This window comes from Oryx dammah, unplaced genomic scaffold, assembly GCF_014754425.2.
Source record: "Oryx dammah isolate SB20612 unplaced genomic scaffold, SCBI_Odam_1.1 HiC_scaffold_29, whole genome shotgun sequence".
Lineage (NCBI taxonomy): Eukaryota > Metazoa > Chordata > Mammalia > Artiodactyla > Bovidae > Oryx > Oryx dammah.
Window position 1 is genome coordinate 29,932,502 of NW_024070213.1, and position 72,089 is coordinate 30,004,590.

The 72,089-nt window shown below is 37.3% G+C and overlaps 1 protein-coding gene across 1 annotated transcript; it reads right to left on the reverse strand.

Annotated features, from left to right (window-relative positions):
- Positions 1 to 540: 540 nt before the first annotated feature.
- SLCO1A2 (solute carrier organic anion transporter family member 1A2) lies at positions 541 to 53,443 on the reverse strand. Its single transcript, XM_040235303.1, has 14 exons — positions 53,335 to 53,443; positions 48,684 to 48,825; positions 46,554 to 46,686; positions 38,715 to 38,821; positions 32,631 to 32,777; positions 28,356 to 28,454; positions 27,055 to 27,270; positions 24,690 to 24,854; positions 22,090 to 22,285; positions 18,187 to 18,349; positions 15,689 to 15,861; positions 7,924 to 7,988; positions 7,259 to 7,376; positions 541 to 1,278 (listed from the first exon to the last, which is right to left on the reverse strand). Exons 1-14 carry the CDS (start codon positions 53,392 to 53,394, stop codon positions 1,062 to 1,064), a joined length of 2,001 nt encoding a protein of 666 aa, XP_040091237.1. The 5' UTR covers positions 53,395 to 53,443; the 3' UTR covers positions 541 to 1,061.
- Between the last annotated feature and the right edge of the window lie 18,646 nt (positions 53,444 to 72,089).

Genomic DNA, 72,089 nt, shown 5'->3' on the forward strand with positions numbered 1-72,089 from the left:
CTTGAACATCTGGAAGTTCACGGTTCACATACTGTTGAAACCTGGCTTGGAGAATTTTGAGCATTACTTTACTAGCGTGTGAGATGAGTGCAATTGTGTGTTAGTTTGAGCATTCTTTGGCATTGCCTTTCTTTGGAATTGGAATGAAAACTGACCTTTTCCAGTCCTGTGGCCTCTACTGAGTTTTCCCAATTTGCTGGCATATTGAGTGCAGCACTTTTGCAGCAGCATCTTTTAGGATTTGTAATAGCTCAACTGGAATGCCATCACTTCCACTAGCTTTGTTTGTACTGATGCTTCCTAAGGCCTACTTGACTTTGCATTCCAAAATGTCTGGCTCTAGGTGAGTGATCACACCATCATGATTATCTGGGTCATGAAGATCTTTTTTGTATAGTTCTTCTATGTATTCTTGCCACCTCTTCTCAATATCTTCTGCTTCTGTTAGGTCCATACCATTTCTGTCCTTTATTTTATAAAAGACAGAATTTTATAATCTGTTTTAAAAGAATCATTTCTGGAATGAATAGGAAGAGTTAAAGAAAAATTCCAAAATAGAATAAAAACAGTTAGGCTTCTTTCACTTAAAGTCTTTGACTTTGTTCACCTCTTTCACTCTGTTCACTTAAATTTGAGCAAAATCCTTAAATATTCACATATGAAGAAAAGAATTTCAGTCTCCTAATAATCATCATATCAAAGCAGCATTTCAATAGAATTAAATAGATTTTCATAATAGGAAATTTTTAAAAATCATTTGGAAGGGATGTGGGAAATATTTTGCATGAGTTAAAACAGAAATTGTTGTTTTAACAATTTAACATAAAAATAAAGCTGGTTCTAATATCCTGTTTTGTTTATAAATGTCTCTCTGAGGAAAATCTCAAATGCCATTGTTGCCTCAGAAATACTATCATGAATATTTTTTCTCCATGAGTTAAAAAAAAAAAATGTTGAGGTTCTTAAAAGTAAGGAAAAGTTATCTGCAGTACCTCTATTGATTTTAAAAATGATTAAGTTGTATTGTGTTCTCCAATTCTGTAAAGTATGATATAAGAGTATTATAGCTTTGTTTTCAATTCATCATCATTCAAAACTTTGGCATTTTGATCCACTTCTTTGCCCTCATTTTCCTTCCCTTTACACTTTGCCACAAGCATAGTTTCTGAAGAGGCATTTTCCTCAGGTAGTCGATACTTCCTCAAAATAAAGAGGATCAAAAAGGCTGGAATATAGCTTGATCCTCTTATTGCTGCCGGTAATCCAAGATAGATGTATCTATTTTAAAAAAAAAGTTAAAATGTGTTAAAACTTATGAAGATACAACTAGCTTTGCATATTTTTAATTAATAATATTTTATCCCATAAGGACAACAGCGACTAATTGTTTTGCATGTCAGTCTTAGGAACGAATCCCATGAATATTAGGAATGAACCTCATGAACTTTCATTCAATAGCTGATGAATTCTAACTTTTGTTAAAATGATTTGGGGAATATTTTATCCAGGAAAATCAAAATTTATTTTCCTCTTTTTAATCTTCTGTTACTGTTTTTATCTTTTTACATTAAATATACTTTCTAACTTAAATTTAATACTGACAGTGATAGCAGTTTTTTCAGTGTTTAGCAAGAATGCCTCCAAAGAATCACCACTAATTGTAATATTTACTCCTGTGTTTCCTTATATGATCTTCATTAGGTTAAGGAAATTGCTTTCTCTTCTGAGTTTGCTCAAAGTTTTAGTTTTGAACTTGTAAAATATCACCAAATCATTTTTCTGTATGTAGTTAGCAGAATAGCCAAGACTATTATTATTATTCTGAACAAACTCTATTTGTTAGTTTTTACACATTAATAGATTCAATTTGTTAACTTTTTGCATGTATAACTAAAATCACCTTGTACTTTTTGCCTTATATTGAATTTGTCTAATGTCAATATCAAGACTGCATTAGCTTTATAAAATGAACAGGGAAATTTTCCTCCTTTTTCCATGTCTAAGAATAACTTGTATTATGCAGGGATCATCAGTTCATTGAAGATTTGTAAAACTTGCCTTCAAAGCTTCTGGACTTGATGCCTTTGGAAGATGAGAATTTGTGGCTCATTCACATTTTTTAATGACTATGGAAATAGTCATGTCTTTTACATATTTATAGTAAAAAAACGAAGATCATGGCATCCGGTCCCATCACTTCATGGGAAATAGATGCGGAAACAGTAGAAACAGTGTCAGACTTTATTTTGGGGGGCTCCAAAATCACTGCAGATGGTGACTGCAGCCATGAAATTAAAAGACACTTACTCCTTGGAAGAAAAGTTATGACCAACCTAGATAGTATATTCAAAAGCAGAGACATTAGTTTGCCGACTAAGGTCCGCCTAGTCAAGGCTATGGTTTTTCCTGTGGTCATGTATGGATGTGAGAGTTGGACTGTGAAGAAGGCTGAGCACCGAAGAACTGATGTGTTTGAACTGTGGTGTTGGAGAAGACTCTTGAGAGTCCCTTGGACTGCAAGGAGATCTCTTTTTAATCTTCTGTTACTGTTTTATTTTTTTACATTAAATATACTTTCTAACTTAAATTTAATACTGACAGTGATAGCAGTTTTTTTCAGTGTTTAACAAGAATGCTCCCAAAGAATCACCACTAATTGTCCATTCTGAAGGAGATCAACCCAGGATTTCTTTGGAAGGAATGATGCTAAAGCTGAAGCTCCAGTACTTTGACCACCTCATGTGAAGAGTTGACTCATTGGAAAAGACTCTGACGCTGGGAGGAATTGGGGGCAGGAGGAGAAGGGGATGACTGAGGATGAGATGGCTGGATGGCATCATGGACTCGATGGACATGAGTCTGAGTGAACTCCGGGAGATGGTGATGGACAGGGAGGCCTGGCATGCTGCGATTCATGGAGTCGCAGAGAGTCGGACATGACTGAGCAACTGAACTGAACTGAACTGAACTGAACTTGGTAATACATATTTATCTTAAAAACTTCTACTTAATATGCTTCTAAATTACAATGTTTAAAATTCCTAAGTATCTGTATTTATATTTTTTCCATTTTTAATAGTGCTTATTTGTGCCTCTTCTCTTTATTTGCCTTTCCAGATTGTTGTTATTATATTTTAATATTTTCAAAAGCACAGCTCTTTTGTTATCTCTCTGGCCTATAGTCTATTTATGAATTTCTGCTTCTTGTATTCATTTTCCTAGTTCTAAAATTTTCTCTTATAAGGAAACATATCCAGAATTAAAGAAAAAAAGAGTTAAACATATTTATACTCATCACCCAGGTTTTTCAAATGATTAAATTTTGCCATTTTTGTTTCAGACCAGTTTAAAAGATATTAATACATTTAATTCCTCTGTGTATTCCTATGATCCTATTATATTCTAACCCACTCCAGATATAACACTATGTTGAATTTTATGGATTTTGTTCCTACTTTATTTCTATAGCTTTACAAATTACACATGTATCCACTCATACTTTATACAATTACTGCATATATTTTTACATTTTAAATAATTGGCATAATATTATGTTTTTATTCTGAAATTTTTTTCTATCAGTCCACCATTTTAAAACTAGGCTTATACATGTAGTTCTACATTGTTTATTTTTAACTATTGAACTACATTGCAACATATGAACATAAAAGCAATTGTTTTGTCCCTTTTCTGTTTACCCATTTCTGTCCCCTGTAACTTTAAAAACCTAATTATAGTAAAGAAATCACTAAACAATTGAAACTAATTCCTGATTTATGCTTTCTTGAATGTACACCATGTGTTGCCTAACCTGTTGATTCTTTTCCTAAATAAAAAGAATGAAGAATTAAATAGTTAAAAAATGATAAGCTCTCTGCCCTCCAATAGCCCTTTCAGCAATCCTGCAGGAAGATCATTCAGGCAAGATAACACCTGAAGAGAGAGTCAGCCAGTCTGCACTCAAAGGAGAAGAAAACAGAACCAACTCTTCTGCCTCGATGATTCACTGAGATCCTTCCCCCCAATATTTTTCCTTTAAAAACAGTCATGACTGAGCAGAATCCTTAGAGTTGGTCTCTGGACATGAGTTCACCTTCTCCCAAGATTGGCAGCTTTTCTGACTTAAGCACATTTCCTCTCTACCAACACTGCCTCTAGCAACCAAACCTGCTGCTGCTGCTGCTGCTGCTGCTAAGTCGCTTCAGTCGTGTCCAACTCTGTGCGACCCTATAGACGGCAGCCCACCAGCCCCCAGTCCCTGGGATTCTCCAGGCAAGAACACTGGAGTGGGCTGCCATTTCCTTCTCCAATGCATGAAAGTGAAAAGTGAAAGTGAAGTCGCTCAGTCATGTCCGAATATTCGCAACCCCATGGATTACAGCCTACCAGGCTCCTCCACCCATGGGATTTTCCAGGCAAGAGTACTGGAGTGGGGTGCCATTGCCTTCTCCGAACCAAACCTGAGTTCAGTAATAAACACACCACAGCTTACTATCCATTTTCCTATTGGACACTTTTGTTCAGATTTTTTCTAATATTAATAAAAGTGCAATAAACCTTGGTTGACATGTCTCCTTGTACATGTGAGCAAGAGTTTCTCTAAAATATGTGTAAGGAGTTTAGAGGATGCAACTTAGTAGAAAGAAAGAAAAGAAAGAAAGTGAAGTCTCTCAGTCGTGTCCGGCTCTTTGTGAGCCCATGGACAGTAGCCTGCACCAGGTTCCTCCATCCATGGGATTTTCTAGACAAGAGTACTGGAGTGGGTTTCCATTTCCTTCTCTAGGGAATCTTCCCAACCCAGGGATTGAACCCAGGTCTCCCTCATTGTAGACAGATGCTTTACTGTCTGAGCCACAAGGGAAGTAGATACATTTTGATATCTGCAACTTAGTAAATATTTCCCAAAAGTTATTTTCAGTAGTTTTTATTCACCACCAGCAGTGTATGAGAGTTCCTGATGCTCACGATTTGTGTTCTATCATTCTTCATTGTCTATAGTGTCTTTAATTACAAACAAGTTTTTATATGCAGTCAGTCACATTTGCCCATTTCTTGTTCTCTAGTTTGTGTTTTTGTTTCAACCCAAACCCAAGGCAATAAGGATCATAAAGATATTAGGATCTATGGTTGTTGATAATCTATCACTATTGGTCTAATCATATTCCTTTATAAGCCATATGTTTATTTCTCTGGGTTGTGCTTATGTTTTTTTCTTAATTTGAACATTTGTAATTTCACTTTGATATGTCTATTTAATTCACCCTACTAGGCATTTAAAGAGCACTTTTGATCTGAAAATGTATGTCTTTATTAAATTCTAGGAAATTCTAAGCCATTAATTCAGTTTATTTCTGCTATTTCTTCTGCTCTCTGTTCTGAAATTTTCTGAGATATATCTTTTAATTTCTAATTGATCTTTAAAATTACTAAGGTGGTCTTCTGTGTTTATGAGATCAAATCATTAATTATCATTCCAGATAATTTCTACAATACCTACTTTCAGTTCACCAGTTCTCATTTTAACTTACGTGGACTTGAAATTTATTATCTATTTAGAATTCCTTTTATTTCAATGCTATCCATTTAATCTCTAATATTTCTAAGAGTTCTTATTCATATTCTTATTCTGCTAGAATTTTTTGTTGTTATTTCTTTTTCATTTTAATGGGTATTATGCTATCAATTTATTATTTTTAATCCTATTGAGCTGGTTAAACATCTTATTTTAAAGTTTGTCAGACTCTTACATTAGAGTAAATTTAATCTGGAATGAAGTCATGTTTCAACTGGTAATTTGTGTGCTTGTCATTTTACTATTGGATTTATTCATGTATGTTAATGTTTTAGTTTACAAGCTCTTTATGAGTATTTTGTTGTTTGTTTATTTTGGTTTTCTTTGCTTGCTTTGTTTCTCTGTATTTACTCCTCCAAATCTGCTATTTTTCCCTTTGCTTTTCGCACTTCCCTGGGTTCTTAGGCCTTTCCTAGTTTTTTTCGTAGTGATACTATAAATAATCACAGAGGGAGCAGATCATTTGATCTAGTTCTTGATTGTATCTGTATCTTATTCCCTCCTTAGTATCACAGCAATAATATGCAAAATATTTTTTTAAATCTATTTTACAATGAGATTTCTATTATTTTCCTATGGTTGCTGATAGTTGGGTTGAAAAAATACCACTATATATCTAGTAGATAATGCTTACGTAGTCAGGTGGTTCAAATCTTCTATATCCTCATGAAATTTTCACCTGTATTTTATATTTACTTCTTGTAAAAGTGTGTTGCAAATTTCTACTCTGTAGACTTCTGCTTGTAATTTTGTGAATTTTTGTTTTATATATTTGAAGTTATAGTGATAGATTTATATGGATCCATGATTGTTATATATTTTTGGTCAAGTATCTTTTATTATTAAGTAATACCCTTTTTTTACTCTATGATTTTTTCTTATTTTAAATTCTGTTTGTCTTATAGTCAATATAACTGAGGAAAAAGGAACTGATGAAAATGTGAATCTCATTCTGTCTGCTCTCTTCACTGTTCTTGACATATATATTCTTTTACTGATCAAGAGAAGACCTTAGACTCTTTTAAACAATACCAAATCATTTTTTAGTAATTAAAAGAGTTGTCTTACTGCCCATAGTGAGAAATTAAGACAAATCTAAACAGAATTTAGGTCTCCAAATGGAAAAGAATCTGAAAATAAAGAGAAAAATGGAAGAGTTTTGTTCAAAAACAGGTTGATACCAGATGAAGTTTGTTCAAAATCAGATCTATATTTACAAAAAATAAGGCTTGAAGAAACATGAAGAATACTGTGTCAGTGAAATTTACTAAGGGAGAAAAAATATTTTAGAGATCAGAAGTGGATGGCCAAAGGAAGTAAGGATTTAAGCTAGTAAAATGCTGGAATGATGTAGGATTAAACAAGATACTTGAGAGTAATATAATTTAGATAGGTAGTTACTCCACAGACATGGCCTTCAATAATATACTGATTGCAACCAATTTAAGGAACAACATTTTGAAAGCCACCTGTTCTTATATTTATCAAGTGCTTTGAAAATATTGAGGAAATAAAATGAATATGTAAATAAGAAATGGAGATATAGTATCAGTACCTATTTTGTAAATAAAACCAAAAGTAGTCTAGTCTCTTGACAAAGTGTTAGACGTGTACTATGGTACCATGTACCATTTTATACACTCATCTCTGCTTAGAAAGCAATTTTTTTTAAATTACTATCTTTACCTGAAGCTGTTGGAATTATATATCCTGCATGCCCCTGACTCACCACACTTCAAAGTTCCCCAGTGTAAACATGTGGAGTCCACTAAAGCTCCAAAATATATAGGTGCAGGAATTCCAGCTACAATTAAAAGGGAGAAAGAAGAATCCATTAGCAAGGTAAGAAGATATGTTGTTTTGTTTGAAAGTATTAAAATTTTCTCTATTTGTAGAACAGTTTAACAGAATATAAATCTACAGCTTTAAATTTTACTTTTAGAAACTAGAAGTGACTTTTAGAGTTAAGTTTCTAGATTTAAAAAGGTAAGTAATTAGATGGATAAAGGCAAAATAAAAAATTATCAGTAGAGAAAAACATTGAATTAATGATTATTTATACTTTTTTCTGCAAATATTTTGGGCAAACCACACTCACATTTTATTTTAACAAAGCATTGCCTCTTTGCTTTTCAAGTTTATTGATGAAAAGTAGAATGTCAGGTAGGTCTTTTTCAAGTGAAAGGAACAAGTTTTTCATTTCTTCTTGTTCTTTATTCTCATACTAATTACAAAGTGCTATTTAAAAGCAGAAGGGATATTTGCTAAATTGTTACTCTGAGGGAGTGACTTCATTTACTTAGTATTCAATAGTGGTCTGATGTGATATTGGGAAAAATAATTATTTTTACCAAATACTCGTGTACAAAATGCATGTAATCCCACACCAAGAGATTTCTCTTCAGGCTTGACAAACCTAAAAAATTAATGAATTCATAAATTTAAAAACTACCATACTGTCTTAAAACAACTATTTGTATGCTAGTAACGCATTGAGCATTAGCAAATTTTCTTGCATACTCAAGTCTTGACTATTCAAGGCCTAATTATTCAGTTCATAAGTTTCACAGAAGCCCCACCTCTGGTCTTTGGCATTCTATCCGTCACTTTTTGCTCACTCATTTCTATCATAAAGTTATCAAAGAAGAAAACATTTCATATCAATTGATTTCTACCCCAGTATCCTCTTAAGTAGTTTGTGATTCTAATGGTTACACGTTTAGCCTCAAACCAAAGAAGAATGCAACCCTAAGTGTATTTAAATTATTTGTATTAACAAAATACAGAAAAGCCAAGGATTTACATAAGTAAATGTAAACAGAAAAGAAAACAAGAATAAAAGTTCTCCAAGGAAAGTGATTTTAAAAAATCCAAAGCAAATATATTTTAAGTGATTTGGTATCTATTTAAAAGCTGCACAGTTTCATCCATTCTTTCCAAAAATTCTCCCACCTTTTCACCATTACCTGAAATTCCTTAGGTAGAAATGTGTGTGTGTGTGTGTGTGTATAAGTCGCTCAGTCACCTTCAACTCTTTGGAACCCCTTGGACTGTAGCCTGCCAGGCTTCTCTGTCCATGGAATTTGCCAGGCAAGAATACCAACCCAAGGATCAAATCCAGGTCTCCTGCATTGCAGGCAGATTCTTTACCACTGCTCCACCTGGGAAGCCCTTATATGTGGAAGTGAAGACTATCGTTTCCGGCGGCATTTTCTATGCTCCACTCACTTTAGCATTAGCATGGCTATCTGCTCAATGAATTCACTTAGAGATTTCCTCTGTATTCCCTTCCCTTCTTTGACTAATCAAAGCTGAGAAAATGAAAGCAAAATTTTTAAACAAAAGGACACAATACATTTAAGCAAAAACATCATATTATTGGTTCTTACCAATTATCTTACCAATTATCAGATTATCTTCTTAACTTGCTAATGGATTCTTCTTTGTCCCTTTTAAGTGTAGCTGGAATCCCTGCACCTAAATATTTTGGAGCTTTAGTGGACACCACATGTTTACAATAGGGAACTTTGAAGTGTGGTGAGTCAGGGGCATGCAGGATATATGATTCCACCAGCTGGCAGAATATGTTAAGATAGAAATCTTTAAAATTTGCTTTCTAAGCTGACTGTGGCTCAGATCATGAACTCTTTATTGCCAAATTCAGACTTAAATTGAAGAAAGTAGGGAAAACCACCAGACCATTCAGGTATGACCTAAATCAAATCCCTTATGATTATACAGTGGAAGTGAGAAATAGATTTAAGGGACTATATCTGATAGACAGAGTGCCTGATGAACTATGGACAGAGGTTTGTGACATTGTACAGGAGACAGGGATCAAGACCATCCCCATGGAAAAGAAATGTAAAAAAGAAAAATGGCTGTCTGAGGAGGCTTTACAGATAGCTGTGAAAAGAAGAGAAGTGAAAAGCACAAGAGAAAAGGAAAGATATAAGCATCCAAATGCAGAGTTCCAAAGAATAGCAAGGAGAGATAAGAAAGCCTTCCTCAGCAATCAATGCAAAGAAATAGAGGAAAACAATAGAATGGGAAAGAGTAGAGATCGCTTCAAGAAAATTAGAGATACCAAGGGAACATTTCATGCAAAGATGGGCTCGTAAAGGACAGAGATGGTATGGACATAACAGAAGCAGAAGATATTGAGAAGAGGTGGCAAGAATGCACAGAAGAACTGTACAAAAAAGATCTTCACGATGGAGATAATCACAATGGTGTGATCACTCACCTAGAGCCAGACATCCTGGAATGCGAAGTCAGGTGGGCCTTAGGAAGCATCAGTACATCAGTACAAACAAAGCTAGTGGAGATGATGGAATTTCAGTTGAGCTATTTCAAATCCTAAAAGATGATGCTGTGAAAGTGCTGCACTCAATATGCCAGCAAATTTGGTAAACTCAGCAGTGGCCACAGGACTGGAAAAGGTCAGTTTTCATTCCAATCCCAAAGAAAGGCAATGCCAAAGAATGCTCAAACTACCACACAATTGCATTCATCTCACAGGCTAGAAAAGTCATGCTCAAAATTCTCCAAGTCAGACTTCAACAGTGTGAACCATGAACTTCCAGATGTTCAAGCTGGTTTTAAAAAAGGCAGAGGAACCAGAGATCAAATTGCCAAAATCTGCTGGATCACCGAAAAAAGGAAGAGAGTTACAGAAAAACTCTGTATCTCTACTTTATCTCTGCTTATTGACTATACCAAAGCCTTTGAATGTGTGGATCACAACAAACTGTGGAAAATTCTGAAAGAGATGGGAATACCAGACCACCTGACCTGCCTCTTGAGAAATCTGTATGCAGGTCAGGAAGCAACGTTTAGAACTGGACATAGAACAATAGACTGGTTCCAAATAGGGAAAGGAGTACGTCAAGGCTATACACTGTCACCCTGTTATTTAACTTATATGCAGAGTACATCATGAGAAACACTGGGCTGGATGAAACACAAGCTGAAATCAAGACTGCAGGAAGAAATATCAATAACCTCAGATATGCAGATGACACCATCTTTACGGCAGAAAGTGAAGAAGAACTAAAGAGCCTCTTGATGAAAGTGAAAGAGGAGAGTGAAAAAGTTGGCTTAAAACTCAACATTCAGAAAACTAAGATCATGGCATCCAGTCCCATCACTTCATGGCAAATAGATGGGAAAACAGTGGAAGCAGTGGCAGACTTTATTTTCTTGGGCTCCAAAATCACTGCAGATGGTGACTGCAGCCATGAAATCAAAGACACTTTCTCCTTGGAAGAAAAACTATGACCAACCTAGATAGCATATTCAAAAGCAGAGATGTTACTTTGCCAGCAAATGTCCATCTAGTCAAGGCTATGGTTTTTCCAGTAGTCATGTATGGACATGAGAGTTGGACTCTTAAGGTGAGTACCAAAGAATTGATGCTTTTGAGCTGTCATATTGGAGAAGACTCTTGAGAGTCCCTTGGACAGCAAGGAGATCCAACCAGTCCATTCTAAAGGAGATCAGTCCTGAGTGTTCATTGGAAGTACTGATGCTGAATCTAAAACTCCAATACTTTGGTAGCTGAGGCGAAGAGCTGACTCATTAGAAAAGACTCTGATGCTGGGAAAGATTGAAGGCAGGAGGAGAAGGTGACGACAGAGGATTAGATGGTTGGATGGCAGCACTGACTCAATGGACATCAGTTTGAGTAAACTCCGGGAATTGGTAATGGACAGGGAGGCTTGGCATGCTCCAGTCCATGGGGTCACAAAGAGTTGGACACGACTGAGTGACTGAACTGAACTGAACTGATGGGCATTTTCTTGGCATAAGTTTTTTACTACTTTGAAAAACTCTTCAGCACAATAGAGTGAGATACAGTTGACCAGTTCACTATCTAACACAGATTATTTAGGCAACATCAATGATTTTACTCAGAAAGAAGTAATAAAAGTCAGGAGACCTCACATGACCCTCTTGCTCCCATGGTTACCATTTAATATAGGAAATATGGTATTTAAATTTTACTGAAGAGTTTTTCTTTCTCCTCTACCTCTAACATACCACCTTATGATCTCACAAAAGCATGAAATCCTTATAGCTAAGAAGTTACAAAACACTTAGAAATAAAACGTCATGAAAATATTAGCTGAGGTATAGCTAAGGCAATACTTGGAAGAAAATTTATCATTTTATATATATTAATCAAAATGAGCAAATTATGTAAGTATTAAACTCAAATAGTTAGATATAGAACAACAGAAAAAAGACCAAAAAAAATTTTTAGTAAATAAAATAAAAAGCAGAAATAGATGAAATAAAGAGCAACAAAACTAAAAATTGCTTCTTTGAAAAAGAAATTAAAAGCGACATTTGGCAACAATGATCAAAAATAAAAATGCAATAAACAAAATACAGAAAAAATGGAAAATCCTTCAGATATATCAGAGAATATCCAAATGACCAAAGAATATTATAAAGAGTTATGCAGTAACATCTGGTATAAGTGTAAATGGAAAATGTAAATAGACACTAACATTAAATTGAAATGTTATAATGAAACATTCATGAAAATAATGAAAATAATAACCAAGTATCACTGACCAAGTAAGCCCAAAGTACAAGTAGTTTTATGAGTGAGTTCATAAAACTTTCAACAAATAGATATTTTAAGTAAGTAGTTCCAGAAATTGAAAAATAGAAAATTTATCAATTCATTTTGTGGGCCTAGAATGATTCCAAAACAAACAAACAAACAAAAAGAATAGAAAATAACATTTATGTTTTACCAATCATCATAGATACAATAATTTTAAATAAATTATGATTTAAATGTGACTGACTATGGTTTTTCTTAGATGTCCAAACAGCTCAACATAGAAAAATCTATCACTTTTTTTCACTACACTAAAAGTACTGAATTGGAAGATTATATGTAAATTTTTTCCTAGAAGAGGAAAAATAGTAGTTTGATACTGATTTTATGATTAAAAACTCAGAAACTAGATGAAAATATATATACTAAAAATCTATAGCAAGCATCATATTTAATGGAAAAATTTTATACGGTTTCTGTTAAAAGTAGCAAAGAACAAGGATACTCGTTATCACCATTACAGTTTAACACAGTTTTGGAGGTCCAAGTTGATGCTATAAGAAATTTTTTTAAAATCTAAGATGTATAAGCTTGAGAAGCAAAGAGATAAAACTCTCCTTGTGTGCACATATTTCTATAAAGAACACCTAACAAAGTCAGCAAGTTATCAGAACAAATAAGAAAAATTGCTGGATAAATAATGAATGTTAAATAATCAACAGCATTTCTCTAAACCAACAATAACCAACTAGAAAATATAAGAGAAAATAGTACCATATTAAATTACAAATAAACCTATATCCATGTGTTTGGATATAAATGGGTACATATATAATTGTACATGGTACCATTTTCTGTGTGTGTCTATATATACGTGTGTATGTGTAGTATCTATACAGGAAATTTTAAATAAATGGAAAAATATTTCATGGTCACAAATATTTGTTGTCAGAGTTTCTTTAATTAATATATATAATCCATACAATCAAAATTCATATGTAAGTATAAAGATTCATGCATCAATAGCTAAGTCAGTTTGGGGGGAGAAAAAGGAAGAGTGAAGGTGAAAGTGATGAGTGGATGAAGAAGCACTACCGTATGAGACATGAATATATGCAGTGTCACTACTTTGAGAACAGAGAAATAAAACTCTGAAAGCGTGAAAACATCCTGTGTTATATAAAAACTTCAAATATGATAAAGATGGCACCATGAATCAATGGAAACAGGACTTCTTATTTGTGCTATGATGTTAGGAAAACAATTGTTTGGATAAAAATAACATTGAATATCTCTCTCCCTTTCACCACACATAAAGATAAACGTATGATGATTTAAAGAACTAGGTAAAAGCTATGTAACTCGTAAGATAAAATTTAGGGGAATATTTTTATAAATTAGTAATATAAAAGCCCTTTTGAAATGTGACTCCCCAATACATAAACCCTAAGGCAAGTAAATTGTCAGATTTCAGTACAACAAAAGTTAGGATTGAATTTCACAAAAAAAGCTATGAAAAATTTTGAAGAAAAGATGAGAGATCAGGAGAAGATAATTGTATCAAGTAAACAATATTAGATTAACATCTATAATTCACCAGAAAACTATAGGAATTATCATGAAAATGGACAAAAATAATGAATAAGCATCTTGAAGTAAAAGTACTAGTAGCTAGAAAAAAATTTAAGGAAATTATTAAACTCATTGATTTAGGAAATCATGTATTAAAACACCAGTGAGCTACCATCTAATACCCATTGGAATAGTAAAAGTCAGAAAGTTCAGTAATTCTAAATATTAGTGATGCTGTGAAAGTGAAAATGAAAGTTGCTCAGTCATGTCCAACTCTTTGAGACTCTATCTAGTTCATGGAATTCTCCAGGCCAGAATACTGGAGTGGGTAGCCTTTCCCTTCTCCAAGGGATCTTCCCAACCCAGGGATCGAACCCAAGTCTCCCGCATTGCTGGCAGATTCTTTACCAGCTGGGCCACAAGGGAAGCTCAAGAATACTGGAGTGGATAGCCTATCCGTTCTCCAAGGGATCTTCCCAACCCAGAAATTGAACCGAGATCTCCTGCATTGCAGGCGGATTCTTTACCAACTGAGCTATGAGGAAAACCCAATGGAGAGGCATGAATTGATGGTATGAGAATAACTCATAAATAAAAGCAGTATTTGGTGAATTTATATTTGCATGTGCATTTTGAACCAAAACAAATTTGTAGCACAGTATTGTTTCTGTGCATATAAAATACAATACACAACAAACAGTATTTTACAAAGGAAAGCATGTATTTAAGACTGTATGTCTATCATATTAATGTGGATGCCTATGGTGATAGGAAGTGGGAAATGGAATGAGAAAAATAAAAATAAAGTAAAATAAAATAAGAGAAAAACCTTACCCCACCTAGGATGAACTATGAACTGAGAATTACAATCAATTTAACTCTTCTTCAAGATGAAAAAAAACTATGGACTTTGTTTACTAGTTATGTTTAAAATTGCTTATGAGACACAAAGATGCTGTCGTTGAAAAAGCTTGTGTGATAAACCTAAGTTTACAATCTAGCTCTCCAATTTCCTAGTTTTAGTAAGCCCTTCAACATTTATGTATCACAAGAGCCTCTTAAGACAGTTGAGCATTCATTATTATATCCATTTTTTATTAAACAAAAGTAAGCCAGAAAGAAAAACACCAATACAGTATACTAAGACATATATATGGAATTTAGAAAGATGGTAATGATAACCCTGTATGTGAGACAGCAAAAGAGACACAGATGTAAAGAACAGACATTTGGACTCTGTGGGAGAGGGAGAGGGTGGGATGATTTGGGAGAATGACATTGAAACATGTATACTATCATGTAAGAAACGAATCGCTAGTCTAGGTTCGATACAGGATACAGGATGCTTGGGGCTGGTGCACTGGGATGACCCAGAGAGATGATATGGGGAAGGTGGTGAGAGGGGGGTTCAGGGTTGGGAACTCATGTACACCTGTGGTGGATTCATGTCAATGTACGGCAAAACCAATACAGTATTGTAAAGTAAAAAAATAAAATTAAAAAAAAAAAAGAGCTCAGAAAGATCAATTCACCTGCCTTTGCCCTGTTGATAATAACTGGTGAAACTGGGACTTCCAACAGCTTTTAATTCCACTGTCCTAATACATCAGACTACAGGAAATGAACTATAGGCAACCACTCTTACCTAGGAAAATGACCATTTCATATGGTTTAGCCTAAAATATAAATGTGTCTCTTCTTGTGTTAAACCATGAGCGTCTGCTAATTTAACTCTCAGTAATAAGGTAGGAAAGATAGGGAGGGAAATACCAGCAGATGAACATTTAAATTTGTTAGCTTAAAAATTTTTGTAAAATTCAACAATGCTTATTTGGAAAATCTTAATAAATGGTATGATATATTAGAGCACCAAGTTCTTAGATACTGTGAGCTTCACGTGACTTTCTTAGAAAAAGCTTCCATACTAAATAACCAGACATAAATCCAAATAAAGAAAATAATTATTATACCTCAGGAGAACCATATATCCAGGTATGGCAGATAAGGAAAATATGAAACTACTGAACACGGACAAGATTAAAAAGTACTGTAGCATCATGGAACAGTCCTTTCCTTTGTCACATAGCCCAAGAACTGCAGATGAATTTCCTGGTGTTTGAATGCAGCTACAATTTTGGAACACCTGCCAAAAATAATATATTACCTTATGTAAGGAAGGAAACTCTTGAACACAAATCTTAAATATTTTCTTTTCCCAGTTAGATCATGATAGACATTGTTTACTCCCTTTATTCTCATATCCTTTATGATCTCTCTCAGGATTATAGCATGTGACAAAACATAGAAGGGTGGTTTCCAAAAAATGGTACTTCTTTCTAATTTATTAAGTAAATTTGCAATAACTCAGCTGTCCTAAAATCATGCTTTTTACAAACACACACTATTTTAACATACACTAAATATGACAAATAAAATTTGCTTCAGAATGCCCAATTGAAATATTAGATACTTACTAATAAACAAAGCTTTGTTTAAAATAAAGCTTATTTCACAAACAGAATAAAGTCAACACTTTTTGAATTCTTACATTCCCAGGTTTTAATAAGAATCAAAATTTATATTTTATTTTCATCACCAACCAAGATTTTAAGTGACATATTTTAAACAATAAAACATGCCCAATTCCATCTTCTTAAAAACCTGTCAGGATGTAAAAAAAAACTCTGAAAGCACATGTGTATGTACACAGAAAGAAAGAAAAAAATAGCAAAACAATTGACTGGATAATTGAGATCAAAATTGCCAACTTTATCTCAGTCGATAGTATTATTTTTCAGTCTCAGTTCAGGTCAGTTCAGTCACTCAGTTGTGTCCGACTCTTTGCAACCCCATGAATCGCAGCCCGCCAGGCCTCCCTGTCCATCACCAACTCCCAGAGTTCACTCAGACTCACGTCATAGTTTTAAATGAAGTTAAGTAATCATGTCGATTGCTATGAAGCTAAAGATCAATGCTCAGGAATGCTAAAGCATTCAAATAAGATCTAGGAAGTAAAATGTAAACCAAGTGAGCATACACAGTCAGTCCCCTACACGCGAACCTTCAAGTTTTGAACTTTCAAAGATGTCAGTATGCGTTCACATATCCAATCATGTAAGTTAGTTCATGTGTCTTGCATACACTGTCACGTGTGTGTATCATCTACAAGTGGTTGTGTTTTTGTGTACTTTACTGTGAAAGCGAAAGTGAAAGTTGCTCAATTGTGTCCGACTCTTGGCAACTCCATGGACTGTATAGTCCATGGAATTCTCCAGGCCAGAATACTGGAGTGGGTAGCCTTTCCCTTCTCCAGGGGATCTTCCCAACCCAGGAATCGAACCCAGGTCTCCCGCATTGCAGGCGGATTCTTTACCAGCTGAGCCACAAGAGAAGCCCAATACAACACAGTACAGTACAGAGTACAATAGTGCAGTATCTTTATTTCAAGCACAGGATGTTTGGAAGCAAGCGTCAGAGCAGCGATGATGTAGCTTGCACTGCTAAGAGGCACCAAGCAATAAAGATGGAAACAAAAGTGAAAATAATTGAGAGAGTGGAGTGAGGTTTAAAGATGGTAGAAGTCACTTGTTCTTATAATATTGAACTCCTTGCAACACAAGGCGCTTACTAATAGAGACCTGATAGAACTGGAGGCCCAGAGGAAGGACAGAGACAAGAGGAAGAAGTAACTGAGGAACCGAAAAGATTCACAACACAGGAAAGGGAAAGGGCGTATTCTTAATTTGAGGAGGCACTGTTAGTTTTTGAGGCATGGAACACAAATGCAGAACAGGGCACGATCTAGTGCTACTGTGTCATCTATGATGAGAAAGAAAGTGCTATTATCCAGAAGTCGCTGGATCAGTTTTTCAAGAGGGTAGATGACGTTGAATCCAGCAAGAAACCAGGACCTGTGCCACTAACATCAGGTGTGAGTGAAGTCGCAGCTTGCCCTCTGTCTCCTGTTGCTGACGATCCTTCAGTCTCTCATCTCCCACCCCCTCTCCCTCCTCCTATCAGTAGCTATTCTTGATGGTTCACTCAATGCCAGCCCCTGAGTGCCAGCTCTTGCGCTGTACTACTGTACTTTTCAAGGTATTGTACTGTAAGATGAAAAATGTTTATTTTGTGTGTCTGGGTTTTTTTAATTATTTGTGTGAATGTATAAACCTACTACAGTACAGTATTACAGAACCGATTGTGTTAGTTGGGTATCTAGGCTAAATCTGTTGGATTTACAAACAAATTGGATTTACAAACATGCTCTCAAATGGAACGCATTTGTATGTAGCAGACTTACTATAGAAAGTAACATTTTTTTCACAAAAGTTTCTAATTTGGTTTTGAGGAAAGACTTTAATTTTACTTTTGTCAAATATGGACCGAGTTCATAGCTGGAATGTACCAATGCAGTGCATAAGACAAAAGTTCTGTTTAAAAAAAAAAAAAGGCCGATGGGATATTTTACCATTTTTCTTCCTGTGCCAGAGGATATCTCACAACCAGCAAGACAAGCTGACATGTATGACAAGCCATTGTTTCCACACACAGGGTCCCATACTTTAGTCGGACAGTTACAATCCATGTTGCAGTCAGCAAGAAAATTTTTCACATATAAATTTTGATGTATTCTGAAATGATTCAAAATAATGCCATAGATATTGAAAGAATATTAGAGCTCTTTTTAAAATCTCAATTCACAAGTATATTTCTTCTGCTCCCCAAAATAGAAACAGAAATCTTTCAACTGTCAATATGTGGCCTGGATATCATAACTCTGGCCTAACAGATACCTTGCTTTGGTGACCATAGCCACTTTTTCAATTATTTCTTTCAAGTAAATAAAAGCCAGTAAACAAGCATTAACTGAAAACTTACTATACAGAAAATATTTTTCCAGGTATTAGTCAGAACTCAAAATGAAGATAAATAAATCCCTGTGTTTGGTCCATGCATGCATGCTAAGTTGCTTCAGTCATGTTTGAATCTGTGTGACTCTGAGGACTGTAGCTCACAAGGCTCCTCTCGGTCCGTGGGGTTCTCCAGGCAGGAATACTGAAGCGGGTTGCCATGCCCTCCTCCAGGGATCAAACCCGTGTCTCTAACATCTCCTGCATCGGCAGGTGGGTTCTTTACCACTGGAGCCACCTCCATATGGTGGCAAAATAACAAGAGAGATTATTGCTTTATGAAAGCGATCTCAAGGGCGCAAAATCTGTAAATGCAATTTATAATGCAGATAATATATTTAGCTCCAGAAATGTAACTATTTGAGTAAACAAATACAGTCTTCTAGTAAAAAAAGCTGTTCAGTGATCATCGAGAAGACCAATTCGCAGCTACCCTTAAACAGACACTACTGTGTAAATCCCAGAACCCAGCAGTGAGACCAAAGCACCCTCTGAACCACAGAGACCAAGAATGACGACCTCAGAAGGATAACAGGAGCAGTAAAACTCTGACTGGATGGCTCCTCCCCCAGGTTAGCACAACACCACGTCAAGAGAGCTCCCCTCCACTTATGGTTTCTCTAGTGCGAAAAGAGAGCCCAGTGCCCCCAGACTGTGGAAAGCTTCCCAGGAGGCCCACTCAGGGATCACTGGGGGAATCTACAGAGTCTGACCCTGAGAATATACAATGTATCAAATCATCAGATCATACCTGATGGTTTTTATCATTTATATCTTAATAAAATCAGGGGGAAAAGGGCATAACACAGAGAAAGACAAATATTATATGATATAATTTATATGTGGAATCTAAAAAAAATGACACAAATGAACCTATTTATAAAAACAGAAATAGACTCACAGACATAGGAAACAAATTTATGGTTACCAAAGTGGAAGGAGAAGAGGGATTAAAATTAGAAGTTTGGGATTAACTGATATATACTATGAAAATAAATGGAATTACATAAAAAATAGTTTATGTAAAATAAATAAGAACCTACTATATATCATTGGGAACTATATTCAATATCTTGTAATAACTTATTAGGTGGAGTCGCTCAGTCGTGTCCGACTCTTTGCGACCCCATGGACTGTAACCTACTAGGCTTCTCCGTCCGTGGGATTCTCCAAGCAAGAATACTGGAGTGGATTGCCATTTCCTTCTCCAGGGGATCTTCCCGACCCAGGGATCGAACCCGGGTCTCCCGCATTGGAGGCAGATGCTTTAACCTCTGAGCCACCAGGTAATAACTTATAATAGAAAAGAATCTGGAAAATATATGTGTGTGTGTGTGTGTGTGTAACTGAATCACTTGCTGTACACCTGAAATTAACACATTGTACATCAACTATATTTCAATTTAAAAAGAGGGCTTCCCTGGTAGCTCAGTTGGTAAAGAATCTGCCTGCAATGCAGGAAAACCCAGTTCAATTCTTGGGTCAGGAAGATCTACTGGAGAAGGGATAGGCTACCCACTCCAGTATTCTTGAGCTTCCCTGGTGACTCAGCTGGTAAAGAATCTATCTGCAATGTGGGAGACGTCGTTTAAATCTCTGGGTTGTGAAGACCCCCTGGAGAAGGGAACAACTACCCACTTCAATATTCTGGCCTGGAGAATTCCATGGACTATATAGTCCATGTGGTCACAAAGAGTTGGACCCAACTGAACGACTTGCACTTTATTTAAATTTAAAAACAGATCTAAAAGTCTAATTACAATAGTTTTCCTGTGCTTAACGTAAAATGATAAAAAGAACCCTAGCATGGGAGTCTAGAAACTGAATTAAAGTCCTGGCTTATGACTAGAGTGTGCCTTTTTATACATTTGCTCTGGGAATCACGATAATTGGACATAGAGATAATCTTTAAGATTTTCAGTTCAGTTCAGTTCAGTTGCTCAGTCATGTCCAACTCTCTGTGACCCCATGGACTGCAGCACATCAGGCCTCTCTGTCCAACACCAACTCCCAGAGTTTACTCAAGCTCATGTCCATTGAGTCGGTGATGCCATCCAACCATCTCATCCTCTGTCATCCCTTCTCCTCCTGCTTTCAATCTTTCCTAGCATCAGGGTCTTTTCCACTGAGTCAGTTCTTCACATCAGGTGGCCAAAGTATTAGAGTTTCAGCTTCAGCATCAGTCCTTCCAATGAATATTCAGGACTGATTTCCTTTAGAATGGACTGGTTGGACCTCCTTGCTGTTCAAGGGACTCTCACGAATCTTCTCCAACACCACAGTTCAAAAGCATCAATTCTTTGGCACTCAGCTTTCTTTATAGTCCAACTCTCACTTCCATACATGACTACTGGAAAAATCATAGCTTTGACTATACAAACCTTTGTTGACAAAGTAATGTCTCTGTTTTTCAATATGCTGTCTTGGTCATAGCTTTTCTTCCAAGGAACAAGCATTTTTAATTTCATGGCTGCAGTCACCCACCATCTGCAGTGATTTTGGAGCCCCCAAAAATAAAGTCTGTCACTGTGTCCACTGTTTCCCCATCTATTTGCTATGAAGTAATGGGAGTGGATGCCATGATCTTAGTTTTTGAATACTGAGTTTTAAGCCAATTTTCACTCTCCTCTTTCACGTTTGTCAAAAGGCTCTTCAGTTCTTTTTCACTTTATGCCATAAGGGTGGTGTCATCTGCTTACCTGAGGTTATTGATATTTCTCCCTGCAATCTTGATTCCAGCTTGTGCTTCATCTACCCCAGCATTTCGCATGATATACTCTGATTACAGCTGCATGATGTAATCTGATAAATACTCATATTATGTATTTGATATGATTCTAATCATATAGTCCTTGATAATTCTAAAGAAGCCATTTTATGATGTTCTCAATTTCATCTTAACTAATTACTCCTTTATCCTAGATATGTCCTACAAATAAATTTTTAAAATTCATATCAATATGCAAAATCTTCCTGTGAATGCATGTAACCCTCAAAATGTGAATCTAAAACCATTCAATGATATAGATAGATATATTAAAATAAAATACATAAATTTATAAAAGCATTGCTATACATGTGTTAGGATTCAGTTAAGCTAAATTTAAGCCCATCAAGGAAAGATATAAAGGTGATTGAGATTTTATATATATATATATATATATATATATACAGTCAACTCTTAATTTTACCTATTTATGGTTGTATGAAATGTATGCATAACACATCCTAATACAACCTAAAACCATAGGTAGTTTCTTCATTTTACTATCTACTAGGATATCACAAAGACACACAAACACAATCATTAGACTAACTCTGTGATATATTCCCAACCTTTTTAAATAAGATAGAGAAAGACTACAAATTAACTCCGATAGGCAACTAATCTCATCACGGATAATCATTGTGGAAAATATTAACAGTTGAAAGAGTATAATATTCATTAGAAAATAACATACCCTTCATAAGACGTGGTTATGCCAGCAACTGAAGAACTATCACAGATCATGAAAAAACACAAAAAATGGAGAAGATACTCAGTAAAAGATAACCAACATCCTATGTGGGCAGCTTGTACGACAGTAATCTTGAACTTCTTCATAAATAAACCACCAACTATATATCCAATGCATATTGGAGGGAAGTTATAAATACCTATAAATGCAATTAGAATATTATATACAAAGTGACATAGTGAAGGAACAAATATTATAACACATTGATCTACTATGTCTTACATACAAAATCATTTAGGTCCAACTCATAGTGAAGAAATTTAGTTTAAACTTATCCCCTCTTAGTTACATATTACATGCAGAGAGATTTTTAAATGCCTCACAACATCAAAGTAATTTTGGAAGACTGTTATCACTATCATGTATTTAATTAATAGCAGAAGTACGTAAATTTCTTGTCTGAAAGAGTTATGTTCTATATCTCTTTTCTTAGGATGCAGGTAGAAGTGACAAATCAAAGTCAACCAGCCATTTATTACTTTCTGTTCTTTGGGTGGGATTATATATATAATGATTTGTATGTAATGTATATTGTTAAATCATAAATAGTATGATTTGTATGATTCTACAGCTGTTTATTCCCACTCTGATTCTTAAGAATTTGACTCAGCTCAAGGTATTTTAAAGGTATTTTGCTGAGCCTGTAATTATCAAGTGTCTTTACATTCCATGCCTTACTGCTACTGACTAGCACTCTCCCTCCCTTAATCCCCTAATAAAGGAGAGAAAAAAGGGGGGAAAGACAGCCCTAGGTTGCATCCTTATAATACCAGGGTCTGTCTACCGAATCACATTCTTGGAAGAGCTTAATATCCATTCTTGAGTCCCATACCAGAGAGTCCAATTTAGTATGATTGAGATGGGTCCTAGGTACATGGACTTTTAACACTCTAAGTGATGTGGATACATGTAATCTGGAAATTTCCCTTTCAAAACAGTAAAAAAAAAAAATCTCAGGAAAAACTCGAGGTGGAGTAGAACTATGGAGTTGAGAAATAGACTGCTTCCTGCCATATCAGTAAATAAAGGAGAGCACAGTCCTCAGCAATTGCAGCCACCACAGATGGCGAGCGGGTAAGCCCTGAAGGAACTCAGGAAAGAAAAACTACATGATACCTAGCAGCCATCAGCCTGCAGTCACTCCCTATGGTGAGCCCTGAGGATGTGAAACTCAGCATGTTAAAACACCCTAAACTGGCCCCAGATAGCTGAGATGCACTTCAAAGGAATGATTTCAGTGAGCCCAGACTCTTGTATCTTTCCATAGATAGAAAAGTGCTAAATTCCTTAACTTGCCATATCTGGTTTCCTTTAATTAGCAATCATCTTTTGATGTTTTGACTACCTGCCCTTTGTTGTAAAACTTTATAACCTAGCTTCTCACCCCCTTACCTCTTAGGAGCAGTTCTCTCAGGGGGTTACTTGAGATGCTATTTCCCAAGGTAAAAGTCCTAAAAATTTATCCTGAATAAACCATAATTCTCAGCTTTTAGGTTGTGAATATTTTTAAAATCTGCAGAGATTAGTGTGGTAGCAGGAAAATCAGAATATATGTGCTGCAAAAATCAGAATATATGTGCTGGATATCTCAAAATTCCAGAAGAGGGTCTTCCCTGGTGGCTCAGTGGTAAAGAATCTGCCTGCTGATGCAGGAGACATGGGTTATATCCTGGAGGATCCCACACGCCATGGGGCAACTAAACCCTGGTGCCACAAATACTGAGCCTGTGCTCTAGAGCATGGGAGCTGCAACCACTAAGCCCACATGCTTTTCAACTAAATGAAGCCCACACACTCTAGAGCCCCTGCTCCTCAACTAGAAAGTAACCCCTACTCGCCACAACTAGAAAAAGCTAGGACATAGCCACAAAGATCCAGCACAGGCAAAAATGCATAAATAAATAAATAAAATCAGAGGAGCTGAGGAGCTAAGTTAGAAACCATGGATTTAATGGATTGGAACCAAAAAAGCAAAATCTGGGAGTGAAATACAACTCCTGATCAGTTAACTGTCTTACTTTTTATATGAACAAATTACCAATGTGAAACTTTTATCACTCGTGCATTCCCCAAGATTTCTACAAACATTTCAAATTTGCATTCTGACTAGGGAAAGACCCAAGTGTGTTAGTCACTTAGTTATGTCCAACTCTGCAATTTCATGGACTGTAGACCACCAGGCTCCACTGTCCATAGAATTCTCCAGGCAAGGATACTGGAGTGGATTGCTATTTCCTTTTCCAGGGGATCTTCTCAACCCAGAGATTGAACCTGGGTCTCCTGCATTGTGGGCAGATTCTTTACCTTCTGAGCCACCAGGGAAGCCCAGAGAAAGACCCAAAGAGAAAAAGAAAACAGGATTCTATGCCTACTTCCCTTCCCTACCCTCTCATGATTTCCCTGGAAGCAAAAGGGGGAGAGTACCAGAGACAAAAGTATCCTAACAGATTTCAGTTGAGGAGTTTCCTAGATTCATCATCACACTGTTCAGCATTTCATGGGGGAAAAAAGTGGGCTACTAATACAGAGAAGAACAAACATACCAAGGAGAAAGATTGCCTCTGAAGCTGATTTTCCATAGTGCTGTTCCATATATTTAGGCATGAAGGAAATCATACTGACAAATGCGTTGAACTGCAGCACACTTATCAGTATGAAAAGCATGTAAATTGGGTTGCATAAAAGACTTTTCATGAAGGGTAAAAAATCTGAAAGGAAAGAATGACAAAGGTGTCAAACTAACTTGGCTTTGCATTTTACGACTGACTTTTTCTGAAATATCAACCTCCCCTCTAAATTCTGTTTTCCTCTTTTGTAACACACATTACAAATGTGACTGATTTTATTCTTCTTACCCTTTGAAAGGTAAAGTGGTATCATTGTTTTGGTAGCTTCTGCAAGTCAGTGAGGCTGCTGACTGGACAGGGATCAGAACACAATCATTTACCTTCACTAAGTTACTATCATGCCTTCAGGAAAAAGCATATGAGTAAAATATTGTTCGAGTTCACACCATTTCCTTTTTTATCCTTCTTTTTTGCTCTGCTACTATCCTCTCTTCTCTAGATATCATCTAGCATGAGAGATCCTTGTTCTCTTGTTCTGTTCTCTGAAGTCAGGAGAGAAATTAATTCGATAGAGAGGTATCACAATTGATATTATCATTCCTGAGCATTTAAAATGAAGATACATGTGGAAATTCACAGCATAAAAATTTTCTCAAGTACTAGATTCTCTGCTTCTGCAATACAATTTTGGTGGTTCTGCTTATGGTTCACACATAATCTCTTAAAATAGGTCTCATGCCTGAACCCTGATTCATTTGGTATATACTAAGAATACACCATGCCAATCATTTGGTATATACTAAAGATACATTGTACATACTGTGTAAATGCTTTAACCAAAACATTTTCCTGTTTGTATGGACTAAGAAAGCTCAGAGTCAAATTTGTGACCTAGCTCTGGCAAAGATTCTGGGTCATGCTGCCTGCATTTGGGGTCAAAGTGTCACTTATGGTTTCTTTTTACTTCTCCTATCTTGACATTCTTCATCTTGATTTCCTTACTTATCATATACTATCTTAGTTTGCTTCATAAACTGCCTAATAACCATTCTAGAACAAAGTATCAATAAATAAACTGGAAGAGAAGGAAAGAAATGAATCTAGTTGTAGGATTCATATTTATGAATAAAGTCATGGCCAGGAGAAACTTGTGTCAGAGCTCTTTGAAGCTTCTTAAGCTACCTGTGTTTGTTGACTGCTGCTGCTACTGCTGCTAAGTCGCTTCAGTCGTGTCCGACTCTGTGCGACCCCATAGATGGCAGCCCACCAGGCTCCCCCATCCCTGGGATTCTCTAGGCAAGAATACTGGAGTGGGTTGCCATTTCCTTCTCCAATGCATGAAAGTGAAAAGTGAAAGTGAAGTCGCTCAGTCGTGTCCGACTCTTAGCTACCCCGTGGACTGCAGCCTACCAGGCTCCTCCGTCCATGGGATTTTCCAGGCAAGAGTATGGAGTGGGGTGCCATTGCCTTTTCCGTGTTTGTTGACACTCTGTTCTAATAGATGAGTCTCAGTAGTTTCTATTTATTTTCTAGATTTCTTATACTGAGTTAAGCCGTTGTTATCCTTTCCTCTATCAAATATAGAGAATTACATGACCTGTCACTTTTCTTTTTCTGCCTTAGCTTCCAAGAAGCTCACAGATAAGCTAGTATTTTTGTTTCAGAACTATATAGTACTTATTTTGATTAGCGTGTATCTTTCCTCTTTTTTTCCTTGGTTTGAATTTCTTTTTTAATTAGATCTACACTCTCTATTGGAGAAGGCAATGGTAACCCACTCCAGTACTCTTGCCTGGAAAATCTCATGGACAGAGGAGCCTGGTAGGCTGCAGTCCATGGGGTTGCAAAGAGTCAGACATGACTGAGCCACTTCACTTTCACTTTTCACTTTCATGCATTGGAAAAGGAAATGGCAACCCACTCCAGTGTTCTTGTCTGAAGAATCCCAGGGACAGGAGAGCCTGGTGGGCTGCCATCTATGGGGTCGCACAAAGTCGGACACGACTGAAGCGACTTAGCAGCAGCAGCATGCTCTATATAAAATAGTTTTTTAAAGCAAATGGGGACAAATTTATTTACTTACTTATTTGAATGCCCAGGTTGACATAAAATTTTATAGAAATGCTGATCTGAGATAATTCAGCTTCTAAATAATATTGCTTTTCATATAATAGCATGTGAAGAATAGCCTGAAGAATCAGGCTAGCTAGAAATTGACTGCTGTCTGCTAATATCAAATTGTCTTCATGTAGCCTAGCACACTGTAATGTTAGACTAAAATACAGACACAATTATAGAAAATATAAAGTAAATTATATAGACTTGAAATGTTTATATTTGCCTTTAGTGATTCCATCCCTTTTCTTCTTGATGTCTTCTTGTTTCTCTTTGTCATTTTTAATGATCTCAGCATTATGCTCTTGTCCTTCCTTTGGAAGTGTTTTGGGCAAAAAGAAAAAAGGAATGGCAGTGAGCACATTCACTCCTGCACAAATCAAAAAGCCAATCCACCATGCACCAACCCAACGAGTATCAGTGGGAGTTATGGTCAGATCATCTGTAAAGAGATATACACATTTTTTTATTAGCTTAAGTCATTATTTCCTGTACAAGCTATAGAAAATTATTACCATTACAACTGTCAAGTTCTAGCCAAGTATAGAATTTGCATAAAATTCAAACATCGATAAAACTTGTCTGAAAACATATGGTATTATAATATGCCTAGCAGTAAACTAGTTTGACTATCTGTCCTACAAGGTAAGGAATTAATAAATAGGTACAAGGGCTTCTCAGGTGGTAAAGAACCCCCTGCCAATGCAGGAGATGCCACAGACTCGGGTTTGATCCCTGGATCAGGAAATTCCCTGGAGTGGGGAACCCACTCCCATATTCCTGCCTGAGAAATCCCATGGACAGAAGACTGGTGGGCTACAGTCCATGGGTTTGCAGAGAGTCAGACACAACTGAGCACACAAAAAAATATATAAATAGGTATATATTAATTAGCTATAAGGGGACTTCCCTTAGAGCTCAGTTAATAAAGAATCTGCCTGCAATCTGGTTTGATTCCTGGGTCAGAAAGATCCACTGGAGAAGGGATAGATTACCCACCCCAGTATACTTGGGCTTCCCTTGTGACTCAGCTGGTAAAGAATCCGCCTGCAATGCGGGAGACCTGGGTTTGATCAGTGGGTTGGGAAGATCCCCTGGAGAAGGGAAAGGCTACCCACTCCGGTATTCTGGCCTGGAGAATTCTACGGACTGTATAGTCCATGGGGTCACAAAGAGTCAGTCACAACTGAACGACTATCACTTTCACTTTCTACTTGTTATCCACAAATGATTGCTTGATTTTAAAAAATTCAAACCGATGTGCTTAAATCTCCTGAAAAAAAAAAAATGATTTGTGCGATAGCATGAGTATTGGATTCTGTGTTAGAACATCAGCATTTTATCATGCTCTCCTGTTCACTGGTTTGAAATACTTAAAAAATTTTTTAAACTCCTCAACCTCAACTTGGTCACCTGAAAAGTAGAGATTCTATCTGAGGGTCAAGTAAGCAAAATTTAAATGTGATAACATACTTGATGATGCTTTGTGTACTATTTATAGAAATTGTATAGATTTTATGGAATTACCTGTGTTCACCGATTCAGTGTCAACATAAACTTTTGCACAGAATGATGCTAATGAAAGACCAATCAAAGGACCAATGATAGCTCCTGTTTCGATTAACCCTAAAAATGAAGGTAAACGCAAGTTATGGTAAAGTACTACACCCACATAAAGAGTTCTAATCCCATGAAGAGTCTGAGGATCGAATTGTTTTTACCTTAGATATTTTTGCCTTATGTATTCAATCTGTTGGAAACTCACTTGGTTTACAATAAGTAACACGGTTGTTTCTTTAAATGTTGAAAAAGGAATCTCATAATTTGACGCCACTTTCTCTAGGCCTCCAAATGCTCTTTCACACCAGGTTACAAGTAAAGGCTTGTGATTAGAAGTGATTGGCTGCAGCAGGATGAGGATATTGTATGCAAACTCCCTTCTCCAAGATGAAAATATCCCTTTTCACTTATGAAAGACTAACTTAAAATGATCAGAGTATTTGTATGACTCCATTCCTTAATAATAATTTTGAAATGAAACTAAGGAAATGTGAACCTTTAAATTCTATGGCATCATATTCCACAATCTCAAATTGACCTGGTAAATTGATAAGACAAAGATTAGATTAATAGACTGTCCATATTATGATTCAAAACCATTTTCTCTTGTGGTATTATAGGTTGGTTAGAGTGATGGCCTTTTATGGTGAATTCTGTTGCGTTTTGTGAGTTAACCATTACTGTGTCCCATTTTGGAATAGAATTTTCAATACTGTATCATGAGTGGATATCTTGATTACAGCTGAGAACTTGCTATTGAAAAAGTCACATTATAGAGCAAAACCCTTTTGATGTTTTCCACAGTCATATTTTTGAATGAATTTTAAAGCAATATCAGGTTATGATAAATTTCTTGTGGCATATTTTCAGAAAAATTTCACTCCCAAATCAACAACTTGATAATGTCCTTAAATACACAAACTTCTAAATTTTGATAAAATCTAATTATCTATTTTTTTCCTCTTGTTGCTTGTGTTTTTGGTTTCATATTTAAAAACTGTTGTCTAATTCAAAGTCATGAAGATTTACACCTGTGTTTCCATCTAAGAGTTTCACAGTTTACCTCTTACATTTAGGTCTTTTATCTATCTTGAGTTAAATTTTTGTATATGGTACCAGGTAGGAATCCAACTTCATACTTTGGCACCTGGATAGCCAGTTGCCCTTTAACCATTTGCTGAAAATAATCTTTTCTCATTGAATGATCTTAACATCTATCTTAAAGTCAAATAGCTGTAGAGGTATGGGTTTATTTCTAGACTAGCACTTCTATTCTATTGACCTATATATCTACCCTTGTGGCAGAATCACAATGTTATTATTATAATTTTGTAGTAAATCTTGAAATCAGAAGTGTGAGTCTGTTTTTATTTTTTTAATTTTATTTATTCATTTATTTTTGACTGTGCTGGATCTTCGTTGCTACCTGTGCTTTTCTCTAGCTGTGGTGAATGGAGGCTACTCTTATTGCAGAGCACAGGCTCTAGGGCACACAGGCTCAGTAGCTGTGGTACGTGGATTTAGTTGCCACAGGCATGTGGGATCTTCCTGGACCAGAGATCAAATCTGTGTCCCCTTCATGGGCAGATGAATTCCCAACCACTAGACCACTGGGGAAGTCCATTGTTCTTATTTTTTAAGGCTGTTTTGGATGCCCAGTGCCCCTTGCATTTGCATTTGCATTTTAAGATCAGCTTGTCCATTTCTCCAAAAATAAAAGCAACTGGTATTATAATTTTCCTAGGCATTGCACTGAATATGTAGATCAATTTAGGGAATACTCTCAAGTTAGAATACTTTAACTTTTTCTGGTTCTATCCTCACTTATAATGATACTTCTCTTCCATCTTACTGTCATATCCTTTCTTATCCTCCTCATCCCCCTTCATCCTTACTTGACTTTTTACTCATCTGGATTGTTATCATCAGCTATCTCGTGACTTGTCTATAATTCTGAGTCTACAGTGGTCCTTCCCTGCTTCCGTTAAAAATCAAGGCATGAGCTTCTTCAACTTTCTTCCTCGTTACTTCAAAATAGATCTTCATTTATTGCCTATGCCTTCTCCATAGTTCTATGTGTTCGTCCACCCTGCACACACCTGACTTCTTGATGCTAACCCTTTCTGTCTTCTCTGATGTCTTGTTCAACCAAACACTCTCTCTTGTGTATCTGTTCAATCTCCCTCATCCACTGATTTCTGCAATATATCAAATTCACACTGATTTCTTTCTACTGCATCTACTTCCTCACCACTCACTCTATGCAAATGCTATCACTTTCTACTCAAAAAACTCTCAGTGATCTCTTTGCCACTTGTCTATGTTAGTTGCTCAGCCACTTATCTGTTGTCCTTTTCATGGTCTTCATCTTCTTATCTGACCAGCTTTCTTTTGAAGCTCTTCTTAAGACTCAGAAATCTATACATTCATCTATTATTCTACTTTTTTCCCTTATCATTACCCCTTTTTAAAATTTTCTTCCTTCTACTTCCTCCCTTACTTCCTTCTACTCTACAAATAAGAATTGTTGCTTTAGTATATTATCCTGGGACCTTTCACTATATAGAATAAGTCATCCTATCACAATCTATTTCTCACTCTTGATTTTATTTTTGTCTCTGTATTGATGATTCTCAAATTTTACATCTAGCTTTTATATTCTCTCCTAAACTCTAGAGACATACATGGAAATTTTTTCTTGGTATATAGCTAGTTAAATTATACCTGGCCATATTTATTTCACTTTCCCCTAAGTTTAATGTAATTTTTCAAATTTAATTATATACATATTTATCAAATTTTATTTATTTATAATTATGTAGTTATTTGGTTTCCCAGGTGGCTCAGTGATAAAGAATCTAACTGCAGATGAGGGTTCAATCCCTGGGTCAGGAAGATTCCCTTGAGGAGAGCATGGTAACCCACTCCAGTATTTCTTGCCTGGAAAATCTTGTGGACAGAGGAGACCAGAAGGCTACAGTCCAGATAGTCACAAAGAGTTAGACACAACTTAGCAACTGAGCACATGTAGTTGTTTATATACTAAATTTTACATGGACAATGTCTTACTCATCTTAATACATCTAGAGATTATCAGTTGTTTCTATGTATTATATACTCTAATATTTGTTGAAAAAGAAATATATATTTTAACAAGGCATTTGTTAATTTATTGCAGGTAAGCATTTTGTATTCTTTCAATATAAGTATGTAGAGGGATTTGAAAGGATTGAATAGAAAGACACTGAAAAAGATTATTACAAAATCAATAAGTCATCAAAAATCTCCCAAAGTTGCTTCAAATAATGGTTCCTAAATATTTTAACTCCTCATTATGTGTAGCTCTGTTCCTACCTTCTCTCACCCTCTTTGATTTTTCTGGTTTTAGAAAGCTATTTCAACATTAATAGCAAAATGTCCCAGTATTCAAAGTTATGATTTTACAACTAACAACAGATGGAATAACTAAGGAATATAAACAAATTATATACAATAAATTAAGACCTTTTAGGAGATTGTAAGGCAACATACAAAGGTGGATGTTAAGTTGCCTATTGTGGGAGGTACTGATAGATTTTAGGAAAGGAAATTTCAGGAAACATAATCAAAGGTCTGAAGACAGATATTTATGGAAAATGTTGTAGAGAGGTTGTTATATCATAGAGAGATTGTGATAAAGAGAAACTATATAGGAAACTAGTAAATTGAGGGCAGAACTAGGAATAAGTGGAGGGCTCATATTTAATAAAGAGTCAGCATACTTCATCAACATGAGAGAGAAGACACTTAACATATTTGAGAAAAATTATATTGCAAAAATTTTAATAAGAAATTGATTTTAAATACTACAGATCAAATGACCAATATCAAAGCTAACAAAGACCTGAACAAAAATAGAAGTAATGAAAATTGAAAGATTTTGAATAAATGACATTTTAGAGAAAATACTGCTAAATTTCTTCACAGATTGGGTAAACATTTGTGCCAAGAAACTGAAGAAGGCAAATAGAACTCTAGGAGAGCTAGATTATTGGTATTTTCAATAGTAAAAAGCAATTTTAGCAAAGTGGCTTACTTGGAGATAGCCTATAATTGCTCTGTTCAACAAACATTAATTGATGGCCAATTGCACCAAAGCACTCTGTTCAACATTCTGGAAATGCCTAAGCATCTAAATAAATAATTCATATCCATGCTCAAGGAAATTACTGAAAAGAGGCTAAGGTAGATTTTCCAACTCACCAATATACAAAGGAGAGTTTTCAGATTTGGCAAAATCTTCTATGTAGGAAATACCCAAAGGCATGATGGGAGTTTCACCAATTCCACGTATAATATTTCCAACTAATACATACACCCACATTAATGATTTAACTTCCTTCACACATTCTGCATTAAAAGAAAAAAGGCGTTGCATTAGCATTTGAGTAGCAAAATATTAGCAATATTTAACTTTTAGTTTTTGGTAAGCATGTCACAGTTCTTATCTGACCCCAGCACTTTTACCAACAACTTACTATGCCAGAGTCTGGATGGGAGGGGAGGCTGGGGGAAATGGACACGTGTATATGTATGGCTGAATCCCTTTGCTGTCCACCTGAAAGTATCTCAACATTGTTAATCAGCTATTTTGTTGTTGTCATTTCACTGCTACATCATGTCTGATTCTTTGTGACCCCAGGGACTGTAGCCAGCCAGGCTTCTCTGACCATGGAATTCTCCAGGCAAGAATACTGGAGTGGGTTGCCATTTCCTTCTCCAGGGGATCATCCCAACCCAGGGATCAAACTCATATCTCCTGCATTTCAGGCAGATTCTTTAGCACTGAGCCACCTCAGGGAAGCCCGTTAATCAACTCTTTCATTGTTGCTGTTTAGTTGCTATGTTGTGTTCGATCCTCTGAGACCCCATGGACTGTAACCCACCAGGCTCCTCTGTCCATGGGATTTCCTAGGCAAGAATACTGGAGCAGGTTGCCATTTCCTTCTCCAGGAGATCTCTCTGACTCCAATATAAAACAAAAAGTTATAAAAAAAATATTGAATTCAAAGCAATATTGCATAAAGTGAAAAAAATTTACTATACCAGCAAAGACTCATTGGGCCATCTTTTTTGCATTTTCAAACAAATACTTAGGTATGGCCAACAATAAGTGGTATCCTGGAGCCAGTTCCTACTGGGTTAGGAGAGATGAGTATACACATCTCTTCCAAATTCAGTATTTAGCAGTAGTTTGGTGAAAGTATTTACACCACAGAAATTTACAAAACTAAAAATCATAGCTTTTTTTTCCCCTCCAGAGACTTAATTTACTAGCAACTACTAAACTTAGTTAACTGCTATAACTGCTACCCAATTTATATACAAACTTTGGGGAGAGGAAGAAACACAGATATCTCTTTCTAGAATTGTTACTATAAGATTTAAGAGTTTAAGTTCTCTACAGTTATAATCATTTTATAGAAACTAAAAATATTTAACTGGGTAGTAATATAGAGTCCACTATGTACTTGACCACCAAATAACTTTTTCTAAAATTGAAGTACAGTGACTTACAATACTCTATTAGTTTCAGGTGTACAACATAGTAATTCAATGTTTTTATAGATTATACTATATATAAGGCTACTATAAAATATTGCCTATATTCCCTGTGTTATACAATATATCCTTTTGTCTAATTTATTTTACCTAGTAGTTTGTATCTCTTAATTCCCTTCTCCTGTTTTCCCCTATCCTATCCTTCTCCCCACTGGTAATCACTAGTTTGTTCTCTGTACTTATGAGTCTGTTTTGGATTTGATATATTCATTCATTTGTTTCATTTTTTAGATTCCACATATAGGTCAAAACATACAGTGTTTCTCTTTTTCTGACTTATTTTGCCAAGCATAATACCCTCCATGTTGTTTTAATGGTAAAATTCCATTCTTCTTTGTGGCTAACATATTCCATTGTGTATATACCACATCTTTATCCATTCATCTGCTGATGGATATTTAGCTTGCTTCCATATCTTGGCTATTGTAAATAATGCAACTGTGAACAATGAGATGCATGTATCTCTATGAATTAATATGTTTGCTTATATATATATATATATATATATATACACACACACACACAGGACTAGAATTGCTGAATCGTAAGGAAATATTAAAAAGCAGAGACATTACTTTGCCAACAAAGGTCCGTCTAGTCAAGGCTATGGTTTTTCCAGTGGTCATGTATGGATGTGAGAGTTGGACTGTGAAGAAAGCTGAGCACCGAAGAATTGATGCTTTTGAACTATGGTGTTGGAGAAGACTCTTGAAAGTCCCTTGGACTGCAAGGAGGTCCAACCAGTCCATTCTGAAGATCAGTCCTGGGTGTTCTTTGGAGGGAATGATGCTGAAGCTGAAACTCCAGTACTTTGGCCACCTCATGCGAAGAGTTGACTCATTGGAAAAGACCCTGATGCTGGGAGGGATTGGGGACAGGAGGAAAAGGGGACAACAGAGGATGAGATGGCTGGATGGCATCACTGACTCGATAGACATGAGTTTGAGTGAACTCCGGGAGTTCGTGATAGACAGGGAGGCTTGGCGTGCTGTGATTCATGGGGTCACAAAGAGTCGGACATGACTGAGCGATTGAACTGAACTGAACTGAACTGAAGGAAATGGCTACCCACTCCAGTATTCTTGCCTGGGGAATCCTATTGACAGAAGAGCCTGGCAGGCTGTAGTCCATGGAGTCACAAAGAGTCAAACACGACATAGCCGCTGAACACCAATATGTTAGCTCTATTTTTAATCTTTTGGGGACTTCCATACTGTTTTTCACAGTGGCTATACAAATTTACATTCCCATCAGGGGCCTACAAGAGTTCCCTTTTCTCTGTATCATCACCAACATTTGTCACTTGTCATCTTTTTGAGGACAACTATTCTGGCAGGTGTAAGATGGTAGCTCATTGTGGGTTTTGATTTGCATTTTCCCAGTGAGTAGTAAACTGTGCCACCTGCAGAAGTGAGGGTCCTGAACACAGCTGGATCTTGAAATTTCTTGTGAGGCTATCTGTCAGTCATGTCCAGTCCAGAAAATCATAATTTCCATTTCTTGGTATTCATATTTTATCTTGGCGAGCATAGAGATTTATGTCTGTAGATATTAAGCAAATTATAGGTTTCCTCTAAGGCAAAAAATGAATATACCAAGGAATCAAAGAATCAACACACTCTCCTGGAGGCACACCATACTGGGAAGGCACACCATATGGAGGCACACCATGTTTATCTACTACAAAGCACATTAAGAAAAATAGGAAATAGGACATGAATCATTCTTTGGTAAAAAAAAAAACAAGCTCAAGGAGAACACAGGCTACTGCTGATGTCACTGTTTCCCTTTGTTTCCCCAGGGGGTTCCTTTAGCTTAGAGTTTCTGAGACAGCTATTCTTAAACTCCTTTGAACTATTTAGAATAAGGACCCACTATATAATAGCACAGGAAACTCTACTCAATACTTAATAATGGCCTATAAGGGAAAAGAATCTAAAAAAGTATGGATATGTGTATAACATTCACTCTGCTCTATACCTGAAACTAACACAACATTTTAAATCAACTATACATCAATGAAAATTTAAAGAAAAATAAACTATTTTGCTTTCCTCTTATTCCATCCTGGTAGTGAAATTTCCAACCTAGGGAACCACCATAACTTTCACTAATATGAATCCAGCATGAAAATGTCCCCATCACAGGAAAAGAAGTTCTGGTCTGAGGCAAGTAAGTAGGGTCACCTCTTTGCTATAGAATATCAACTGTTTGCTATTCCGTCGCTCAGTCATGTCTGACTCTTTGTGACCCTAGAGACTGCAGCACACCAGGCTTTCCTGTCCCTTCACTATCTCCTGGAGTTTGCTCAAACTCATGTCCATTGAGTTGGTGATGCCATCTAACCATCTCATCCTCTATCATCCCATTCTCCTCCTTCCCTCAATCTTTCCCAGCATCAGGGTCCTTTCCAGTGAGTCAGTTCTTTGCAACACGTGGTCAATAATATAACACAAATCTTAAGAATTTTCTTTCTACCTGTAGCCTACCAGGCTCCTCTGTCCATGGGATTTTTCAGGCAATAGTCCTGGAGTGGATTGCCATTTCCTTCTCCAGGGGATTTTCCCAACCCAGGGTTCGAACCCGGGTCTCCCACATTGTAGACAGACGCTTTATCATCTGAGCCACCAGGGAAGTCCAGATAATTGTATAGACCCAGATAATCATGATGATGTGATCACTAATCTAGAGCCAGACATCTTGGAATGTGAAGTCAAGTGGGCCATAGAAAGCATCACTCGGAACAAAGCTAGTGGAGGTGATGGAATTCCAGTTAAGCTGTTTCAAATATGAAAGATGATGCTGTGAAAGTGCTGCACTCAATATGCCAGCAAATTTGGAAAACTCAGCGGTGGCCACAGGACTGGAAAAGGTCAGTTTTCATTCCAATTCCAAAGAAAGGCAATGCCAAAGAATGCTCAAACTACCACACAATTGCACTCATCTCACACGCTAGTAAAGTAATGCTCAAAATTCTCCAAGCCAGGCTTCAGCAATATGTGAACTGTGAACTCCCTGATGTTCAAGTTGGTTTTAGAAAAGGCAGAGGAACCAGAGATCAAATTGCCAACATCCTCTGGATCATGGAAAAAGCAAGAGAGCTCCAGAAAAGGATCTATTTCTGCTTTATTGACTATGCCAAAGCCTTTGACTGTGTGGATCACAATCAACTGTGGAAAATTCTGAAAGAGATGGGATTACCAGACAACCTGAACTGCTTCTTGAGAAATCTGTATGCAGGTCAAGAAGCAACAGTTAGAACTAGCACGGAACAACAGACTGGTTCCAAATAGGAAAGGGAGTACATCAAGGCTGTATATTGTCACCCTGCTTATTTAACTTCTATGCAGAGTACATCATGAGAAACGCTGGACTGGAAGAATCACAAGCTGGAATCAAGATTGCTGGGAGAAATATCAATAACCTCAGATACGCAGATGACACCACCCTTGTGGCAGAAATTGAAGAGGAACTCAAAAGCCTCTTGATGAAAGAGAAAGAGGAGAGCGAAAAAGTTGGCTTAAAGCTCAACATTCAGAAAACGAAGATCATGGCATCCGGTCCCATCACTTCATGGGAAATAGATGGCGAAACAGTAGAAACAGTGTCAGACTTTATTTTGGGGGGCTCCCAAATTACTGCAGATGGTGACTGCAGCCATGAAATTAAAAGACGCTTACTCCTTGGAAGAAAAGTTATGACCAACTTAGATAGTATATTCAAAAGCAGAGACATTACTTTGCTGACTAAGGTCCGTCTAGTCAAGGCTATGGTTTTTCCAGTGGTCATGTATGGATGTGAGAGTTGGACTGTGAAGAAGGCTGAGCACCAAAGAATTGCTGCTTTTGAACTGTGGTGTTGGAGAAGACTCTTGAGAGTCCCTTGGACTGCAAGGAGATCCAACCAGTCCATTCTGAAGGAGATCAACCCTGGGATTTCTTTGGAAGGAATGATGCTAAAGCTGAAGCTCCAGTACTTTGGCCACCTGATGTGAAGAGTTGACTCATTGGAAAAGGCCTTGATGCTGGGAGGGATTGGGGGCAGGAGGAGAAGGGGACGACAGAGGATGAGATGGCTGGATGGCATCACGGACTCGATGGATGTGAGTCTGAGTGAACTCCAGGAGATGGTGATGGACAGGGAGGCCTGGTGTGCTGCGATTCATGGGGTCGCAAAGAGTCGGACATGACTGAGCGACTGAACTGAACTGAACTGATAGACCAAATCTTCAGTATAAACCCATCCTTCTAAGATGCTTTCCACAATGGAATTAACTTTACAGTGGCCCTTGGTAGGATGTATTAGACTTATTTTTTTTAATATCTGTTTATTTATTTGGCTGCAACAGTTCTTAGTTATGGCAGGTGGGATCTTTTTAGTTGCGGCATGTGAACCTTTAGTTGTGGCGTATGGGAACTAGCTCCCTGACCAGGCCTTCTGCATTGGGAATGCAGTCTTAGCCACTAGATTACCAGAGAAGTCCCTGACTTTTTTTTAAATAACCATTTTAAGGAATAGACAAAGCAGTCTTAGTAAGTATATGCAAATATAAGAGGACTAACATTCTCTGTTCTCCATTCCTATTCTCTGTGATCCTCTCAAAAATCCTGGGGAGAAAATATATTTTTGTTCATTTACCTTACTTAACCAAACCCAGTAACTCATTCAAAGCCCTTCCATAGAAAGTGTTCAGTTACAAATTAACTAAAGTAATGAATTTATAACCTGATGGGTCTTCTGTTGGTTTGAAAATCTGGGTTCCATTTTCCATACACAAGAAACTGTTTGAGGACAAATTGCCGGAAACTGAAACTGTAGATTCATATTCATATCTGTATGAACACAAAAACACACTTGTGTTACGGAGTCGATGAGGACAACGTGAGCATTGTGAAGCTGTTCATGCTTCATTTAAGATACAACATCCAAACCCAGGAAATGAGATGTCTTTTTATCTTTGCCACCCAATCATCCTGGATTGATGTTGCCAAAATGAACTTGCCACTCATGTAAATGTCTGATTCACTCACAGTTGGCTTTTGATTATCTGCATATCTACACTTTAGATTACCTACCATCAACCTTTTGTGATTTTTAGGTGATCATTTCCTGGAAATATTACTGTGGGATAAGGAACAAAAACTAAGAAAAATAATAGACTCTACAAAGTATAATTAGAAAAATAAAGGCTTGTGGGGGGAGAGGAACAACATAATGAAACAAGTCTCCCATTTTGTTTTCTCTAAGGTTTGCTCATAAGATACATATTCCCACTTTCTGAGAATTCAAACAATAATCTCTTCATGCATTTACCAATCTCCAAGAAAAACAAAACATTTGCCCATCATAATGAGAGACCTTTGGATATTCAAACACTATGACAGTGCAGTGTAATGATGTTTTCTCTTCTCACAAGAACAAAATGGTTAATAGATTATGAATGTATACCTTATATACCATAGGCAAATTACCACAAGAATCCTAGGCCCTTTCCAAAAAGTAGATTATTTTTTAATTTTTGTTGGAGTATAGTTGATTCATAATGTTATGTGAGTTTCTGTTGTACAGCAAGGTGAATCAGTTATACATATACATATATCTACCACTGTGTGCAAGAATGCCTTAGAAGAAATGGCGTAGCCATCATAGTCAACAAAAGAGTCTGAAATGCAATACTTGGATGCAGTCTCAAAAATGACAGAATGATCTCTGTTCATTTCCAAGGCAAGCCATTCAATATCACAGAAATCCAAGTCTATGCCCCGACCAGTAACGCTGAAGAAGCTGAAGTTGAATGGTTCTATGAAGACCTACAAGACCTTCTAGAACTAACACCCAAAAAAGATGTCCTTTTCATCATAAGAGACTGGAATACAAAAGTAGGAAGTCAAGAAACACCTGGAGTAACAGGAAATTTGGCCTTGGAGTACAGAATGAAGTAGGGCAAAGGCTAATAGAGTTCTGCCAAGAGAACGCACTGGTCATAGCAAACACCCTCTTCCAACAACACAAGAGAAGACTCTACACATGGACATCACCAGATGGTTGACACTAAAATCAAATTGATTATATTCTTTGTACCCAAAGATGGAGAAGCTCTATACAGTCAGCATAAGCAAGATCAGGAGCTGACTATGGTTCAGATCATGAACTCCTTATTGCCAAATTCAGACTTAAATTGAAGAAAGTGGGGAAAACCACTAGACCATTCAGGTATGACCTAAATCAAACCCCTTATGATTATACAGTGGAAGTGAGAAATAGATTTAAGGGACTACATCTGATAGAGTGCCTGATGATCTATGGGTGGAGGTTCATGATGTTGTACAGGAGACAGGGATCAAGACCATCCCCAAGAAAAACAAATGCAAAAAAAAAAGGCTGTCTGAGGAGGCCTTACAAATACCTGTGAAAAGAAGGGAAGTGAAAAGCAAAGGAGAAACGGGAAGATATAAGCATCTGAATGCAGAGTTCCAAAGAATAGCAAGGAGAGAGATAAGAAAGCTTTCCTCAGTGATCAGTGCAAAGAAATAGAGGAAAACAACAGAATGGGAAAGACTAGAGATCTCGTCAAGAAAATTAGAGATACCAAGGGAACATTTCATGCAAAGACAGGCTCGATAAAGGACAGAGATGGTATGGACCTAACAGAAGCAGAAGATATTAAGAAGAGGTGGCAAGAAAACACAGAAGAACTGTACAAAAAAGATCTTCATGATGGAGATAATCATGATGGTGTGATCACTCACCTAGAGCCAGACATCCTGGAATGCGAAGTCAAGTGGGCCTTAGGAAGCATCACTAGGAACAAAGCTAGTGGAGGTGATGGATTTCCAGTTGAGCTATCAAATTCTGAAAGATGATGCTGTGAAAGTGCTGCACTCAATATGCCAGCAAATTTGGAAAACTCAGCAGTGGCCACTGGAAAAGGTCAGTTTTCATTCCAATCCCAAAGAAAGGCAATGCCAAAGAATGCTCAAACTACCACACAATTGCACTCATCTCACACGCTAGTAAAGTGATGCTCAAAATTCGCCAAGCCAGACTTCAGCAATACATGAACCGTGAACTTCCAGATGTTCAAGCTGGTTTTAGAAAAGGCAGAGGAACCAGAAATCAAATTGCCAACATGCGCTGGATCATCAAAAAAGCAAGAGGGTTCCAGAAAAACATCTATTTCTGCTTTATTGACTATGCCAAAGCCTTTGACTGTGTGGATCACAATAAACTGTGGAAAATTCTGAAAGAGATGGGAATACCAGACCACCTGACCTGCCTCTTCAGAAACCTGTATGCAGGTCAGGAAGCAACAGTTAGAACTGGACATGGTACAACAGACTGGTTCCAAATAGGGAAAGGAGTCCGTCAAGGCTGTATACTGTCACGCTGCTAATTTAACTTATATGCAGAGTACATCATGCGAAATGCTGAGCTGGAGGAAGCACAAGCTGGAATCAAGATTGCTGGGAGAAATATCAATAACCTCAGATATGCAGATGACACCACCCTTATGGCAGAAAGTGAAGAAGAACTCAAAAGCCTCTTGATGAAAGTGAAAGAGGAAAGTGAAAAAGTTGGCTTAAAACTCAACATTCAGAAAACTAAGATCATGGCAGCTGGTCCCATCACTTCATGGCAAATAGATGGGGAAACAGTGGAAACAGTGGTTGACTTTATTTTTCTGGGTTCCAACATCACTGCAGATGGTGACAGCAGCCATGAAATTAAAGATATCTCTTGGACTGCAAGGAGATCCAACCAGTCCATCCTAAAGGAGATCAGTCCTGGGTGTTCATTAAAAGGACTGATGTTGAAGCTGAAACTCCAATACTTTGGCCACCTCATGCAAAGAGCTGACTTATTTGAAGAGACTCTGATGCTGGGAAAGATTGAGGGCAGGAGGAGAAGGGGACGACAGAGGATGAGATGATTGGATGGCATCACCAACTCAATGGACATGGGTTTGGGTGGACTCTGGAAGTTGGTAATGGACAGGGAGGCCTGGCGTGCTGCAGTTTATGGGATCACAGAGAGTCGGACATGACTGAGCGACTGAACTGAGACTGATACGTATATCCACTCTTTTTTAGATTCTTTTCCCTTTTCAGTCCTTATGGCACATTGAGTAGATCTCCCTTGCTATACAGCAAGTTCTTATAGTTATCTATTTTAAATATCATTGTGTGTCTATATCAAGACCCCCATGCCCTTTCTCTGAAAGTAAATTATAAGCTGCGATAATGGAAGAAAATATCTCCAGCTAAATCTCTCTTTGTTAGAAATTATGTTGGACTAGTTTCTATATTTCTACTAGATAACAGAAAGCCAAAATAAATAAATAAATAAACTTACCCTTCTGAGTTCCAAATGAGCTAAAGAATGTTATACTAGGAAGTCACTGATAATTCTAGTTTCTAAGCTATTGAACATAATAAAAAAGAGTCAATATACCTTCCCCTTAGAACAATTGTCCAGTCATGGCCACAGAGCTTGGCTGTGAATTGTGGACAAAGGCTTTTGTTTCCACACTCATGATCCCGTGACACATGCCAGCTTCAGACAAAAGACTAGCACCTTTAGCAGAGGGTAGAAAGAAATATAAATAATAGCTGAATATCATTGATGTTGTCTTGGATAGGATAGAAAATAAAAGGATAGTAAAAACTTTTTGCCTGAAAACTCCTGATCCCTTCAGAAAGGAGATGTCATATCATTTTCACTTATCTGATCCACAAAACTCCTCCAAATAATTCATTCTAAGTCCATTCATCCTGAACACTTCAGCAAAATGACAGCTGATGGATTATAAAATGGCAAAAGAAATATAATGTCACAAAGGTAAAGAGAATGGAAGATTGACAAGAAGAAAGGGAATCTGAAATTTTGACAAGAAGATAAGATTTGGAAAATGGGAAAATCAATAAGTGGGTGGTCACTGAACTACAAAATATAAGAAATACAGGCCTGAGGAAGTGCCTGCAGAGGAGCAACCCAACATGAGCCACACACCCTTGGAAATTTCAGAGAGAATACTAGATAAAGGTGGGAGTGGATACGATCCCCAAAATCAGAGGACTGATTTTAAATGTGTATAAAGAGTAGTTAAACCTTTATAGGCATTGTCCACCAGCCCAACAAAAATGGCCTTTGACTGCCGACACTCAGAACAGGCACTTTGAGGACAGCTTGTTGTTGTCATTTAGTCCCTAAGTTGTATAAGAGGCCACACTAAAAACTAGGGATACTAAGTAAAAGACGAATCTATGTACTGAAGAGTGAGATGCCCACCTGGCAGGTAGCCAAGTTGCACCATGTCTCAGACAGCAGATTGGAGGACCCCTGCCTAGATTAACTGACAGGCTATGGTCAGTTCTGAGCCAGCTCTGAACCATCTAGTCCCTGTGCTGTGAAGAAGTCCTCCCACAACCATGTCGTACAAATGGACACAGAACTTCTGGTTAGTTTGTTGTTGTTATCCCTGTTTCTTAAGTATGAATAGCTAACCAAGGACCACCAGATGTATGAAGACCTATAACATAAGAACAGAGGCAAAGCAAATAAAAAACTGTACACTTGAAGGAGACAGAGACAAGAAGACAGATGAAGAAAATGTAGATGGAAAAAGACATTGCATTCTTAAAATAAGAGCAAGATGTTTCTTAAAAAGATACCTTCAAAGAACAACAAACAATACCTTGAAAATTTAAAATATGATAGCAGTGTTCTTGCCTGGAGAATCCCAGGAATGGCGGAGCCTGGTGGGATGCCGTCTATGGGGTCTCAAAGAGTCAGACACGACTGAAGTGAGTTAGCAGCAGCAGCAGCAGCAAAAGTTAGGAATGCATTCAAAGGTTTGGAAGATAAAGAAATCTCCCCTGAAAGTAACAAGAAGACAAAGAGAGAGAAAATTGGAGAAAAAAGATGAGAAAATTATAGGTTAACTCAGAGTTAACATTCAGGAATGAATGGAAGTTTTATAAAGAGAAGTGGAGGAGTGAAAGTTCCAGACAGAGCATGTGTGCTCAAGTCATGTCACAAGAACACTGGAGTCGGTTGCCATTCCTCACTTGGTAAAGAATCTGCCTGCAGTGCAGGAGACCCGGGTTGGATCCCTGGGTCTGGAAGATCCCCTGGAGAAGGAAATGGCAATCCACTTTTGTGTTTTTGCCTGGAAAATTCCATGGACAGAGGAGCCTGGTGGGCTGCAGTCCGTGGGGTCACAGAGTCGGACATGACCAAGCACACACACATGCCATAGGGAAATGAAAGTGGGGATATTATCCAAGAAACAATACAAATAACTTTTATAAATTTCCAGATTGGAAGCACCTAGAACAACAAAGGAAAAACACTTATACCAAGGCAATTATCATGAATTCAAACTCTGGAGTTTAAAGGAAAATCCCAGTAGCTCCAGAGAGAAGAAACTGGACGCATGGTTTAAAATGCTACAGGATTCTCAAGAAAAACATTGAAAATGATATTTTCAACATCCCTAGGGTGAAAACCTGAAACCAGGATTTTATACCAGGTAAACTGTCAACCAGGTATGGAAGGAGAACAGGAATATTTTCAGGTGTCCAAGGTCTTAAAATCGTTACATCCCTTACACACTTTCTCAGAAACCTATTAGATAATGTTTTCCACAAAAAGAGTAAGAATGAAAAGGAAAGTGGAAGATACGATACCCAGGAAGTAAGTAACTGAATGGATGCTAAGTCACTTCAGTCGTGTCCGACTCTGTGCGACCCCATAGACGGCAGCCCATCAGGCTCCCCCGTCTCTGGGATTCTCCAGGCAAGAACACTGGAGTGGGTTGCCATTTCCTTCTCCAATGCAGGAAAGTGAAAAGTGAAAGTGAAGTCGCTGAGTTGTGTCTGACCTTCAGCGACCCCATGGACTGCAGCCTTCCAGGCTACTCCGTCCATGGGATTTTCCAGGCAAGAGTACTGAATGGAAGAAAGAAGCAAAACAAGTTCCCAAGGAGAATGGTGAGTGAAAATTTCAAGGAAGCAGCCATGCAGCAGGGATAGAGAGTTCCTAGTTCAGATTGCAGATGGAATCAATGGTGACAGGGGAGGCAGCTCGACAAAAATGAAACCGTCTGATGTGTACAAGTATATTCAGAAGACATTGCCCTACTGGTAGAGAATTTGGTGATGATTAGTGGGAAATTAAAATGAATCAAATATAAAATGAGGGGAATTTCCCTATTGATCCAGTGGTTAAGAATCCACCTTCTAATGCAGGGGACACAGATTCGATCCCTGGCCAGGGAACTAAGATCCCACATGCTGCAAGGCAATTAAGCCCATGGGCCACAACTACTGAACCCATACACTGCAACTAAGGCCTGATGCAGCCAAAACTAAACCAATGAATATTTTTTAATATACTAAAATGAGGCAATTATTTAATCTAGGAAAAATTAAAAGTGATATAAAAAAGGAAAAATAGCATGGTTCAGCTGAAATATAAAAAATATTTACATAGTCACACATGGAATAGTGACTATGATTTTACAGTAGGAAGGCAATATGTTTATTTTATAACACTAAAGTATCAAAAACTAAAAGGATAAACCTTTACTTAGAAATATGGAAGCAAAGAGCAGAAGAAGAAAATGAGTTGGGCGTGGCCACCTCTGAAGAACATGAGCAATATTGAAGGGGTGGAGGACAACACTTTTTCAAAATAATTTTACTTTTTGCAACTTTGTACTCATTAATTTGGTAAAATTTAAAATAAAAATCAACCTGAAGACTAGTCTATCTCTTGGTGACCTATAATTAAACAAAAACTATAATTGTACAGAATAACATAATTAAACAGAAATAACTGGAAAAAAAAATTGTCTATAGAAAGGAGTAATCCCAAATTTTTCCAGGCCCTAAGAAATTTCACCAGTTTCTAACATAATCCCACAATAAGAGAACAGACTGTGTATGATTTTAGGCCATGAAATTTTTGCATCTTGTTTTATGTCCCTGGCTATGTTCCAGAGTCTCCCAGTTTACAGTCTATGGAAATTTGAATAGAATTTATATCCTACTATTGTGTGAAAACTGTATAAATTTAATTATGTTGAATTGGTTCACAGGGTTTTTCAGGTCTACTATATCCTTCTACTTATCTGTATATTCATTCTATTAATGTTTGAGAGTTTGATATTGAAACTCCAACAAAAATCTCAATTTATCTACTTAAAAAAATAATTGTAATATATAGTGACCTCATTCTGTATTTTCCAAGTCTCCTATAAATTTGTTATCATAGTTTGATAATTTTAAAAAATTAAAATTAAAAAAAAGAATCTTCATCAGACTCGACTCCACAAAAGCACTGTCCCAAATCTCTGTTTCATAAATTGACATGTTAAACGGAAGTCAGACAGCCAAGAGCATAGAAGAGGCAAGGACAGAGTCTGCACCTACAGTTCTTTTCGCAGTTCTTAGGACAGTTCTCTGTGCCTTTAGGAAGCATTATTCCTAAAAAGGAAATCCAAGCTTGTTTCCTGCAGCTGAAAATTGTACCTAAAAAATCATCAGAAGCTGCAATACTTACCGGCCCATGAGGAAGTGAGGTAGTGATTGTAAGAAACACCCTAGGCCCATAACCACACATCCAACACCAATCATTATTGGTCTATGCAGTTTTGTTCCAAAATAACTCACAAATATAATCAACAAAAGATTTCCTAGAAAAAAGTTGATGTGAGAAATGAATATTTCAATAATTATGAACAAAGTCTGAATTAATAACCTCACCCAATCATTAACTATCTAGCATTCATTGCATAATAAATATCTCAAATACTGGAATTGGTGCTAGAGGTGCATGAAGTAATAAGTGATTAAAACACAACTCCTGCCACAAAGGAGGGCTCTGTTTCATAATGTGTTTCAATAGAGGTTCTTGACCTGCAATCTATAAACCCTGAAATAGTCCATGAATAGAGATCAGTGTTCCATGAACTTGAGTGAGAAAAATAAAATTGCATCTTTATTTTCACTAACTTAGCTAAATATTAGCATTTCCTTTGACAATGAAAGCAGACACAAACTCCAGTGGTATTGGTAGCATGTACCATTTTGTCACCAATTATCACCAACAGAAGTTACAGGTATTTGCATATAACATTACAGCTGATGCAGATGCCTCTAAATATTATTGACACTGATGATTACTTCAAAGCTAGTGTAGATATTGTTGGTAAAAAGTGCAAATATGTTATTTTTAATATTTTGATAATTTAAAATTTTGATAATTTTGATAGTATATTTTATTTCAATATAATTGGCTTCCTTTGTACTCTTATAATTTTTAATTTATGCAATTAAAATGTTATTCTGAGAACATTTGGCATCAGATTGCCAAAGAGGTCCTTGACACAGAAATATTAATAACCCCGGCCAATCTCTTAGTGATTCTCCGTTACCTAGAGGATAAAAGATAAGTTTTGTAGTGAGCATACAAAGCTCTCCAGTAACTTATTTCTCATTCCTGCCCGTTTCTCCAGACTTATAATCTAGTAATTCCCACCTGAAGCTTGGCCAGTTGATAATATTGGGCTTAACATTGCTCTGCACATGAGCTACCACGCTGTTTCACCCTTATGCTTCTTCTTCTAAGGGAATTCTCTTCAAACTTATCAACCCTGTTTCTTCACCTGGAAAACTTTTCCTTCAAGAGCCTATCTTCCTTAAGGGAGGCTGTGTCTCTTCTCTATGTTCCTATAGGAATTGTCATGTACCTATGTCACCAAACTTACTGCATTCAATTAAATTATTTGGCATCTATGCCCTTTAGGAGACTGTGAGCTGGGTTTACACAGGGCCTATAGAAGGAGCGACTTCTGGCTCCATGGCCAGGATCTGCCACACGTGTGGTGCTACAGGAGGTCTGAGAGGAGGGAAGACTAGGGGACAGAATCAAGCATCACTGGTTTCAGTTTTGCCTTCTCCAATCCTAATTATTCTGTCAGATACTGATTAAAAGTATTAAAGGCAACTTTCCTCTTAAAGGAAGTAAAATCCACTATAAAACTAAAGGAGTAGTGTTTGTATTTTCATGCCAGTTTGTTCACAGGAGAAATCTTTCCCTTCCTCATTCTTTCTCTCTGTCCTCACATCTTCCCAATCAGCCACAAATATCAGAGCCCAAGAATAGACTTTATTCTTCCCTACAGGCTGTTTCTAAAATAAAGTTAGTGAGACATGAAAACAGTTTCTTCTTCCCTCTGTACTTAGAAAAGAGAATTGTCAACCTCCCAGAAACAACAGGAGAAGAAAAATATTTGCTCTGAAAAAAAATGAATTCCCTTTTCCCCCTTGATATCTTCTAAACGTGAAGATAAAGCTCTAAAGGTCATTAAATGATGGATTAAATATTAGTACTCTAAACACTCTGCTGCTCATGCTAGATGACCAAAAGACTATTCGATTTAAAAAAATTTAACCATTAGGATAAAAAGTCCTGTGATTGGATATGTGGCAATGTTTAAGTGTTATTTGGGGATAATATTTAAATGAATTCTTTCTAAACATATTCCAAAGTGAGCCAGGTTATTTAAGCCATTTTAGAAAATGTATTCAGTCAGATTGAATGATGTAAAGCAGAAAATAAGGAAAGTAAAATTCAGACTAGCTCCATAGATAATACATACAAAGAAGCAATGCAAAAACAATTCATTACCAATCTCAAAACTTCCATTAATAAATCCAACTAGAGATGTTGGGATGTTGAATTGTCTTTCTATTTGTGTGAGCATGGAATTCATATAAGATCCGGATAGTGTTTTGGATACAAATGCACATGTTATTGCCAACAGAAACATCTAAGAAGAAAAAAAGTACACAACATGAAAAACATTTTTAAATTGCATATTTGCCACTTGTTGATGAAATATCTTCTACCAAAATACTGATTGTTTCTAGTTCAAGTAACCCTTGTGTTTGGAAGAACCTTTTAAAGTGAACTCTTCTTATTTTCTGTGTTATGTTCTAACTTTAAAAATTCAAAGTTGAACTAATTGATTAGTGATATTGAATTTTGTAAGTCATTGGTAGCCTCATTATTTTATGGAAATGTCTTATATGTACATACAAACAAGTTGTCATTCTAAATAAGACATAGCAAATGATTTAAATAGATTTTCAGCACTATAATGCTATCGTAGAACAAAAGAATACATGCATGTTAATTTTTAAAAAAGAAGGTAGCATTACACAACGGCATTATTTCTTAGGAAATTTGCTTAAGTTCTCTTTTATGCAAAGCTATATGCAATGTTTACAGCATTATTTTGATATTTACTGCCAGTTAATTTATTTAAAACAATATTTAAATTATAAACAATAACAGAAATATTTCTAAACTGAACACATACTTTCTAAGATAAATAAATATGAATACAATATTCCACATATTGAATCATGTTTCCTATGTATTGGTATAACTTTAGACAGCTGTCAGGCTGACACAATCCATAACAAAAATCAAGGACAACTTAACAGATAGAATCATTGTGATCAGCAGAAACAAGAATGGTTAAAATATGAAAGGCTAACATTTTGATAGTTTTATTAAGTCAGAAGAGAAAAGATTTAGATCTTAGAAAGGGATTTGAAAAAGGAGCATTGTATACTGGGTAATCATAAGTTAGGTAGATTAATTACTGCTTCAAAATCAATAAATTATGGATAAATAGATTTACATCAACCTGAATGGTGGTCTCCAATCTTATACCATGGGGCTTTTTCCTTGACCTCCTTAAAAATATTTCCTGATGACACTTCCATCCTGAAAGACCATTCAATTCACTCTCCAGCTAGTACACTCATACACTAAAATCCTCACCCCTCCAATTTCTCAATCTTGAACCAACCGCATAATTTATACACTTCCTTCAAGAGAGGGCTCCAACTCAGCCGTGTGCTCCTCTGGATCAAAAAATGATCTCAACATCTTCACCTTCAAATTTACCTCTCCCTGCCCCTCTAATTTTCCTCCCACTTTTAAAAGGATGGATCCCTCCCCCTATTTCAGAGAATTTCTCCATCCATGTTCTGGAACCCATTCTTTCCATTGCTGAAGTCCTAATTCATCAATTACTAACCCCCTCCTCTAATTTCAACCTCATGCTCTTTACTACCTCCCTGTCTACTAACTTATAAATATATGCAAGATATTTCTGTCCTAAAAATCTTCCTTCTGCCCTGGTAGTTACTCCAGCTACTATCAAGCTGTTTGGAAGAACAGTCTAGATTCATTGCCTACACGAATCTTCCACTCAACCTTCAGTCTACTACAGTCTAGCTCCTCCTGAAGCTACTAGCTACTCAGTAAAAGGTCATTAACAACTTCCTGATTTCCACATCCAATAGATACTTCTCGGTCCTCAGCTAACTTGATGTCTCAGAGTCGTTTAGCATCATCAATCTCTCTTTCCTTCCTGAAATTTCCTCTCCCAATGCATATTTATGTCTCTGCCTACCTGCTAGACTCTGTATGCAGTCATCTTTTCTTCGGCCAACTTCTTCAGGCATTTGTCTCATACCATCTAGTTTTTGCCTGATATCTTCTTTCTAGTAAATCTCATATTCCTGTAGCTTTAACTACCACCCAGATGCCGAAATCTCTCAAATGGATACAGTTTAGCTTAGACAATTGCAGTCATTTTTTTGTCTCCTCTACTCTTTCCCACTTCCAATCTCCCTTCTACCTGCCACCACCACTAACTTGGCGCATGATAACTATTCATCAAATGAATGAATAAAATTCATAATTAGCATGTGATTCCACTTCCTAAAACTTTTCAGTGGCTTCCCATTAACAAAAACCCTTATTTTTTACATGGCAAACAAAGCCTCATCTATATGTCACTGTCTATCATCTCCTGCCCCTTGTCCCCAAGCATAATATTCCATTCTTTTAATTCACCATGCTACTTCAAATCTCAGTGACTTTTATAGGTCGTCCTCCACTTGTAGTGTTTTCTTCACTTTGTGCATCTGACAAACGTATGCTCAATATTTAAAATTCACTATACTATTATTTCTATTGTGGAGTCTTCCTTGTCTTTCGACTTCCCAGGTCTCCTCCTTATCTTCCCACTTTGTTGTGTTCCTGCCTGTATTACAGCCCTCAGCACAGTGCACTTTATTTTTTTTAAGGGACATTATTTTTTTATTGGCCATGCCACACGGCACATGGGATCTTAGTCCCCTGCAATGGAAGCCAGAGTCCTAACCACTTAACTTCCAGGGAATTCCCCACAGTACACTTTACTTATGTGTTTGGATGCCTATAACCTCCTACTTCACTATCCTGCAAGCATCTCAATGATAGGAGCCACATATTATTTACCTTTGAATCTTCAGTCTCACAAACAATAGGTACTCAGTGCAATTTACTGAATAAATGACAGAATCAGTATTCAAAAACATCTTGAAAAAGTAGTCAGATCTGAAAGTAAGCTGACTATAGATGAAATTCAATAGGATTAACTATATCTAAGCCAAAAGTTACCTGCACCAATTAATTTGGGGAAATCTGAATATAAATATATGTGGGAAAGACTTGGGAAATTTAAATATCAAGCTCAATATAAGTCAAAATGAATATTGTCATATGACTGACTAGATAGATAGCATAGTTATATCTCTAGCTTTTTATCCTTTTATATTAAATCCCATTTATAAAAACCATGTCTGGCATCTTCCTGTAAATCTTTGCAGAGTACACTGTAAATAATTTCACATGATTTTATAATTCAGATTTTATATTTAAAAACAAGCAAAGCCAACCAAGCACAGTACAAATCATATTTGAAAGAATAATTTCTTTTATTTAATATTTTAAGAAAAGAAACTAAATAAATCATGATCCCACTTTTCTTTTCCTGAAACATCAGGGTAGGCTGTCTAATTAGTGGCTATTCCTACTCATGTCTAGTACAAAATAACCTTGATATTTATAAAGCTAGTCCTATCAGCTTTTAATAATGCCCCAGCCTTTGAAGCAAACTTGTTGAAGAGAGCCATTACTTTCTAAAAATGCTTGCTTAATGAGCATATTTCTAAGGTCAGAAAATCAGAGAAACCCAAATGATTTATTAAGCAACTATCTTTTACCTGATAAACTTGTGCTTGCAATATTTGGCTGTCATATTCAGATAATATCTAATCCTGCCAAATTCCAACATTACAAAAAATTAAAAGCCAATTGTTAATATACAATTCTTGACTTTTATCCACAATAAATATTGTGGATATTAATAATAACTAGTATTTATTGGCTGTTTATGATATTCCAGTCATTGTTCGGAGCATGTAAAGAGAAAAAAAAATTCTATGAGATAAGAGTAAATTATCATTATCTCTTTCAGAGGAGAAACCTGGACCACAAAGAGATTAAGCAACTTATCCAAGGGCACATAGCAAACCAGCAGTTGAACTCAGCACAAATCTAGGAAGCCTGGTCCTCAGTCTTTATTTTTAAACCCTCGGTTTTAGGAGATGGACATCAGAATTAAGGAATAATTTAAGGGGATTTTTAAAATACATAATTAATGTGGCATTCCAGGCAAAAGTAGTTCTCTAACTCTATATCATGATTCTCAACTTTCTTGTGCATGTGTAGATTTTTCCTACACACATATAAAGAGAAAACAAACTTTCGCTAGGAAGAAAATTGGTGGCAGTGTCATAGTTTGATAACCACTTGTAGGCACTAGCTGTAGAATCAGGACAAGTATCCAGATCTGGTTTAAAATAAATTCAAATTTTGCTTGAAAGCAAAATGGTTTTATGGCTATGCAAAAAGAATTTCTCTGAAGTAGTTAAGAATACCCGAAACAGCTAGCAAAATGGGCATTTTTCTTATAGAGGATGACTGGTATGTTGCCAAAGCTTGAAGTAAACATTTGTCTTAGTGGATCATTGTGAAGTCATCACTGAATACAGATTAACAAAGCTTTTCTGTCCAATGTACCATTTTTCAGGAGAGATCTCCATACTCCTCTCACCAGAAGGGTGAACTTTAAATAGGCCTTTGATCCAGGAAAGTAAATCGTACTGTATTATGTGTGCTTGAAAATGTTTAAGATCCTGTCTCCCATTTAAATCCTTCAGAGCTATTCTGATTAAATTTCCTGAATCAATAATCCTATTTAGACACACTCTCAGTTACAAACCAATTTCGTTAAAGCAAGAAATTATCAATATATCAGGTAGTATGATGTTATTATCAGATCACTGCATGAAGATATAAACAACTTACAAGATCTAGGTTTAAAAAGAAAATACAGTACATATACGTATATCCACACAAAGCAAGTCCATACCTTCAACTTGGAAAGACATCTTATTCTATGAGTTTCAATTCTTTCCTCAGTTTCTCCCATGTTGTTCTTCTGAATAGTCCAAGATATTTATGTTCTAAATCTTGATATTTCTTAATTCTAGTCTTTTAAGAAGACAAAAATCTATTAAATTACTGACAAAGTCATAAAGGGTCATTCTTGTCAAGAAAACACTGAATCTGAATAACAGAATCAAGAATCCATTGTGTAACAAAAATACCTAGGAAGCTTCTGATTCAGATCCAGAAAGTGATGACGTTAGAGAAGATTTAGTTGTTAGTTTTCCATTGAAAAAGTTACATCAAATCCCTTTAGTTACTCTTTAGTGAGATTAAAGATTAAAATAATTTGTTATGGTCTCCTTGTAAAATAATAACCACATGGTTAAAACAAAGCTTTTCACTTCTTTAGCCAAAATAAATAAAACCAAAATGAGCTTCCTGGACTTACATGAAAATGCTGCTTTTAGGAACACATGGGCTTTGATTTGTGTTTGTGCTAAGTATCTGGTTTAGCGAGCCTACAAAGGCTCAATCTCATTTGGCCAGGCTCCCTCTTCAAGTTCTTTGGATTCCAAGACTTCCCTAGAGTCTCAAGAAGGGATACGCTTTCTGGGGCACTGCTGATTCAAGGAAACCTGGGGAGACATGGAATTTTAATCATGGAAATAGCCTAAGTAAAAACAACAAATAATTCTTTGATCTGGAAAGGAATCCTACAGCTGCCAGTTAAGAAGTGAGGTCTAGGAGAAGACCAAACAAAGGTGGCGATCTATATGTATACATATATAATAAATAGAGATATATGTGTATCTAAGTATATATATGTAATATATAGATACACGCTTTTATATGTAAAATAAAAAGATGGCCAGGTCTTTTAAATTCTACTAATGTGTTGTCAAAGATTTTGCCTATTTCCTTTCTTGAAACCAGGGCAATATTTTGTACCAAAACCAAACTATATCATCTGACAATATTTATTCTAGTAAATTTACTTCAAGTTGTCAGATGCTATTACAACAGTATCCCCAGGATTAATTGATTAAAATCCTCTGAAACATATCCATTTAACAATATCCAGACTGGCCCTTATTTTTAAAAACCTGAATCTAATTCCCTACACACATTAAGGCAGTAGCCACTGAAAAACTATATATGAATTTAATTCTCTTTAGTCCTTCTTTTGTGAAAACAACAAATATGTATCAAAAGTCTACACTATGCCAGTCATTATGCTAAGCATAGGATTCCAGCTGTGAACAGGACAGATAAGTTGCCCTAAAGACAATAAATATATATCACTAGAGAAGAATAAGGTTCTGTAGAAGGTACTTGAATGCAGATCCCAAGGAACTTATATATTTATTGGGAAAGGTAAAACTCTTCAGTAAAACATATTGGAATAGAACTGGACAGTGTGTGATCAAATACAAATTGTTTGGTATGTAAATGGTGAAAAAATTCATAGGTCACAAGTGAAAATTCTTAGAGACCACCCATAGCAATTCTGAATGACAATACAAATGAACTCACACTAAAACTCCTCCCATAAAATTCCAAATCACCTTAAGTACAGTTCAAGTTCATGACGCTAGTTTTAGATAAACCCATAGACAGGGGTGATTTATCAAAAGACTGGGAACACCTCTTCTTTGGTCTTCATCTATGGGGATGTAATGCGTGAGATGCAAGAGACCCAGGTTTGGGAAGATCCCCTGGAGAAGGAAATGGCAACCCACTCACTCCAGTATTCTTGCCTGGAGAATTCCATGGATGGAGGAGACTGGCAGGCTACAGTCCAAGGGGCCGCAGAGTTAGACTGAGCGACTGAACATACACAGTCTTTATCTGGTTTTATCATAAATTTCTTACCTCACTTTTTCCTCATTTTTTCCTTCTCATACATTTTAAATCCCTCTCTCCTATGCTTTTTTTCCCCTTTTTCCCCCATTCTTGCTTGCTTATATTTCAGTGTATGACAGTTCAATATAACCCCCCAACCAAACAATAAGAGGAAGAGAACTTATTCTTCTTGGCTCAAAGTTGTACTCATGCATCTTGGTGGCTAAAATCATGACTATTCTAAATGCTCATTTTCCCTATATTGCTACGGAGGCATAGAAGTTGGAGTTGGTAAGAGAAAATCACTACCCTGGGGAATTCTGTGTTTCCTTACATGCACTGTGATACTGTACAGGTTTTATCATCATGCCTCAAGGATTTGTTACAAAATGTGTTTCCAGCCTTGAAAGAAGTTTTTAAACAATTGTCTTAACTGGGACAAAATGCAGGGTTTAAAGCTAAGGATTTGGAAAGAATTAAACGTGATTCAATTAGTACTAGGATTAACCCTCAGTCATGTCCGACTCTCTGAGATCTCATAGCCCACCAGGCTCCTCTGTCCATGGAATTCTCCAAGCAAGAATACTGGAGTGGGTAGCCATTCCCTTCTCCAGGGGATCTTCCCAACCCAAGGATCAAACCCATGTCTCCTGCATTGCCAGGCAGATTCTTTACCATCTTAGCCACCAGAGAAGCCCTCAATTAGCACTAAACATTTCCAAATTTCCCAACTTATACAGTGAAAACATTTTAGCTTTTCAGGCTTTGGAAAAATTTTAGTGGAAATAAATAAATAAATACATTCTATTCTTCTTACTTAACAAAATTAATTAATGTCACCGTCACTGCTGAGCACTTTGGCCAGAAATCAGAGACTACACGTGTTTTTTCCTTCATACCCTCAAGACCAGACTAGTGCCAGCCTTATGAACAGTCCCCTTTTCTCATCACAGCTCTGTTTACATGGCGATTTCTGCTCCTAGGACTGCAGCATCACTGACCCAATCCCCATCAATCATCACTGCTGATGAAAATGCCTTGCTGCAGCTTTATTTAGTAGAGAATCAGTTTATTTCTCTAACTCCTTCTGAGCATTCAAATGGGAGCAGGTAATTCTGCAGGATGAACGTAGTTGAATTTTTTCCATGTGTACTGGTCACAACTCTGCTTTTTGTATCTTCTTTTTGTTTTCGTTCTAATTGTGGTAAAATCACATTACAGAATTGTTCACTCCAGAACAATTAGCACGTTTTTGGTTAGTGGATTTCTAGAAATTTTTCATCTTATGTGATTGAAAGTCTATACCCATGAAACAGCAACACTCTGGGGTTTTTGACACCCCTTGGTATCCAGCCCATAATGATGCATCTCAACCACGAAAGAATACAATCTTTTATAAAACAATTAAATGGTCTTATTGTGTTCTTTTCCCAATGATAAATATATAGCTTCTATTGTTACAAACCACCTGGGGAAATGCATACATTTAATTTTATATTATTCTATACTATTGAACTAACATAATAAAGGCTTTACTTATCATGGCAAAACTAATAGTACATACATGAAGAAGATTTAGGAGAACATCCTTTCCCTGGGAAAAAAGACAGGGTCACACCAGCAAAAATCTTAGGAAACTTATTTCCAGAATCTTCAAATGGCTCCTTGCTCTGCAAAAAGAGAACAGCCTCTTGGTGGTATCCAGCTGAAATCATATCAGCGAATACCAAGCCAGGCAAGTACATGCCAAACAAGCACAAGGAGAGTCAACAACAGCTCTTTGTATGATGCCTACCAAATTGTCTTGCTTCTATTAGTTCCTTTTCATCAGAAATCAAAGAATAAGACAATGGATTCTGCAAATCAGCCTTACAAATAGAGGCAATATTTTAAGTGCAAACTCAGAGGAGATATCAGGAATGCATCACTCTGCTAACACTAAGGGAAAAACTTAATCAGGCCATAGACTTGCACATATGATTTTACTATGCAAAACAAAGAATGGAACACTCAGAAATATAAGTAAAAACCATCATCAGTAGTCCAGCAATAGACATACCTACCCCAGTTACTTTGGATACACAGTTACTTTACTGTCTGGTGTTAGATAATATGGGCTTCCCAGGTAGTGCTAGTGGTAAAGAAACCACGTGCCAAAACAGGAGACCCCAGAGATGCAGATTAAATCCCTGGGTCGGGAAGATCCCCTGGAGGAGGGCAAGGCAACCCACTCCAGTATTCTTGCCTGGAGAATCCCAAGGACAGAAGAGCCTGGCAGGCTACAGTCCATGGGGTTGCAAAGAGTCAGACACAACTGAAGTGACTTAGCATTCACACACATTGGATAATAAACCAAGACCTGGAAAAGTAAAGCTAAAATCTGTCTTCTAAGTCTTTAGGAGAGCTGGTTGTGAATATCATCAGTGCTACATCCCATGCCAAGTAACTCTAGAGAATGATTAGATAATTATGGGAGTAGCCAATGTGTTTTCACATCAGCAACTTAAACTGTTTCATTTGTCATATTTTTACCCCAATTTCTCTTTCTTTTGCCTTCGTAGACATAGTTTTAGATACAAAAACTTGTTCTTTTATATAATTATGGAAAGAAAACACCAAACTCCTCCTTTTTCTCATAGAGATAAGACTTCATCTGTTTATGAAGCTCCTCTAAAAACTGTAAATCCAATAATATGTTTAGACTTTTTTCCAACCCAATTATTTATACATTTGTTTCTTCACATTAACAGAAGCAGCCAGATATAATCAGACTTTAATTCTAGTTTAGTTGTGAATTGTTTAAACTCTGAGTTTATTTTCTCTTATCTATGATGCTGGAATGTTTATGCCTACTTGCAAGATTGTTTTGAAGATTGAGTTATAAAATTTATGTACGACCCCTAGCAGACTTACTAGAATGAATAATCACTCTGTAAACAGTAGTGATTATTATTCATTCATTCCACAAATATTTATTAAGGCTCTACTACATTCCAAGCACAGTAGTTGGTGCTAGGAGTACAAAGTTGAATACAATAAGTGCTTACTCTAAAGCAGTATCACAACCTAAAGGGAGAGATAGACAATTAAATGTTAATAATAGTTGCTTAGTGCTATCATGCAGACAATTTGAGCCAAGTAATAAAAATAAGCATTGCATGAAAATTGTTTATTTGAACATTCATTCGGAATATCCTTTGCATACAGCATAGTCATTTTACTTGGGCTTTGAAATGAGGCACAACTGGTTTGAAAGCCTGTTTTTAAGCTAGCTGTGTGATTTTGTACAAGTCACTTAATCCACCCATACAATGAAGATAATCTCTATCTTTTTATCAGTCAAGGTTCAGACAAAAGAAGAGAACCCATGACAGGTAATTTAATAGAGGATTTAATTATGGGAAATTAGTTATATAAGCATCAGAAGAGTTTAAAAAGCCAAACTTGGAAGACAGTAGGCAACCTAGAGACTTACGTTAAAGGCAAGTCTCTCTCACTCCTGAGACTATATCAGAAGGCGAAAAAGGCTGAGCAGCCAGGGACAGACAGATGCTGCCAGAGGCACCACTTAACACAGGGAGCAGGGAGCAGGAGAAGTGTCTTTTCCCCTCTACAACTCCAGTCTCACACCAGTACCTCCCATCGACAGCCTAACAGGAAATCAGATGCAAGAGAACCTGGAAATTTTATCCAAAAAATTCATGCTCCTTTTTGGTTTATTAATTTAAAGTAAAATTAAGCTTCATAATGTACTTGCCAGGACTTCCCTGGTGGTCTAGTGATTGAGAGTCTGCTTGCCAATACAACAGATATGGGTTCGATCCCTGGTTCAGGAAGATTCCACATGCCCCAGAGCAACTGGGCCCATGCGCCACAACTCGGAACCCATGCACCTAGAACCCATGCTCCACAGCAAGAGAAGCCGCTGCAATGAGAAGCCTACACACCGCAACTAGAGAGGAGCCCCCGTTCACTGCAACTAGAGAAAGTTCGTGTTTAGCAATGAAGACCCAGCACAGCCATAAAATAATAAATAAAGTTTTTTAGAAAGTACTTGCCACATTTTAATTATTATCCATGAATGACAAGTGTCTCTATTTGCAGTTGCCTTGTGATTTGCTCAAGCCTGAGCACCGTTTGTCCTCTGGCTCATTGCCTCTGTGTTCAAGCAATGGGAAATCTATATGGTACTTGTTTTTGGTTGTTGTTGATTTACAGTGTTGTGTTGTTTTGTTTGTTTTTGTATTTTTTCATTTCTTTTGTAAGTTTTTATATTTTCTTATTTGCTTTTTGCTAGAACACTAATTTTAGACTGGATCCAAGACATTCTCTTTCTATTCAGCAGAATCATGGAATCTGTTATAATTTTCCCTCCTACAATTAAACATGCTGCCCCTAGACAGCAATTACTAGCTGTACTGTTTAACCCTTGCTCACTTACTATTGAGATCAGTACACGTTTGTACAGTTTTTATATGTTCATATAGATATTCTTGGCATGAGGAAGGATATGTGGGGTGCCTTAGAGAAAGCAAAGAGAAAGCAAAGTTGTTAAAACCTGAGGAAATTCTGAGGTAAGAGGAAGTTGAAAGAATATGTGTGGAATGACGCCTACATTCTCACCAGAAAGGCAGAGCATCAGGGATGTGGTAGAAGACCTCAATAGAATGAAAAAAGTCAAAATAGTCATCATGGATATCAAAACAGAAAGTCAAATGGAAGTGATTAAAAAGATTGGTAAATAGCATTGCTGGCTAGACTGAGTCAGATTGGATCATATGAAATATACAGATCATCAACATCATCATGATTTTTATGCCAGAAATATTCAATTTGAAATACAAAAAAAAAAAGAGGGAGATACATAGATGCATGTGTTCACTCGGAATTTTGAACTGGTTGTTTTGATTCAGCAATGGGTTGAGAGAGTAAACGAATCTAAGAGACAAGTAAGTATAGAATTGAAATCATAGACCATGGGGTTATTTTGAATATACAGAAGAAAGAAAGAATGAAGGAAGTGACAGATTAAAACCCCAGGGAATGTTGTGTTATGAGTAATATGATACAGGTCAAAAGTTGACTAATTGAAAGGTTAGAGAGTTAGACAAATAAAACATTACTGGTTAAAGAAAAATATATTGAAATGCATTTTCTAGTGGAAGATATCAGATGAGAAGTAGGTTTTTGAGGGGATTAGGCCACAGAACAGCCAGATATGTGGGTTATTGATCTAAGACTGGAAGTGAAAATAACAGTAATGGACAGCAAGGTCAGGGTTTGAATAATTCAACCAAAGAGTGTGAAATTTTCTCAGACTAAGCAAAAGGCTTTCAAATATATTGTTTCTGAAAATTTTCTGATACATTTATAATTAGCATTTGGTAAGACTATGAGGTCTTTTGCCTTTAAAAAAAAAATCCACATAGCCAACATTTCAAAACAATCTATAACTGTTTTTCTCTTCTTTTTATGACACACCCCTTACATATAAAGTTTCTTCAAGGTTTGCTACTGCTAAGTCACTTCAGTCGTGTCCGACTCTGTTTGACCCCATAGACGGCAGCCCACCAGGCTCCCCTGTCCCTGGGATTCTCCAGGCAAGAACACTGGAATGGGTTGCCATTTCCTTCTCCAATGCATGAAAGTGAAAAGTGAAAGTGAAGTTGCTCAGTCGTGTCCGACTCCTAGCAACCCCATGGACTGCAGCCCACCAGGCTCCTCCGTCCATGGGCTTTGCCAGGCAAGAGTACTGGAGTGGGTTGCCATTGCCTTCTCCAATGCATGAAAGTGGAAAGTGAAAGTGAAGTCGCTCAGTCGTGTCCAACTCTTTGCAACCCCATGGACTGTGGCCTACCAGGCTCCTCCACCCATGGGATTTTCCAAGCAAAGGTACTGGAGTGGATTGCCATTAAGACTAAAGTCCTTAATAAAGGCCTTGACACATTCTGTACATTTATAACGTCTATCCCCGCTATGAATTCGGTGATGGTGAGTAAGGGCCGAACTCAAAATAAAGGCTTTGCCACATTCTTCACATTTGTATGGTTTCTCCCCAGTTAACTTTGAACGACAAATAAAGCTTTGGCCACACTCTGTACAATGATAAGGTCTCTCCCCAGAATGAATTCGCTGATGTTGAATAAGAACTGAGCAATAGATAAAGGCTTTGTTACATTCTTTACATTTATAAGGCTTCTCTCCAGTATGAATTCGCTGATGTTGAGTAAGATGTGAGCGATGGTTAAATGCTTTGCTACATTCTGTACATTTGAAAGGTTTCCTTCCTGTATGAATTTTCCTATGTCTACTTAGATTGGATGACTTACTAAAGACTTTCCCCCATATCTTACACTTGTATTCTTTCTGTGGATTCTGACCTGTCTGCTGTTGAATAAGTTCTGAAGACTGATTAAAAACCTTACCATATTCACTACAAACCCTCTCTCCAGTACAAGTACTCTTATCTAGAGAAAAACCTGATATTTGATAAAAGGTATTTCTACATTTATTACTTTTAGAATCCTTGTTTGAAAATTCGGGTCCCTGATGTTTCTTAAGGTTTGAGTCTCCTTCAACCATATACCCAGTTTCATTGCCTGAATACCTTCTCAGTCCACCATAAATACTGTTGTAATTATTAGAGCTGGAGCTCTTACTTAAGGTCTGACTCATTTTATTACACATGGAAAGTTGTTGTGTATTAACCATATCACAATATGTTTTGAACAATGATGGTTGGATTACGCCTCTTCCATTGTCATCAACATTACACATCTCAGAATGGACAGAAAATATCTGTTGGGGGAAGAATAATGATCCCCTGCTCATGGACCCCTCAAATTGATTATATTGTGAGTTTTCCCCCTCATTGTTAAATTTTAGGTGTTAAGACATGCTTGAATGTATGTTTAGTTGAAGCTTACGTTCGGTATTTTCTGAATGAGTAGAGATGAGATTACCTTCCAGATTTTCGATGTTTCCTTTCAGAAAACATGTATGTTTCAAAAAAGGATGGAAATCTTTTCTTAAACTCTGACACTTCACATCAGATGTTGAAGACTGAAATTCATGTTTTTCCCAATTTGACTCATGTTGCTCATTTCTTTTTGCAGTAATGTTAGCATTATGTGTAACTGTCTTCATTTCTTTATGTCCATATAAACATCCTCTCTGTCTTTCATATACTCTCATATATTCCCAGTCTTTCATTAAATTTAAGTTTCAGAGGTGAAATATTTGATATATTCCTAGGTTTGCTTTTGGGAATACATTAAGGGATGCTATTAAAGAATAGGGCTCTCTGAGAATTCCCTGGAGGTCCAGTGGTTAGGACTCGACACTTTCACAGCAGGGGCTCAGGTTTGGTCCTTGGTCAGGGATCTAAGATCCCACAAGCTGCAAAGTGCAGCTGAAAAGAAAAGGAAAAGGGAGAAAGAACAGAGTTCTCTGAGAGCAGGGAGGAAAAGAGGATAAAAATCACAAAATAACAGAAGTCAGCTGGTAGCATTTAAAGATCAGAAACAAAACAGGTACAATTATTGCAATGAGCATCAAGGCTGAGGTGGTAACCAGTGGTATCTGAACTACAGAAAGTTATGGGAATGGTTAATAGAACATGACAACCCTAAGGTGCAAGATAGGTAGATGACCAACAAGGACATAACTCAACCTACACAACCAAAAGAAAACAAGGGTGGATACTCAGGAGGCTGAGAGATGCCATCTCTAATAAAATGTTACAATACCTTATTTAGTTACCCTTCTCGGGCTGTTTTTCAAGTTGTAAACCATTGACTGAAGGAGAGGACATGTCTGAGCAACTGAGCACTCATATAGGAAAGAGTAGACATTTACAGAGATAGCTAAAAGGGGAAAAGACAGTGTGAAGAATATGGCAAACTTCAGTATAAGAATCACAAAAAAGACCCCCTGGATTTCTAAATCAAGACTGCAGCTACCAGGTGATGGAAACGATGGAGGTAAACTGAAAACGAATCACCGCTGAACCAGCGCCCCTCTGGGGAGCGGCCTGCCCGAAACCCAGAGATGACAGGCAGTCCTAGTTAGCAGACCTTCAGGCAGTGCACTTGATTCTCCACTTTGTGTGGTGAGAGAAATGGCCCAATGTGAAAATGTATCCAAACTCAGGGGCAATTTTGCTTTGAGAATTCTGCCTAACAAACAACCACAACATCTTAATGGCCTGAAACAACAGATACTTATCTTCATGCTAATGCATCTGCTGACCAGTCATTTTGTCTAAATGAAAGAAACTAGTAGGCATGGTTTTCACCCTCTCAGAAGTCTTTATATAAACCATACCTTTGATCTGCAGCTGTACCTAGAGAATAGTTCTGGGATATGATTTTTGTCCTGAGGATATGACTTAATTGGGCTTCCCTGAAGGCTCAGTGGTAAAGAATCTGCCTGCAGTGCAGGAGACACAGGAGACTTGGGTTTGATCCTTGGCTTGGGAAGATCCCCTGGAGGAGGGCATGGCAACCCACTCCACTATTCTTGCCTGGAGAATCGCATGGACAGAGGAGCTTGGCCGACTACAGTCCATGGGGTTGCAAAGAGTCAGACACAACTGAAGTGACTTAGCATGCACACACACATATACATCTTAATCACTAAGATATCATCAATGTGATGAGAAACAATTTTATTTTGCAATCACAAGTTTCTGGGCTCTCCATGAAAGTGAAAGTGTTAGTTGCTCAGGTCATATCCAAATCTATGCGGCCCCAAGGACTATAGCCCACCAGACTCCTCTGTCCATGGAATTCTCCAGGTAAGAATACTGGAGTGGGTTGCCATTGCCTTCTCCAGGGGATCTTCCTGACCCAGGGATCAAACCCAGGTCTCCTGCAATGTAGGTAGTATCTTTACCATCTGAGCCACCAGGGGCTCTCCATAATCTCTTCCAATTCTGCTTGCAAACAACCTACTCTCTGAGTACCCCTTTTTTTTTTTTTGTAGTACCTTACCTATTGCAATTAGCAACAACCAATTCACGCTATCAACATTTCTGCCTCAAAACTTCCTTGCCAATGCTGCAAGTTCATTGGGTACGTTTTCTCTTTTGTTTTCTACATTACTGCAGACCAATTCTTTGACCAAATGTTCCACCAGCACATACCATGGGACCTTATTTTTCCAGTTCAGATTTAGTTCATTGCCATCTGATTCTAAAACCAGTGTCGTCTGTTTCATGTTTTTGTTACAGAAGAACCCTATTACCAGTAGCAATTTCTACATTTATTGGGTTTGAGTACAATAGCACTGCACAACAGTCTCAAAAACGTCAATGGCATTAAAACAAGTGTGTTCACATTCCAGTCTGTTGTTTGGCTCTAAGGCAGATAGAAGCCTTACTTAGTGGAGATGGGTGGGACTTTAGAGTTCTGTGATGCTTTAGTTCTGTTTCACTGATTCATTTAGGGACACAGGTTATCTGATGCATATGCTTCTCATATCAGTTCACTGGAATGCAGACGAAGTGAGTAGAAACTTGCAATTGCAATCAGCGCTCCTTCACGCCTCATGCTGGAACTTATGAAATATCATTTTGAGTGCATTTCACTGATCAAAACATGCCAAATGGCCATGCCAATATCAGTGTTTAGAGACATATATACACCCATAATGTCAGAGGTTCTAAAAAGTTATCACACCCGTACTCACTTCTGTATTCATGCTGTGCTCCAACTACACGTACCTGCTAGACAGTCTTTCAAACTCATCTACTACTGGATCTTCCTGCATGATGGTCCATCTCACTAGAATATGTTGCGGCTTTCTCTGCTATCTAATTCCACTTATTCCTCAAGATCACTCTTTGAAGTCTCCCCATCCCGTTTTCATCTTCCTTCATATAATTTGTTGCCTTTCATTGTATCACTGCCCTTGCATTATAAATATGTGGATATTTGTAACATTATAATTTCTTTGAAGAAAGATAGGATATTTAACTGGTTGTCGTCCTCAACACTGCTGCTGCTGCTAAGTCGCTTCAGTCGTGTCCGACTCTGTGCTACCCCATAGGCGGCAGCCCACCAGGCTCCCCTGTCCCTGGGATTCTCCAGGCAAGAACACTGGAGTGGGTTGCCATTTCCTTCTCCAATGCATGAAAGTGAAAAGTGAAAGTGAAGTCATGTCCAGTTCCTAGCGATTCCGTGGACTGCAGCCTACCAGGCTCCTCCATCCATGGGACCTTCCTGGCAAGAGTACTGGAGTGGGTTGCCATTGCCTCCTCAACACTAGTGCTTCCCAAATTGTGGCCACTTATTTAGTGAATGGATTAAAGGTGTGGTGAGTTATTAACAGCCCACCAGAATTCGTGTTCTAATTTCATTTTTTTACATGTAGCTGTCCAGTTTTCCCCATACCACTGATTGAAGAGGCTGTCTTTTCTCCATTGTATAATTTTGCCTCCTTTGTCAAAGATAAGGTGCCCATAGATGTGTGGGTTTATCTTTAAGCTTTCTGTCTTGTTCCATTGACCTATATCTCTGTTTTTGTGCCAATACCATTCTGTCTTAATTACTGTAGCTTGGTAGTATAGTTTGAAGTTAGGAAGGTTGATTCCTCCAGCTCCATTTTGCTTTCTCAACTTTTGGATCTTTTTTATTTCGATACAAATTGTAAAATTTTTCTTCTAGTTCTGTGAAAAATGCCATTGGTAATTTGATAAGGATTGCACTTAATCTGTAGATTGCTTTGGGTAGTATAGCATGCAGCTCAATATCAGAAAAAAAAGAAAAAGAAACAGTTCAAGAGAGAGAATATGTGTACACTTATGGCTGATTCACATTGTTGTATGGCAGAACGAACATAATATTATAAAGTGATTGTCATCCAATTAAAAATAAATTTAAAAAAATCAAAAACAAAAAACCAAACCCAGACAAATGGTAAAAGCACAATCAGACAAACAGAAAAACAAAAACAAAGGAACATTTGCACCCATATGCAGACAAATGCACCCATACACATACAAAAGAAACCAAAACAAAGAAACCACAGTACAAGAAAGTGACCCAGTGAACAAAAGAAGACAAAAATGAAATCAACCAGTTAAAAACAAAACTAAAACAGAAAATAAAACCATAGCAGGGTCTAATGGAGGAATAAAGCAAAGAAAACAAAGCAAGCAGTCAAAAATGGTGAAAAAAATAGAAAAGCACGGTTAAAATAGAAATATATTAAAAGGATGTATATATAAGAAAAACAACAACAACCAAAAATAAAGCACAGAACAGCAAAAAAATGGTGTAGATGTAGAAATATATGAAAGAAATAAAAAGTATTATTAAAAAATTACCAAAAGCCTATGGGATTTCTTTGGTGGTCCAGGGCCTGAGACTCTGTACTTCCAATGCAGACAGCCAGAATTTGATCCCTGAACAGGGCTTACCTGGCTCAGATGGTAAAGAATCTGCCTGCAAATGCAGGAGACCCAAGTTCAATCCCTGGGTTGTGAAGATCCCCTGAAGAAGAGACTGGCTACCCACTCCAGTATTCTTGCCTAGAGAATTCCATGGACAGAGGACCCTGATGGGCTATATAGTCCATGGAATCGCAAAGAGTCAGACATGATTGAGTGACTAACACACAAACTGAGATATACACATATAAGAAACTAGATCCCACATGCTGCAACTAAGACCTGGTGCAATTCAAAAAAAAAAAAAAAAAATTGGGTTAAGAAGAAATTCCAAAAGCCTAAATAGAAATAATAATAACAACAACTTCAACAACAGAGAAAAAGGAAGAGGAGGAAAAAAAAAAAACAGAACCAACAACAGAGCAAATCAAAACATGAAAGTAATAATAAATGTTTTCCTAGGATTTCCTTGTCTGTGCTGTGCACCACAGCCCGTCTCTGGCCCCATGTTGGAAACTGTTTCTTTGATGTTCTTTTCAGACTTGTTTTTCATTGCTGTTGTTTTTATACTGATACATAATGACCTGCCTCCAAGGACCTTGCCCCTCTGCCTGACTGTTAAACTAAAGTGACTTTGTTCAGATCATAAAAAGATAATCTGACCCTGCCTACTTGTGAATGGCTACAAAAAAGATTAACACACCCCTTCCAAAGGCTGGCCCTTCCCAGAGATGTTTTGCTAGACTGAAGACCATTTTTACTTTACTTCCTCACTGCCTTTTCCTCTCCACTCTGCCTTTTGACTTTAGCTCCTCATTGCTTTTCTCTCCTGGCATCCAGATCCCAACAAGATGGTTACTTTGAGACACTGGTCTGCCATCTTTTGGTCAGCCAGCTTTCCAAATAAAGCTGTAGTCCTTGACTCAACACCTCGTCTCAGATTCATTGGCCTGTCATGTGGCAAGCAGAGCGTATGGACTTGGTGACCCTAGGAGGTCCTCCAATACCAATACTGGGCTTTGGACCTGTTTTGAGGACAACTCAGACTCTAATCTGGTCCTACTTCCTTGTATGTTTGCCTCCAATGTCCACAGCTGCCAGAGCTAGAGAGTTTTCTTTTATGGAAGCACTCATTGTCTTTTTATATATTCCAGAGGCATAGAGTCCACCTAGTTAAACATGTGGATTTAATCTGCAGCTTGTGCAGCTTCTGGAAAGGTTTTTGATACTCTTCCTTAGTTGTTCTGTCCCTGGAGGTCAATTGTGGTTTTACCCCCACTTCTGCCTGTGAGTCATCCACGGGAGTCTGCTCCTAAGGCTGCCCTGGAGGACTTGGGTCTGCCTCAGTGAGGAGAGGGCACGGCTGCATGGAGGCAGAGACCCCAGTGACACCACGTGAGCAGGAAAGTCAGTAACCATGGTCACAAGAGATATGGCACTATTCAGAGTCTTTTGTGGGCTTCCCTGGTGGCTCAGACAGTAAAGACTCCACCTGCAATGCAGGAGACCCAAGTTTGAGCCCTGGGTTGGGAAGATCCCCTGGAGAAGGGCATGGCAACCCACTCCAGCATTCTTGCTCAGAGAATCCCCATGGAAAGGAGAGCCTGGTGGGCTACCATCCATGGAGTTGCAAAGAGGCAGACACGACTGAGTGATTAAGCACAGGACAGCACAGCATAGGAGTCTTTTCTAGCCTCTGACAAAAGACATTCAAAGGGCAGCTCTGGCTGGTCCTGTTGCCCAGCTGTCGGTACTGGCATGTGGGGAAAGAGAAGTTACAGTGGTGACTCGCCCCCCATATGTGACTCAGCAGTAGCACCCTGCTTCCATGACCACCTGATTTTCCCCTAAAGGCATCCCTATTATGGATTTATGGCTCTCCTCCCTTCCATTTCCTCACACCATCTCCCTGCAATCAACAGTAGTCCTCACCTTGGGAATACTCTCCTAATTTTTTTTTAATGTTGAGCCACCTAAAAGTCATGGTTTATTATAGCTGAAGAAAGTTCATAATTCAAAGACAACCGAACTCTACATTTTACAATCACATTCTACTTGTAAACTGTTAAAAACCACTGACTTCTTTTGTATCTTAGGACACAAGCAGAATTAAGACAAGGAAATGATGCCAAATACTGTACTGTTAAAATTTTTACCCTTGTTTAGTCTCTCTTCTTTGACTAAGCAAGCATTACAATGTCACCTGTATTATACATTTTTTTGTATTCCCCCAAAAAAGAGATGGAGGAGAGAAAGAAATTTTTTAAAATGGTGTAACTCGTTAGTTTGCAACATTTAAAATTGTTCTTTAGACAATGAACAATTCCATAAGAACAATACCTTGGTTACAGTATGCACAGTTAATGATTTTGGCTTTACGGCACAACAGCTCCAGCTCCCAGCACCCATGTGCACTGGTGGACAAACTTGCTTGTCCAGGTTACATAGAGCCACAGCACAGATTGTCCATGTGGTTCTCACTCTATTCAGACCATCACAGATCAGCTGTTTCACCCTCCTCCTCCATCTCAAACGCTTCCCTTCTGTCCCAACCGCTTTCCCCAGATGCAGAGTCTCTCCCCTGCTTCAGCTCCCCAGCCCTTGGGTGGAGGTCCATTCCTGCTCGCTTTCCTCCTCCTTCTCCCTTCTTTCTTTCATCCTACCCAGGTATTCGTGGATCCGTATAATCCTTTTCGGTGGTCAAGGACTCCCACTAGTATTTAGCTGGCATTCTATTGCATCTGTAGACGTATTCTTGACTCATTTGTGGAGCAAGAGGCACTCCACATCCACCTACCCACCATCTTGGCTCCTCCTCCCAAACTAATTTCTACCTGTCCGCATTTTCTACATATCTGAATCTTGGGGCCATCTGCTTCTCCCTTTGATAAAGCTAAAAATAGAAAACATAATAAAGGTTAAGAAATGGGCTATGCCTTATCTTTTCAGTTTAGACAGCTGTCTCTGCGTATTATTTCACCATCATGAAACTCATACCAGAACAAATGAGGTAGATAAAAATATCAGCTGTCATTTTTGTTGTTCAGTCGCTAAGTCCTGTCAACTGTTTTACCAGGCACATACCTTAATTTAGAGATCTGCCACCCAGGAGGAGAGGAAATCATTAAGTATTTGGAGCCATATTGTTTATTTAACGTTTTTATTCTCCCTCCTAAGTAACCTTTGATTCAATTATTTTTTCCTCTGCCACCATCCTAGTCCAATTCACCATCTTGTCTCGTGTGGTTTCAATGGTACACTACTATTTTATTTAATAAGGGAAAAATAATTCTTCTTTCATTTGATCACATATCTCTCCCCATTCTTCCTGTATGTAACAGATTTGTTCAATAAGTACATTTGTTGTTGTCTAATTGCTGTCCTATCTGACCCTTTGTAATCTCATGGACTGCAGCCCTCCAGGCTCCTCTGTCCATGGAATTTCCTAGGCAAGAATACTGGAGTGGGTTGCCATTTCCTTCCCCAGGGGATCTTCCTGACCCAGGGGATTAAACCCACATTTCTTGCATTGGCAGGTGGATTCTTTATCATGGAGAGACCAGGAAGCCCTCAATGAACATATATTATTTATACTTAATACATACAGAATAATCTCACAGGTGCTTGTGGGACAGGTAGCTTTAGAAGGTGTGATTTCTATTTATATGAAGCCTATCACCTGATAAAATATCGACAGCAGAAACTATCATTCAAAGCCATGTAATGCCAATGCCGAGGCTAAGGAATGAGGGGTCATGGAGCCAGATCATCTTGATTTTGATCCCGATACATAACTTTCTCCCTAAGTTTCCTCGGAAAAATTATCTAACCTCAGTTTTCTCTTCAGTAAAATCCACTCAATAGGAGAACTTGCCTCCCGGGTTCCTTGTGAGAATCAAATGAATTAATATATGTGGAGATCTTAACATCATGCCAGGAATATAGAAAGTACTCAAAAATGCTAGTTACTATTATTAAGGAAGAAGGGTTCATGAATTAGGTGATTCTTAAGTTGAACTTAAAAGGTAGAGTTTAGGTAGACAAAGTGAGGGGTGAAGGCATTCTAGATAGGAGATTAAAAGAACAAGGTCGGCACAAAAGTAGCAGGGCTCTTTCAAGAACCTCTGCATTTTCATCACAGGCACTCAGGCAAAAATAGAAGGTGGGCAATTGCTAAGGAGTAGGACTAAATGTCTGATGATTGTTTCTCTTCTGGTCCTTGTCTACCATTCTTCTCTGCTATTTCCTTGCTATTTCTGATGTTTTCTTTGTATAGAAAGACAGGGATGAATTAAATAATTATATCCTTTTTCAGATGGGGAAACTGAAACCAAAAACACTGAGATTAGTTCAAAGTAACATCTTAGGTATTTGTAGGAGTGAGCCATCATCATCTGATTCCCAAAGCAGTTCTCTCACCTGTGCTTTCATCTCCCCAACTCTGTCCTTTTAAACCCCAACACACACACACACACACACACCCCTTATTTTCCACCTAGTTGCAGGCAGTTGTATCCTAAGGTGAACACCTAGAGGAAACAACACCCATTTTCTCTTTATTAACCCAAAGGAGTGACTGGTTTCCAACCAAACGGAATAAATAAGTGGCCCTGTAGCCTGCAGCTATGTGCATTTTATTTATCTATTTAGTTTTGAGTAACAGAACCACAAAGAATTCCTTCATGTAACCTAGTTGTAGCCAATGCTATTGTGTATAAAGGAGAAAGCGGAGCTGATAAAAATCTAGTCTGCACCCCAAATGATGTAACTGTGTCAGGCACAAAAACCATTGTTTAATGCTAGAGACAGCAGAGTAAAAAAAAAATTTTAATTACTTCTGAAATATTCAAACTAGCTCCCTGCATCTTAAATTAGTGGATACTTGCCAATTTGATCCTTACTTGGGACTGCAGAGAATGGACATCAGTATCTCCAGTGATCAAAGTATTATTTAAAGTTAGCCAAGCAACTTTCTAAGCAACTCCCTTAGTGATATTATTATTTAAGGTAGATGAAATCCTTTTGAGTTTATCTAATCATCTGAGTTTCTTGCAAATTAGCTTTGTTACACCAAGGGCTTTGATTAATACAACTTATAGAAAGAAATGCAAAGTAGGTTGTAATACAAAGACTTCATTTTCTCAAGTTTTCATAAAAGGTCATTAATTATGATTCATCAGTCACTGGCTTTTGTAACTAGATAACATTTTATTTTCATTACTCACCAAGCCATAATTCTGAGTTTGTGGAAATGTGACTGTCTTCCAATTCATCATACAAGGGTAATAGGTTCTTGGTTAGCAGAACAGCTAATAGGTGTAATTTACTAACATGCTTTTTGTTTAAAATATCATTGGCCCTACCAATATGGGGAGAGTTAATTAAACATCTGTTAGTGGCTTGTTAATTCTTTCGTTTCAACTGATCCAAAATAAATGGTTGCCTACACAGTGGCATTTAAAAAAAAAAAATTTTAATGTGAGATCTTAGCTCCCTGACCA

Excerpts from the sequence above, each read along its gene's own strand:
- SLCO1A2 (XM_040235303.1), bottom strand. The coding sequence starts at position 53,394 with ATGGGAGAAACTGAGGAAAGAATTGAAACTCATAGAATAAGATGTCTT. Across the intron at positions 27,271-28,355 it reads CACTGAATCGGTGAACACAG|ATGATCTGACCATAACTCCC; the intron begins GTAATTCCATAA and ends ATCTCTTTACAG. Across the intron at positions 15,862-18,186 it reads CTGGCACAGGAAGAAAAATG|GTGTTCCAAAATTGTAGCTG; the intron begins GTAAAATATCCC and ends TATTTTTGGCAG.